The sequence below is a fragment of the Excalfactoria chinensis genome, chromosome 2 (assembly GCF_039878825.1).
Source record: "Excalfactoria chinensis isolate bCotChi1 chromosome 2, bCotChi1.hap2, whole genome shotgun sequence".
NCBI lineage: Eukaryota > Metazoa > Chordata > Aves > Galliformes > Phasianidae > Excalfactoria > Excalfactoria chinensis.
In genome coordinates this window covers 123,047,665-123,119,398 of record NC_092826.1, presented here as the reverse complement: position 1 = coordinate 123,119,398, position 71,734 = coordinate 123,047,665, and the positions used below count along the sequence as shown (strand labels likewise).

Genomic DNA, 71,734 nt, shown 5'->3' with positions numbered 1-71,734 from the left:
GTTTAGGGAACTGAAAAGCAGACCATGTGTTTCTGAGTCAGAGTCACTCCTGGAGGCTGCTGTGCTTGTGACTGGAACAAGCTTGCTATTTAGCCCTTGGTATTGAGAGGACACATGAGCCGTGCTTCACTGATGAGAGGTATCATTTATACGTCTGCTCTGGTTTTCATATCTGGGCACACTGTGTGCCTGCAATTGCACTGTTTGCAGGTGCTGGTTTTTACATGTTAAAAAATCCAACACCTTCCCATAGTGTTTTGGTGATGTTTAATTCTGAGGAGTCAAGGATTTCTTGGAAGAAACAGCTCCTTAGACTGATTTGATTCTGTCCTGAGAGCGTGAAATCAAGCAGAAGTAAGGCTGCTCAGGGTCTCAGGTGCCATCTGTAAATAGTTCTGGCAGCAAATCTGATGCTGTCTTCCATCTTTCTTACTCTATATTTTTCAGCATGGTCTGTATGTTCTAATTTATTCCGTGCTTTGAAATCTCATTACATGATATACATATGAAAGAAATACTGGGTATGCAGGTGGATCACCATGCTCAAAACATGGAACTTATCCTCCCTCACTGCAGTCTTTTGTGGCAGTCATGGTAGGAATGGCAGCCTGACAATTGTTAGGACTAGCAGCAAGGTTGATGACTGGTAGTGCTCTTAAACTGTCCAGACAGAAACAATTTGAGGAGGATCTGCTCAGGTGCATTTCTTTTCTAAGTGCTTGCTGAGAAGCTGCTTACAGACTCTCTTTGCCAAGGCCTTTTGGGGTGATCTTTCTGCCTTAAGATGCTTCTACTTCACTTTGGAGGTGGTACTTCAACCTTCAGGGCACCTTCTGCTAATACTGAGATATTTCTACCTTGAAGGTGGCTTTAACTTTATTGTTATTTGACCTAGCACAGGCCCACAGCATTCCTCACATTATGATCTTCCATCAATGTTTATTTCCCGCTTCCCTGGGTGGCTGTGACTGTTGCGCTCAAAAATGTTTAGAACTCAATTAGTATTTCCTCTAGTTGAGGTAAGGTATTACTTGTGTTTTAATAATATTCAGTATTTACTTTATCTTAACCAAGGAATGCTTTGTTTCAAATCTGTGGCATCTACAATAGAACTTGGAAGCCTCAAATTGCAAGATGGGTTAAGTTGCTTTATTATTTACAAGGAACTCTAAGACCTGTAACAGGTGCACATTGAATGAGGTAATTAGTCGTGCTTCAAAGTCAGCTGCAATCAAGCTATTATTTCAGTATTTCTCTTTCAGAAACCATAGGAAGAGAATCAAGTCTCATGATAACAGTAAAAGCCCTCAGAGCACTACTCTGGCTAACCAATGTTGTTTCCTATTGTAACTCCTCTTCCGTGGGAAAGTGAGAAATAATTACTGTGTCGGTACACAGATCTCTAAATAGCAGTTATCTTATTGGTACAGTCTTTACCGAGAGAACTCATCTGCAAATAATACATCATGAGATGTTGAATAGAAAAGATGTGACAGTTTTGAAAAACAGGTGATAAAGTCTCACAGCTGGATTTCGTCATAGGTTTTGGAACCACTGATAATGGGACCAGACCTTGATGGCATGGAGTACTGTGCCCAGATGTGGAGTCCTCAGCTCAGGAGAGATTTGGACCCATTGGAGCACATCCAGAGGAAGGCCACAGAAATGATCCAAGGGATGGAATATCTCTCCTAGAAGAACGGGCTGAGAGAGCTGGGGCTGCACAGCCTGGGGAAAAGAAGGCTCTGGGGAGAACAGGGAGCGGCCTTTCAGTATCTGAAGGGAGCTGTAAGAAAGAAGGGGACAGACTCTTTAGCAGGATCTGCTGTGGGAGGACAAGGGAAATGGTTTCAAACTAAAGGAGGGGAGATTTTGAGGTTTGTTACTGTAAGGGTGGTAAGGCTCTGGAACAGGTTGCCCAAAGAGGTCATTCATAGCCAGGCTGGGTGGGACTCTGAGCACTCTGATTTAGCTGGAGGTGTCCCTGTTCTCCCTGTTCATTACAGGGGAGTTGGACCAGATAACCTTTAAAGGTCCCTTCCAACTCAAGCGTTTCTGTGATTCAGTGGTTCATTACACTGACTTATGCAAGTTTGAGGACTTGACTCTTTGAAGAGATTTCCTAAGAACAACTAGTTCAAAATTAGAACACGTAGTCTGTGAAAAACTGCCTTAGTTTCGCGTGGGACAGTGTTGTTTTTCCTCACGGTGTCTGCTGCGATGCTATGTTTTGGTGTTAGGAGCAAAACAATGTTGAGAACACAGTGATGTTTTTGGTTGTTGCTGAGCAGCGTTGTATAGCACCAAGGACGTTTCAGTTTTCTCAGCTTCTCCTATTGTCCTTCCAGCAAGGGAGATGGGGGACACAAGGAGCTGAGAGGGGGCAAAATCATGGAGTCATAGAATGCCAAAGGGATGTTCCATACCACGTGACATCATGCAGAAGGAAAGTCTGAAAAAGGGGGGAAGTTCATTGGGCAGCCTGCAACTGCTTGGAGAGTAACTGGACACTGGTTGTAGGTGGTGAGCAATTGCCTGTGCATCACTCCTTATACATGTGTATGTGTGTGTGTATTTACGTATACATATAACACATATTTGTGTATACAACTGTCATAACTATTATCCTTTTTTTCCCTCTCCCTTTACCTTACTAAACATCTTTTATCTCAATCCACGAGTTCTGTTTTCCTGATTCTCTACCCAGTCCCACTGGGAAGGAGGGGAGTGAGCAAATGACTCGGGGTGGGTGAGAGTGATGTCACCTCCCCAGCTGTGAGCAGGCTGGCAGAGCCTCCCACACTGAGACAGCTGCTGTATGGGACCTGAGCTCTGGCAGAATGGGGTCAGTGGGTGGAGAGGCTGCCGGCTGCCAGGGGGAGGCTTTAGAGAGACCAGCTGAAGGAAGCTGTGGAAGGAGCAATATGGAGTGGAGCCTGCCAAGTAGGGGAGTAGGAGGTGACTGCAGGCAGCAAGGGACAGAAGAGCTCTCAGTTCCTTAGCATGTGGCCATTAAATATGGAGGAAAGATTTCCTGGCCTCCTGCCTTGTAAATAAATAAATAAATAGTAATAAAGAGAACTTACCTTGAGGGAGAAGTGGCAAAGAATTAATTAAGCCCAGAATTGAGATGGTCCCCAAAGTCTCATTCAGTGACATCCCACTCTAGTAATTTTGCCCTCCACTGGCATTTATAATACCATGCCATCTTTTATCCCAGATTAATTTCTTTCATCCCAATATAAGGCATGTAGTGGAAACATCTGCCATATTGTGGCAGCGGAGAATGAGAGTCCATCTTTTTGCTGGAGCCTTTGACCTGAAATTTGGAGCACAGTGGTGGTTGCTTGAGCCAGGCACCAGCCAGCTCCTTGTGACGGCAGTCATGCCTGCATTTGGACTGTGCAAATCCAAAGGAGCCCTTGGTTCATTCTGTACAAGAGGTGAGCCCTGATTTATCTCTGTAGCATGAACGTTACTTAAGATCCATCCAAAACACCTACACAGCTACTTCCAAGAAGCCCTTGGAAATCCCTCGTGTAGTCAGCCTTCTGCTACCTGTCCAGCAATTCAAGATCCACTTCTGCTGATCTGTAGGAGAGAGGAGCCAGGAGGTTTTGGCTTCAAACTCAGCTATCCTGCAGCTCCTCCCAGTTATAGGGACAGAACTCCAAAGGAAACCCAGCCCCTGCTGTGAATCGGGACTCTGGTGTTGGTTCATCGCTTTCAGTCTGCATATGTAGATCGGGTTAAAGTAATCCCTGTTCTAACTGTTCACCTATCTCGTTTTTCAGCACTGTGCCCTCTGGGAAGTGTGACTGGCTGAAAGAAATGCATTTGGAAGCTTGGTGTTGTGACAGACAAGAAATTGGATGAGAAAACAGAAACAGTTTAGAGGGTAGGAATGTGGATTTGACAACAGCATACAGTAAAAATAAAGTCATTGGAAGACAAATGCCTATCTTATATCTGAGGTAAACTGAGGTTTCCATGTTTCCCACATGGCCATGTGCCGAGAGTTAGCTTAGTGCCTTGAAAGTTGCTGGGTTACACCAACTGCTACATGGCCCTTTATGAACATAAAATGGATGGTATGTATTTTTCTTTTCCGTATTGAATTAAGAGTTCTATATTACATTTCTCTAGACTGTTGTTTGTTTGGTTTGGTTGCTTTTTTTCTAACTGAAAGTACAGCAACTCTCATTTCATTGTATTCAGCCTTATTTGGTTTCAGGCTATGGCAAAGACAATTCTTTCCTCTGTTATGTGTGAGTCCCTTCTGACACTGAAAACATTACATTGTCTTCATAAAGAGTTGATGCTGTTTATTGAACATAAAGCTAAGGGGTGCACCAAAACAACAACAACAACAACAATAATAATAATAATAATAATAATAATAATAATAATAATAATAATAATAATAATAATAATAATAATAAAAAATCTGCAGACAGTTTTTCTGACACAAAACAACAAAATCAGCTATTGCCATAAGTATCAATGAATACTTTGAAAATGCTTTAATTGCACGGTATCTGTTTCAGAGTATTGAAATGCAGAGTTAATTTGAGCTAAAGGAAGATATGATTCACAGTCAAATTGTAAGCTGCAACTTGACAAGGGGTTTAATAGCTGCCTCAGGCAGATCAGAATGTGTGATAATGAGAATCCAGCAGAAAAACATATTATGAACTGCAGTGTTTTCCAGGGTAAGCAGTGTCAGTGACCAGACAGCAGTGTTCCTTCTGCGGGGCAAAGGGGCAGAAATGGTCGCTCTGGCTACCAGTGACTGCTCCGAGCTTTCAGTATAGCTACCAAATACTCCTTTTTGGAGGGAATCCATTCATTCTTGTGCAGTTCTATTTACATGCATGTATATATACTCACAAATAAATATAGAATCTATTTTAGCAGAGCACGGTTTAGTGAAATGCCTTTCGGTACGGCAGAGGAATAATTTGATTGCCTTCACCAGTGTGTGGTGCTTCACTATCTGCTCACAGCCCCTGCCAAGTCCTTTCTGGGAAGCTGTAAAAAGAAAATTATTTGCTGGCTTAGGGTTGGACTTGACTGTATCCCTCACTGCTACTGTACTCTGCTCGGCAGGGGATCATTTTACATTTTCTTAATTGCAGAGACAGCTCGTGGTGCTGGCAGTAGTTGTATGGAGAAGTGGATTTTAATGAAGTACAGTTCTCTTACTCCGCTGGAACTTCAGCAATCACGAGCTGAATGACAGCATCCTGTCAAGATAATGCTGACAACGTTGTTACCGAGAGGAATTTGTTTTGAATCTATGCATTTTGTACCAAAATTACACTTTAAAAAGACATGTTTCTTCATTCCTATTTACGTTCTTCTGAAAGCATTTTCACTCGGAAGCAAAATGAAAGGCTGGTTACTGACCACACTTTAAGGTGAGATTCCTTTCACCTAACCAGGTTTCTATGGTGCAGATGTTTGCAGCTGCAATGGATACCCCAAATTCCCTGTAGAAGGAGAAACAGGCACTTAAGGGGTTTGGATATCTTAACCTATTGCAGATACTGACCTTGGGTGGAGGTGAGGCCCACTCTAGCCTCTGGCTGTAAAGACAGCATGCTGCAGCTGGCTCTGCAAACAGTGTTGCTGTAGGTATGTGGGCAGGGGCCTTCTGCATGCACACCATCTGCAGGCTGCCCCATCAGCAGACAGGATGCATCTCTGCTGTTTAACACCATCACCTTGAGAAACGCCAGATGCCCTCCACAACTTCTGAGCTCCAAATGGAACAAGTGGAGGAAAGCATTGCGGGTGAGCTCTCGAAGTTTTTGTCTACCAGAAGGTTCAAAGTCCTGCATCAAAAGCAAGTGTGACTGATTCTGTTTGTGCCTAATCCTGCCCTTTCTCCAGTGGCTTTCAACCCAGCTGTGAATTTCAGCCACATCAAAAAGAGGCAGTAACATCTCAAAGACAAATTTATTTTGAAAGTTAGTGCTTGTGTAGAGAAGCCAAATGAATGAAAGAGGTTGATAGCAGGAGTTGGGCATCTCCCTGCCACGCTGGACTCGCAGCCAGCTGCCCACACACCAATGGGCTCTGAGTGGCCTCTGCCCAAATCCTCCCTCCAGCTGCTTCCTACAGAACATGAGCAGAGTGAGGTTTCAGGGCTGTGAGAGCAGACAGGGGTGCTGAGGGAGAAGCTGGCAGGGAATATCTGTGTCTGTGGCAAAATGGTGAGTGGGTTAAATCTACAGGAATTCAGGCTGAGAGTGGCTGTTAATCACATCTCATTCCTGAGTGTTGTAAATACCATTAACTTCTAAAAGTCAAAGAAGGACTGAGAGAATCTGAGAGGATAAAATGGGCATGCTGTTCCAAAACCAGAGCGAACAATTGACTTGCCTTCGCTTGTAGCATCCTTTTCTGCAATCCTCAACCTCCTGCTGTGAAATCCTCTTAGCATCCCTCTGAAACATACATCTAAAGAAAACTGCACTCTGTCTGCAGCTCTGTTTAGGTAGCAGAATAGAGGTCATCTCTGCTGCTCGGGTATTGTCCAAATGCTATACTTACTAAGTCTACTTAAACATCTTAATGAGACAAAAAGGTACAGAAAGGCTGCTCCTCCAAGCGATTTATCGCAGGACTTTTAAAAGGTCAGAAGTGGAAATGCTGTGAAATGCACAGGAAACAGAGAAGCCTATTTGTTGAGGAAACAGTTTTCTGCCATAAGCACACTTCGATCTGCAAGAAACTGCCCAAGGCCCAGGGCATCCCACAGCAGACACTGAGTGTACGGCACGGGGAGCTGCATTTTGCACAGCAACCCGTCGTGTTGCTTTTGAGATTGTTCCTTAAACTGAAGGAAATCTAATTTAATTTTCTGTTCTATAGTGTGTTTTGGGGGTTGATCTATGAGAGCTCAGGGCTACAGCAGGTAACTGAGTCGTGCCTCTGTTGAGATGGAACTGTGGTGGAGGGGGGAGAACTGCATCCCTCACTTGTCAGACTGCAATCTGCTTAAAATCAGGATGTGCTGACAGCACCGTGGCCAGGAGCCTCCCCAGTACCTCAGTGACTCTTTGGTGGGTATTCAGAGCAGCTGATGGTCACCAGAAGCACTCCATTCATTCCCTGCACTGCTCTGCTCAGTCCCTGCTCTGCTCTCACCCTTCACACAGTGTCCTTCTGGCGACTTTGGTGAGGTTTTCCAGCCAGGCTTTGGACTGCAGCTTACACTCATTTTTAAAGCTCCTGAAATTACCATAATGCTGTGGGACTGCGTTTATCACCACCATAGCTGGTATGTGGAGGCCAGCAGATCAGTGTGAGATTGGGGTCCCGCGTTGTCACATTGCTACTTCTAAGCAGTGGGAATAATAGTCCAGATGCAATATATATATATATATGTATTTAGCACAAATAAGTTCATTTCATGCTGTATTGAGCACTATGCATAAAACATAAGACTCTTTTCTTTACACCGTTAATGGTAACTGCTTTTTTTGTTATTCCTGTCCTTTGTCTGCTTGCTCTGAATTAGACCTTTTGTTTGCCGCTTCTGCACCTTTATTTTGTCCGTCATTTTTTTTATCTGTGCGTGTGCTTTCTGTCTGCATGGACTCTTTTATTTTTTAATGAGAATGGGTATTTGACCTCTCGTCCACCTTAGAGCAGATGCACTGTTCCGTTCCATAAAAATGAGTTTTCTAGATATTATTACCCTTTGCATGAAGCCCTCGCACACCCACTGCGGTGCGGCTGTGCCCAGCGCTTTCTCTTTGAGATCTCAGATTAGCTCAGAAGCCATCAGCAAGCTGATACAAACCTGTACTTAATAGGGACCCCTGCACACAGTGTAGTATTCTGCTCACATGATTCCCTTTCGAAAAATCCTTTTTCAATCTAAAGACTGAGCGACTCTGTTTCTTTAAAAACATGTTGTTACAGGCACCAGATCTGTGAGCTCTCACAAATAGAACAATACAAATCACACAGATATAACAGTTTTGTCCAAAGTCTGGATGCTGGCCTACAAAAATCCTTGCATTCCATGTTTTCCCTGCCCTTGGGTTTGGTAGCACCCAGTAAGGTAATGCTGTCTTCTTTCCCTTCTCACTCTTGTAGTCACACCTGGTTCTGTTTCACTAATGCCAAATAGTTCCTGCTTTTTCTCAGGTTAAATCATGGCTGTCGATTACTATTTTTCGCCCTGATTTTGATATCTGATCCTTATTATTTATTCTGTGTAACAAAAGCACAAGCTGTATTATGAGATAGGATGGGTTACAGTTCTGCTATGCTTGGGTTGGTTTGGGTTTTTCTCCCTCAGACTGGTTCCTTTTAGAGCTGATCTCTCTCCAAAGTCCTCTTTTCCTCCCAGACGTGTTATATCCCATCAATATCTCACTGTGTACTGGTCATTGGCTCAGACATCAATGCCACAACGCTTACCTGTGCAGTCCTGCATAGAGGAGAACCTGCTGCCTCTCTCCCTGTTAAAGCACACAGCTAAGGGCTGTCTTTCTTTCCCGTTGCCTTCCCAAAGAACGCTAACAGTCACTTGAGTTTTTCCCACTTGTTTGATACATTTCTGGAAAGCCGCTCCATTAAACACTTTTATTCGCTGCCTCTTTCTTTTTCTAAACTATTCTATTTTGGAGTCTCATTTTGTTTACTCTCCCACTGCTTGCGTCAAGGAGCATTCCCTGGTTTGGGAGCTGATGGAGAATTCTGCTTTGCAGCTTTTAAGAGCAATGAGTCACTATTACAACAAAAGGTAAAAATAAAGACACTGCAGTAAACGAGGGAGGGAAGGAAGCCGTGCAGCCCACTCAACCCACCTTCATGTTGTCTGATGCTGGCAGCATCGCCCCAAGCTGGTGTCCTTCAGTCTGTGTCGTGGCCCCTTGTCCTGATGTGAGCGAGAGGAGATCTGTAACTATCCGCATGGTAGGAAAATTGTTCACTTGATCCCATACATTGGAAACAACATCAAGAAGTATTCTGGACACTGAGGAACAGTAATAAAGCACTTGGTGTTAGAAAAAAGCAGACGTGATTATTTCAGCTATTGACAGAAGAAGTAATAGTGTTGCAGTAAAGTATAAGACCTTTCTCAGAAGGCAATATTCAGCTGTTTGTTAAAATACAGTTTGGAAAGAGAAACAAAACACCTGAGTTATAAGATGACTGTGAAGAAGAGTCGTGCTTCTGGCAATGGATGCCTCTTAGATTCCAGTGGGGAACAGATCTGTGCACACAGAGCCCCGCGGCTCACGTAGCTCAAGAAAAATGGCAGGGCTGCCCTCATAGCTGCTCTCCAAAGGTGCTCTTCTACATTTGCAGGGTGAACCTGACCAGCAACAGGTGTGTTGTTAGCAGCAATAAATAACTGCTGGAAAGGTGGTTATTGAGAGCCCTGAGACAACAGAGATGGAAGAGACAACCAGTCATTTTCCCAGTTAAGAATCACAGTTATTTTGAAAGGGAACCCAGCAGAGGCTCTGCAGGCACAACTGGAAGCAAGAAGTGTGGGAGCAAAGAGAAAGATGACCTTTGTAGAGGAAATCACATAGGGGATAACATGTCTGCAAGGAAGGGTGGTGTGCTTTGTTTTTTGTTTTTCCTTTTCCCTGTAGGTAACAATAGAAGCAGGAGGTACCTGAGGATGAATGGGACTGGGGGTGGGAGGGGAGACAGGGCCGGGATTGTCAGCAAATGACAGTAAATTAGAAAATTGACCTGAAAAGGCACTGGGCCCTGAGTGGCTCTAAGGACAGTGAGCTAGGACAACAAAAGCAACAGTACACTTTGAAAGAATGCATGCTCTTCCACCTGGCCGCATCTGAACCCTTTCTCTAAATCACTGCACAAAGCAAGGATCTGTTGCACCTTTCACGGGGCTCTGCTGTTCTATAATAAAACCTGAACTAACAGGTTTTGTTTGCTTGCCTTCTCTTGAAGCCACATTTTTTCAGCAGGAGTCTTCTCAGGCCCCTGGCTCCCCATTGCAACAGCAGAGGGTTGGCTCTTCCCCCAGCACTGACCACTGCACCAACACACAGCAGAGAATCTTGAACTTCTTGCTTCAGAATTGAACTTTTTCCTGCAAAAAATCTTTAGTTTTTGAGTATAGGAAGCAAAAATTGGGTTTGCCAAGCTAAAAGTTCAGAGAAAGCCAGGTGCCAACAACTGCTCATGTTTGAATTCCTGGACTTTGCAAAGACCTGAATTTGAGTCATTGCCTTTGGGTAAATAGCCCACACTCCCCTCGGATAAACAACTTCAAATTGTCTTTTCTTACCTGTTTTTGGCCTTTAAAATTGGATTTTTATATGAAAGAAGAATATGTTAGGGGCTCTGGAGAGTGCCTAACAGCTCTGAATTAGGGATGAGTTCCTGCCCTATTTTCTGCCACTGGCGTTCTCTGAAGGAGCTTGGGACAAATGGATCTGGGATTTTTGTTCAGACTCCATGAGCACATATTGAAATTTTTTCTCATTTAGTGAAGTGCTTCATCTTCATACAGAGTTTTCAGTACCTCCTTTACTGGATATTATTTTGAGGGGGCAGCAGCAAAACTCCCTTCCCACAGTGACCACAGCTTGCTCGAGTCTGAAAACCTTATCCTCGTGCATGAAAACATAAAACCAGGCACCCCCTCTCTCTGTAGCCCCGGGTGAGATGTGAGTACTTCTTCTGATGCATCCTTCCTCTGTCTGAACATCATGGAAAATGAAGTATGACAGTAAAATCTGTCGGTGCCCGTGAAGTGTGTAGTGAGTCGTCCCTCTGCTCCCAACACGCTCGGTGTTCGCAGCACTGCGTCTGGCAGCGCCGCTTCATTTGCTCATTTCCTTTGCTGTGAGCCAACATTCCCAGTAGTGTCAGGACAATTTTAGAATCAAGATGCACTCAACTGAACTTCGTCTATGAAGAGATGAACAGGTGCTTATAGCTGAGTTTTCAAGTCCATATATTACCTTGATGACTTTTTTTTTTCTATCTGAAGTGGAACAATTTTTGAATACGGGCACTTAGCCAATCCTTGGGATTCAGGAAACAATCTGCTCCAGAATTTCTTTGTTCTGGGAAGAAATGGAAATGCAGAGAAGATAGGAGCAAGTCTGCAGTAAGTGGGTAACCGAAATGGGTGCAATAATTGTCTGGCCATATCCAGAATTCCTTCTGGCATCATAATGCTCTCTCTCAAGCCTGCTAACTCAGTAGATTCTAGCTTCTCTATCCTTTGATATACTTAATGATTTCAGACTATATCTGGGGAAGAAATAGGGCTGAGTGCCACCGCAGGTGTAAAGAAGTGATAAGAAAATGTGGGGAATCATGAAGGAAGGAGCTGGGGGTGTTGTGGGCATAGAGGAGGAGCAATGCAGCCAGACATATGGCTGTGAGTTCAGAGTTTGAAGTTTACAGCTTGCAGGTCTGAAGACGTGTCGGCTGACATGCTCCCAGAAAATCGGAAGCTGCAGGGACCCACACTGCTGAGCAGATCATCAGATGCATAAATCAGTGTGAGTCGTGCTGGCGAGGCTGAATGGACGCCCACACTGGCAAGCAGTGCCGTGCAACAGGAGCAGGACTGTAGAGTGAAACAGTTGGCACTGGGGATCCAATGTCCACACTATTTGGGGTGGGGAGAGGGGGTGGAGGAGGTTCAGATTAAATTAAGCACGAAGACATGCTTCTAGACTGTACCTAATGTGCTGCAGCCACCAGGAGCACATTAGGTACAGTCCAGAAGTGTCTTCTTGTTCAAATTAATCTGAATCAAGCAATCAAGTTTGTGCACCCTGAGACCACACCACAAACAAAAATGGAGTTGATAAGGTGACTCACTTTAAAAGCCTATTTTCACAGTACAAACTGCTGGTGTAGATGCAGCTCCTTTTGAATGTGCAAGGATATTGAAGGATACATGCCAGCTGGGTGCAATTTTTTTCTATGAGTTGGGAAGTTTATTAACAGGTGAATTAGTACATGTGGGAAAAAAGTAGTTTTTGTTCCAGAGTTCTCAATTTAGGATGCTGAGGACATTCTCAGGCAGTTTGTGAAATACTACAGACCCACAGTTCTGTCTGGGAAACCTTCTGTCCGCCTGTGCCTGCATGTGTGGCCTCCTGCACAGCAGATCCCCCTGCTGGGTTCTTGGGTGACACTGCACCGCAAGTAACATAAACCAGTTGCTATTTCCTCTGGTCATTAATCACTCGGGATCTCATCGGTACTTAATTGAGATACGTAAGGCACCCTTATACAGACTATAAGATTTCTCGTACTTGGAGCCCTTCTCCCTTTCTAAATCACTTACATTTTCTAGGAATAGCCTTGGTAATAAAATGAGTTGCCTAACCCCTTGCCAACAGGGAACATGATGACTGACACTTAAACGGCACCTTTCATCCTAAGAACTAAACCTATGCCTGGAATCCTGCCCTGGCTGCTGGCGCGCTATCAGTGTGATGCAAGATCCTCCTTGCCAGCCCAGAGCATGGTCTCGGTGCGAAGTTTAATGCCCTTTGTAGCTGCTTTGCAAAGGATCAATGCCCTTGGCTCTACATGTACATCTGTCTGATGTACACATGTATTAGGCTGGGGTTCTTGTGCTCAGAGGGTGGCTAACCGTGCTCTGCAAAGAGGACCTGGAAAGGACTTTGCAGGCTGTTGCATGAGGCTCCTGCAGCCATGTCCTGGACTTATTCCATCACGGCAATGTGGCAGCAGCTCCATCCTGCAGGTCTCGGCAGGGCACTTCAGACATCCAGGTGGTCAGAATGAGAAGGTGAGTGGCAAAATCTCTGTGTTTACTCTGTTCCTACTAATGAAGCACAAGCAAGACTTGACTGTGCATATTATGAGAATGGATTGCTCTCAGCCATGTGGTGCCTAGCGCTTCATGCATCTAACCAAGCACAGCAACACTATAAATAAGCAAGCAAAGGAAAGATTGCTTAGTTGCAGTCTGTGATGGGGTTTAGACTAACTTTATCAGTTTCCAGTAACGCTTTGGGGGTAACTGCTTTTCTGTGTTGTCCACGAGGACCCTTGCTTTATTTCTATTCTAAATTCCTCACTAATGTGTGTTCTAATCCTACTCAGGAGCTGAGTGGAAAAATATTCCAAGTTCAGCTTTCAGCATTATCTTCGGTAGCCATTTTCAGTGACTTTCTCACCCAGCAACTAATGAGCCCCAGTTCAGTACGATATGATACAGTAACAGTATGAAAATTGCTGCTGCGGTAGCACTGCAAAGTTCCAGAAAAACAAAGGTAACTTTTTAGATCAAGTCAGAAATAAAGTAAAATGTGAACATTGTTCCTGAATTTTTCAGTCTGATCATGTACTGAGAATCTCTAATAACGTAATTATGAAAAGGATGTTCAAGGGGCAAAAGAACAGGTTTTACAAGGGCTCACAGATTGCTCCATTATAACGAAAAGAAACACGACACTTGCTAAGCATAAATGTCACTGTTCCTAACTTTTGAGCAAGCAGCTAGGACTGATGCCATGGCTGCTGGCAAGAGAAACTGTGATCCAAAGAAGGAGACTTGAATATTGATATGTAAAGTACAGTACAAAAGCCAGAATGCTGATATACATCTGAAATTTAAAAAATAAAATAAAATCTGTACTCTGTGCTTCAGTCATGGGCCATTAATTAATATCTCAGTGCCACTCTAAATTACTATCATGTTGCAAAAGTAGAATGACACATTCTTTTTGACAATTCATCAGCAATTTCAAGAAGAAAAGACTCAGTAGCAATTTTTAGCTGATAGACTGAAGACTGGCATTATTTAGTGATGATAAGGAAGCCAAGTGTGATTTGCAGACGTCAGAGAGAAGACTAGGAAGTATTTAATATTGATATTGATAATTTATGGAATGTTCTTCGTGGACAGAGTCATGATGCAAAACCATCTGAAGAGCAAATACCACAGTAGGTCCTTCAACCAGCATGCCAGAGAGATACACCTTCAGCTCCTACATTTCAAACTGCCTGAGAAGCCCAAAGACTGCATGGAGAAGAAAGCAGAAAAATGAAATTGGACTTCCTTTTTTCTTTTATGAAACTTAAGCTTCTTCATTACAGATAAGCAAGTTCCTAAATAAAAGAATCAAATGTATCAAATGAAAACATCATTTTGTTATAGAAGAAGTAGGTATTTCTGTGGCAAGAAGCAAGAAATGGGAACAAGAGGGAGGTTTAAATGAATCATGTCATTCAGTTCTAACAGGAGCTCTGGGCTTTCAAGTGCTTGCACACATCTGCTAGAGGTGTCAGTGGCTTTCTGTTTAAAGTCAAGTACTGGTACATTGAGCCCATCCCAAAGATAACCACAACATGCCTCATAAAACAGGAAAAAATAATAGGTGTGAAATGTATTGGAAAACAGTACAGTCATTCATTTGCTTTAGCAGCTTCCTTATTTGGTAAAACAAGCTTTTGATTGTTCTCACAGAGCATGCCACACCTCAGTGTGCTGTAAAATAGGCTGTTATAAAAGAGTCCACATAACCTACATACATCAGTGACCACTCCCGCAACAAATTCAGATCAACATTTTGATTCCAAGGTCAATGACTTATTGTTCAAATAGCAGCAGCTCTCTTGGTGATGAGCAGTGCACATCAGCTGTGAGCTGCAGCTCACCCTGGGCTGTTGGGCATCCAGTGGGGTTTGTGCAAGCAGAGAGCAGGTATCCCAAGTTTCTTTTGTGTTGGGTTCCTTAGAAAGTTACAATGCAAATTCTTCCTACCACGTGCAAAAGTAACCAGTGTGTGACCAAAATCTTCTGATGAAAAAGGAAAGCACCGCACACTGAAACAGAAAGATTAGAAGCTCGTAAAACAAAAGGTTGGCTTAGGGTTCCAAACAGATCATATTGCAAATGGTCATTCACAGTTGGCTCCTCTCCTTGGAACTACTGAATCATTTCCTACTTGGATATGTTTAGAAATGTCAGCTTTTTCCAATTCGGTTCTTTCTGGTTGCATCACTGAAAATTTAGAGAAGCTATTGCAGGAAAAAACTGTTTCTCTAAAACTGGGTTACGTTTCTTCAAGAAGTCCAGGCTTAAGAAGATGATGTAATAGGAGGGAAAGTATTTACACTTGCAATTGCCCATTGCAAAACTCTGAAGCTGATATCTGAGCCACCTCCTTGCTGGGTTCAGAATTAAAGCCTGCATCCTTCTTACATAAATTTCAAATTGTACTGAGATTCTATTTAAATAGTATTCTGACATTAAGTGGATAGAACAAATCTGGAATGTGTGTTACAATGAAGTCTTAGTTGAAGACAAAGTTGTTACATAAAACATGAAAGCTGCCAACATGTCTAAACTTAGACTGTCAGTCAGTAAGAACTGCATGGTGGAGATGGGGGCAAACTCCTAAGCTTCAGGAGGAAGATAATCTGTCTTTTCTTTGGTACTGCCACAGGAAGAACCTGGCACATCTACTTGTGAACCTCAATGGAAAGGACATCTGAAAAGCAGCAACTGTGTAAATAAGGATGTATATAAGGATGTTTTATTACAGAAGTTGGAGCTGCTTAGTGTATGCTCTTGTCCAGCTGCAGATGACACTGGGTGGCCACCTTATGACAACTTACTAAGCTGAATATTACGACTATTCTTAGCAGTTACGTAAATAACTGGATGTGCCATGCCCTTAGCCTTGAGGGAGGGGATGGTAAGACAAACAGACATGCTGAATGAAGAACCTGTCCAGAACAATTCATTTTGACTCTGCAGTCTTGATAAAAGCTGCTATCTCAGAGTATGATGAAGATGTTTCAATGCATATTGTTCAGTTGGCAGCCACTTCTCAGAGGATGGGGACCCTCATTTTATGCATTATCAGCTCAACTGCTGACTAGGGTTAGGAAAAGGAATTATAAGCTCTGGTGAGACTATTTCCCATATATCCTTACACCTGATCTATATGTAGGAGATTTCCTTGCCCAAGATGTGATCTGATAGCATGAAATCACCAGATAATATATCCAGGATGACATTAGGACAACACTAGATAGTGCACACCATAGCAAAAGTCCTGTATAAGCTGGCAAAGCTCTCCACACCATGGTGTCCACGGAACCACCATAGCCAGCAGCACCTGTGTGGACATCAGCCCTTCTGAGCCACTGCTTTCAGCTTTGGCATCCACGCTGCCTAGGTGATATACAAAACATGGCATAGTGATGTTGGTACCTTGGTGATTTTGGAGTGAAGATGATGAGTTCGGAAACCTCCCCCATACTCCTGTGCCTTGTGTCCTCACAGAGGTGGTGCCACCCGCAAGTACTCAGCCTACCTCTCTGAGTGCCTGTAATGCTCTCTGATGCCTCTACAGTGACTCAAGTTTTGTGTCTGGTTAGTGCTGCTGGTGTGGACAAATGTGAACACATCTTGCTACAGATAAGAAATCCAAATTAGTTTCAAAGTAATGATTTCTAGTGTTTTGTTTGCCTTTGTTGTTTCAAGCAAAGCTACTCCAGCACCATGTTTCTGGAAGAGCTCTCATGGTGAGGGCAAGCCAAGTGGCAGCTGGCTGCCATCTGCAGTGGCAGCAAAAAAACCTTGACCATAAAGAAGTGTCTATGAACACATCATTTCTGAGATGACATTTCTTCTCTATCTGTATCATATTTGCTGTTTGCAGGTATTCTACTGTAAAGATTTTCTTTTCCCTGAAAAAATTGGAGCTTTAAGTGTAAAACAACCTGTGAAAATGGCCACTGTGCCACACTGTTCCTGTTAAATCACCAAAAACAAAATGTAACCTGAAATTCTATGATTCTCAGATCTATTATTTATATTCACTGTCGATAGTTCATCAGTTCTGATCTGTTTTTCCACTTCAAAAAGCTTGTTTTTCACGAATGCAGTCATACAGTAGAAAAAACAGTGTGATCAATGACCTCACTACAATGAATGCAACCCACTTAAAACAGCTTGTTTGCATACAATACACAAGCTGAAAATTTCTCATCCCATTTAGGCAAAAAAACAACAACAACCCCATTTCGGTGAAATGAAATTCATTCTCAGATAGAAATTACTTCTTTTCGTCCTGCTTTGAGTGAGGTGTGTGAATGAATTCCCTCAAATAACAAATAGAGGGGTGGGAAGCAGGCTGGGTCTGTAAACAGCCTGCAAAGAGGAAATATTGCGTTCTTCTGTTAACATAACCTGCCTTGTAAATGTCGTAGGTAGTTCTACCTAACCATGAGCTGTTTATCAGCATTCCTCAAAGTGATGAATGGTGTCTTGCCATTTCCTTCTCATTCTGATCATCTGCTGCAATGACAGCAGCTTTTATCATAACTCTGTTTGTGAGAGCCTCTCCCTTTCTTGCTCTCTTCCTTCTCTTACTACAAAAGCTCTCAGAGGAAGCCTTTGTACGTCAGGAGAAACTAAATTAACATAATATGCAGCCCCTATAAATAGTTCCTTCAAATTAGACTCTTCCACAAAACCTTGAAGTGACATTTCTTGCATTTCTCCCACTGCAAGTAGACGGTACAATCCAGAATAACATTTTTTTTCCCCTTTACATGACATTGTTTCTGTTGTTTAGATCGACTTATCCTGACATTTTCTTTGGCTATTTTTTTCTGTGTTTCATTCAACTGTAAGGGAAAGATAGTCAGAACCTTGTTATTGAATCTTGAATTTGTAGGGGGAAAAAAAGATGAGCTTGTTAGAACTGTGGCTTGTAGTATTGGTAATTAGTAATTAAATACAATGAAACAATGTCCTAAAGATAGATACTGAAAAAATTGGATTTTTTTCCATATGTTGTGTTCCTAACTTTTTTTTAGTATTGCTTCCAGATGTAAAAAAAGTAAAAAGAAAAAAGGAAAAAAAAGAAAAAAAAGAAAGAAAAAAAAGAAAAAAGAAAAAAGAACAGGAGACAGCATATCAGCTTAGAAACATTAAGACAAAGATATTTGAATCACCGACTGGTATGAGGATGATAAATGAGAAAATGTTAGTCACCGTTTTCATGCTGTGGTGATCATGTGGTGAAATTATCAGAGATTTAATCCAAACAGATTTACAGAGTATAATTTTTGTTTTTGCACTGTGCCCAGTTCAAGAGTGGGATTTAATTCCATGTGGCAAAAGGGGTTTTGACAAGTCAGTAGAAGACAAATCCCTGAGGTTTTTTTTTAACAAGACAAACTGAAGATCACCAGTAACTCAGAGGTCTCACAGCACTTTGACTGCTTCAAGCCAAGTAGTCACACTAAGAGAAAGCCTTCTGTCTGCATCCACAGTTCCTCCTAATTCTCTTCTTGGATATGGTTGGACAGAGGAATTAGGCTACACTAAGCCCTAAGTTGGCCACTGTTATCACCTTAAATGTCTGTCAGTCCTTGTCCAGATGTCATTCTGGAGGCAAAAGGCTAGATGAAAGGATGGGTGATAGGGCACCCCATGTTGGTGCTCTGGGGCATTCCTCTATCAGTTGTTTAGCACTGCTGAAGACAGAGAGAGCTAATATTGTCAAGCACAGATTTTCAAAATATATAGGAACACAGCACTTCTTGCAAAACATTTAATTTTATTTTATTTTTTTTCTTTCTCCTGGATTTCTCTAACACTCCATAAGTTTTTTTTGGTTTTTTTTTTTTTTTTCTTGTTTTGTTTTGTTTTGTTTTTTTTTCCTTTGCAATTCTAAAGGCCTAGAATTTAGTTTCTAAAGAAAAAGCTCAGCTTCCCAGAATCTCATGACTCTGGTGACTGAGCAGTGGGAAAAACACTGAGTATCACAAGATGAATAATTAAATCCTAGGCATCCCTCAGTTTCTTGAGGTTTTGTCCAGGGAGTATTTTCCTGATCTCAGAAACAGCTATCGCTTTAATACTGTCCAGAGAAAGGTAATCCCCCCCAGTCTAACTTAATTTAGGTGTGCAGAGAAGCCAACTCATGACCAAACTGTTTGCTCTTTTAATTATATGGCAGCATAATCTATCGCTACGTCATGGGCTATTACTGATTCTAGCTCAGGTATAAAATATAATGTATTCCTACAAAACATAGTCTAACAAGTATCAGACAGCTCAACAAACAGTGACTATTTTGTTCAGGTGCACGGAAGAAATCCTGTGGTAACCTTAATTTCAAATTATCAGGGCTCCCCAGTAAGTACTTTGAGACAAAGTAGTGGCTGGAGGAGCATGGAACAAACTCTTCCTGCAGCCAAGCTCACCGTTTTCTAGATGGCACCATCTACACTAATTAATAGTTCCCATTCCACAGCAAAGTCACTTAAGAAAGAGGAACTTTAAAGAGCTTTGAATGTTTTCCATGAAGGAAATTCTTTGAACACTTCTGCTTCTCTAGCTGAACACAAAGACTCAAATGGATTGTTAGGAGGCTTTTGGGTTTTAGGAACAGCTCACTTGTGAGGCTTCAATTAAAATGTCAATTTCTGGGAATCCTAGAGCATGTCCTTATTTTACTGCAACTTAAGATTTTGTCCTTACAGTGTTGCCAACCTTTATTTTCAGGAGCTCAGCTTCTGCTGCCAGCCAACCTGCAGTGCTGGGCCTGCTCACCAGGCCACAGCAGTCTCTGGGCTCACCAGGCCACAGGGATCTCCAGACTCACCATGCCTGGCTCCATGAGCTCCATCTGGGAGCCTTATCTGTTGTAATTCCATTGCATGTTCGTGGCTCAGCACAATAAAACTGCTGGCAGTTTATTTTATTGCAAGATCACGCTCAGCCTGAAAGAACACAGGATTTCACTGTCTTGCTTCTCTCTTAGCTTTCTGGCACAATACCGCATGTAGCCACTCATTAAACATTTTCTCTCTCGTGGGTATAAGTAAAAAATTAACTGTGATATTCTTTCCAAGCCTTTGATAACTGGGCGAAAAATAACTTAGAGGTTAATGGGCTTTCTGTAGCCCCAGTGCTAGAGTGAGCACATTCTGTGTGACCTTAATGCAACTGCTACAAACTCCACTCTCCAACACCACCTGAATTCAGATGGCCAGGGCCCTTCCCAGCCCTGCTGAGTTCCACCATAGGGGCTTGGACTTTCCTGAGGACTCCTTCCCCACTAGTTCTGCTCTCTGTGGAATTTAGTAGCCAAACCCCATTTGATTTCACTGTAAGTGCTGGCAAACTCCCAGCCTGCTGCAGCCCAGAGGGTGGAGTAGGGAGATTGAGGCAGCCATTCTCTGTAGGAAAAGGGAAAGAAAGATAATGCGGCTGTCAGCAAACAGATGGCAATGCCTGAAATCGAGTTCTTGTAAAACTCTCACCAATATTCCATGGCTTCGTCATATGTGGAATAGCCAGAGATGTAGTAGATGTCCCAGAGAGGTGGTGGGTGCCCCATCCTTGCAGACATTCAAGGTCAGATTGGGTGGGACTCTGAGCACCATGATCTAGCTGTAGGTGTCTGTGCTAGTTGCAGAGGAGTTGGACTAGATAACCTCTAGTTGTCCCTTCCAACTCAAACAATCCTATGATTCTATGATTCTATCACGAAATACAAAAGCCCTAACTCCAGCATCCTGATGCATGTCATGCAGTCTCTGGGAAGTCATGAGGATCCATGACTCCTTTCTGGGCTTTGGTGCAGAGCGGTGGCTCTGCAGGATAATCCCATTTCCATCAGGTTTTCAAAGTGATCACTAATCAGCCCTAACTGTGTGGATTAAATAGCCTTAAGTCAGAAGTTGAATTTTGATAAAGAAGGGATATCTAGCTTCGGGTTTTGCAGAGGGGAGCAAATGCTTAGTTTGGAAAAATAACTTGTAGAAGTATACCCATGAAGTGCAAGCACTGCACCAAGTCTCTATGAATTACTTTTCCCAAGTAAATAAACATGCAAGTGCACTTAAAATCCAGAACTGTCAAGCTTAGCCCATGTTAGATCACAGAATTGTCTAGGTTGGAAAAGACCTTCATGCTCATTCCAGCTGTCAAAATGGGACTTAATTTGATCACATCTTCAGAAGAAGTTATATACCAGGCTAGCAAAAAATACTTAAATCTTTAGACATCTCATAGCACAAAACATTCAAATAAAAGAAAAAAAACCTGCACTTTCAGATCAGGATAGGAATGCTTTTAATTCCTGTTGTCAGGCAGGAGGGCTTTACCTCACCTGCAGTGGAACTGCTCTCTCTGGGCTTTTTTTATATGCATGGCAAGAAAACTGAGCTTACGTATGTTCATTTTTGGATGAAGTAAAGTTCTCCCCAGAAGCAACTACCTATTTTAAGTATAACTTAAACCAAGGAGAAGGATTCATATGCAGATATGTATATTTTAAATGACTGTACCCGATTACATGAGACCCAGTTGTGGCATTTCAGTCATGTCACTGGTATTTTTATTTTTTTCAAGATCTTTTAACTATCTAGATCTAATGAGTTTGATGTTGGCATGAAAAATACATCACTTGAGCCTCTTTTTAGAAGCAGAGGTCCTTACAAGTTTTGTACCTAAAGCTGGCAAAATCATCTTGTTCATGTATCATTTATTCATCTTAGATTTCATCTGCCAAGGATAAAATAGTATCTGTGGGCTATTTAAAAAGAAAAATGCTCATGGTAAGTTAATTTTCTGAGTTTGTATTTAATAACTTACCTAATTCCAAAAAAATACTGTCCATAAATATCAGAAGTGGCTAAATGTGGAATCAGGAATCTAACACCAACTGCCAAATATTGCACAGTCTTAGCCTTATGATTCCAGTATAAGTCAGTACAGACAAATGTGTTCTGTCACTTTTTTGTTATACCACCTTGACTTGTGAGTGCAGATGCCATCATCAGAAAAACATAATGGCAGCTCTCTCTAGCCAGAAAAATACCAAGAGTGCCTTGACTCCAGTATCCACACCCTGCAGTTCACTTTGCCATCCCAGGGCTTCTTCATCCAGATGTCCTTCCTCTCCCATCCAGCACTTGCTGCAGGTCAGGATGTTGCAGCACTACCCCTTGCTTCACATCAGACCCAATGCCTCAGCCAGGCAGTGTTTAGGTCATGGATTCACTCTGGTGCCTTGTGAGAGCAGATCTCCATGTTCCCAGGCCACTGCATATTTTCCCCAGCATATGTTCCTGTGGAACATCAAGTAGCATCTTTTTGTTGCCTGCTGAGAGGGCATTCCCATGGCCGCACACTCTCTCTTTTGTTTAGAACTGTTTTTATGCTTATTAAAAGCTACCTGCATTATCTTTATGAGTCTAGATAAATTATATACTCTGTAAATGTAAAATGGCAGTAAACAGGGTAACGTTATTTATTATGGGGCTGCTCTGCAATTAAAGAGAATAACATTGAAGTTATTATGTGGAGCTGTGTTGCAACTTTACAGACAATGCAGTAGCTGAACAAATAAGCATGTCTGCTTTGAATTCCACCTTTTCATTTTCAGAGATCATCTTTCTTTGGATCCCAGTGTGCATCACTGGGGCAGACACACAGCAGGGCCCAGGATGACGAGTGGTTCCTGTCGTGCAAGGCTCTGTACACTACACACACAGTGGCTCCTCCTGGTCCCTGCCACCACAGGTTAGTCATCCTCAGCTACCAGTTAACTCTGCCACAGAACTGAAAACATGCAATTCGATGCAGGTCATTTTGCTTTCTAGCTCTGAGAAAGGGAGCTAGCTCCATTTCTTCCTATGTAGACTGAATTTGGGGGTTTCAGTCTGGTGAAATGAAGAATTTTGCACACAACTATTACATCGCATGCACTATTGATGAATGAACCACGGAAGGAGTAAAGGAGCAGTGCAAGGCTCAAGTAGCCCCTGTTCCCAAGGAATATGCAGGTGGATTTGGGGCAGCATGGAGAGGGGCTGCATGCTGCCTGCTGTTGCCTGCCCTGCCCTGCCTGCTGACACAGGATGAACTCAGGTTTTCATGACTGCACCCAACAGTCATCAACAAAAGCACATACTGCCTGCTTGCCGTTCTCAGTGTGCTCTTAAACACAGCCAGGCTGAGCCTGAGAACATCTGGAAAGCTAGAATAAATTTTCTCCAGCTGCAGCTTTCAAGTGATGATTCCTTGCTTTAGAATTGCCTCTTACACACACTCAGCTATTCGGTCAAATGCACACTCATGCAATATGCAAGCAGAAAATTAAAAGCAAAGGATTTTAAATGTATTTAAAATGCATATCTCCCAGCAGCATGATAATGGTACTTCAAGCATCAGCATTCTCTCTGATGAAAATGCCTTCATCCTCCTCCTCACTGTTCCCCTCACCCCTTGAGGCTCAGCATTCCCCTGGGGGCCACTGGGCTCCCCTCACAGTGAGCCCTCACAAAGCCCCCAGCACCCCCTGCTCTCCTCTTTGGATCCTCCTCCCAAACACCAACGTGTTTTAACCAACTGTCTCAGATCTGACAGTCAGTTATACCAATACCGTTGAATAAAAATGAGTCAGAAACATGACATGTAAACCATACACTTAATAAACTAATTGCATTAGCTGGAATTGTTAGCTCTGGGGCATTTCTGATGGCACATAAAACGGTGTGTCTATAAATGAGTACTATGGCTGTTACAGCCCTCAAGGTTAAAATGAAGGTGGATCAAAAAATGAGCATGTGCTGCAGAAGTGTCACCTAGGAGCGGGGTACTGAATGCCTGTTCTGTAAAATAATGCTAAATGTATAAGTATTTATGTATCCCTCTGCTCAGATGGCACTCAATTTTCCCAAGCTACATTCAGTTTTCCCCTCTGCCAGCCCTTAATTCTCTCCTGCCAGGACTCTGAATGCACTGGATAATAACAAACAACAATGTGCCTTCTCTGGAAGTACAGTAATTGAGAGGGAGACAAATACATAAGTGGATATCTGAGAACCGTAAGAGAGATTTTGGCTTACCCAGCACACGGATTTTGTGAGAACTGCAGTATATTTGCAGAGCCTAATGAAAGTGAGTTGGGAGCGCAACATGATCAGCAAGGTCTGTTGCTGACGCACTGATGCCAGCCTATTTACTGAAGTGGGGAAGGTAACATTTAAAATAATTGTTGCTTTTAATTATTGCATGAATCACAGAGGAGATTGTATTTACATATGGCAGGATGTGGTGCTGCATGTAGCACGATGAGTTTTGAGGACACGGGGATGGAGAGCTCAGCACAAAGTTGTTTGCTGGAAACAAGAAAGAAGTCCATGACCCCATAGCTGCTTCTAACACCATCTGCATTCCCTGGATAGGGCTCAGGCCATGGCTTCTCACTTGTTCCCAATCCCAGGCTGGCCTGAGACCCACTCACCCCCCTCCTTCCTTCTCACCAACACCAGCAGCAGTGCTGCTATGGCTGTGCTCCACTGCCAGTGCAAACCCAGACAGAAAGTTACTTCAGAATACTTAGTAGAGAATAAAAATGATCGAGATAGCACTAGTAGACAGCAATACTTCTTTAGTGGGAGTGCTAAGTCACAGCCTGAACCAGTGATTGAACACCTGGTGGGAAGGCAAGGCCAGGCCAGGGTTGCTCAGGTGCAAGCACTGCATCTGAGTGAGAAGGGATGGAGCCAGGATCCACCCTTTCCCAGACTTAATCTAAGGGCTGGCAGGAGAGATAAGGGTATGTTCTCTGGAAATCTGTGTCTGTCTGAAGATCTTATGGGTCTTCTGAAGGTAAGCAGTTTCTTTCTTTTATTTTTATACCTACTGTTACATCTAAGTAGATTTTTCACTTGCTGTATCCTGAGACTTTACTGCTTTGCCATCTTGTTATGCTTTCTATTGTGTTATACCATCTGCCTATATATCTTGCTGGCTGCTGAAGTTGCCTGGATTTATTTCTGTTTGGAGGTAAAGGCTTCCATTTCCAATTTCAGATAACTCAGGGCATCACTAGACAAATTCAAATAAAGAATTAGAATTGTCTGGGCTTTTCTTTTTCTTTTCACTTGGTTTTCCTGAGGTTCCTGAACAGAGACACAAGGCTATCCCAATGGTAAGAGTAATGTTCTTGCATGGCCTATTTTCCTATGTCTCTTTTCTTCCCAGGACGTTCTCTGACGGTTGTCTAACTTTCCCCTATCACAGCATGAATACGCCCCTGTGCTCTGTTGTTTTATGCTGATTGTTTATTGTAGAGCTTCTTCTACGCATGATTTTGTTACATGCTTAACCAGAAGCATGAGACTGGTCCCAGTTTAACAAATACTAACTAGTCTAGCTGGCTCACAGGCCTTTCAGCATCCTCATGATCCACTCCTCTCCTGCTTCACCTCTGGGATGCTGATTCCAAGCTGAGTACTTTACATCTACAAGCCCTGATCAGAACCTGTGTCCCTCTGAGTGGCACAAGCACTGCAGGCACAGGGGCTTGGGTACATTTGGACCCATTTGGCACCTTCCTGTCACTACAGCCTTATCAGCATTCACTGCTTAACTCTGCAAATGGCTTCAAAAGGACACGATCTGGGAAATGGAGAATCTGGGATTTGCAGTAGTGCTGTTCCTATGAAGCATTCAACACTTTTTTTTTTTTACTGCAGGATAAAATGGGAGAATCAGTACTATGTGGAAATAGGTTTAGGTTGCAGTATAGGAGATCGTATCTTTCAACTTCATTTAACAAGTTTAATGGCTTTTGCCCAGTTTAAAGACAGAGATCCTGTCCTGGTTCCATGTCCTGGTTCCAGGTTGCTTTAAACCTGTGAGGTTATGCTCTGTATCACATCTGCTTTTTTCTTTAGTATCAATGAAGTAATCTATCCTCATATATCTGCACGTGTCCTTATTTTTTTTATTTACTGTACTTTATGTGAGATTCAACAAAAGAAGTGTAAGAATGTCTCAAAAAAGGGGGCAATTCTAGTTTGCTTTTTTTTTTGTTTCTCCAGTACATTACAATCCCAAAGAGTGAGCCTGGAGTTCACCATCTTGGAATAAACTCAATAGATAAACCTCTCATCAGCCCCTCGGATAGATGTCCCTCTCTTTTCTTACAGGTAATCACCCTTCTTTGCTTAGACAATGTATTAGACATTTGTATACTGTGGCTTTCCATTAGCATAAACAATACTGCCTGACCACTGCATCATTAAGGATGATCTGACTCCACTGTGGTTTCTCATGCTTACGGTGTCTTACACTCATACATCAGTAAAGCTTTTATTGAATTGATATAATGTTAGGAGGAAGTTTCTCACACAGAGGGTGGTAACACACTGGAACAGGTTGCCCAAGGAAGTTGTGGATGCCCCATCCCTGGAGGCATTCAAGGCCAGGCTGGATGTGGCTCTGGGCAGCCTGGTCTGGTGGTTGGTGGCCCTGTATGTGGTTGGGGGGTTGAAACTAGATGATCATTATGGTCCTTTACAACACAGGCCATTCTGTGATTCTATGAAATGTGACTCCAAATTTAGATTTCTGTACAGATAAGCATTTGGGTACATTGTCCATATTCACTGATGGAAAGAAACATTAAGCTTGATGTAATTAGCTGAACTGCTGACTATACAGCCCAATGAGAACCCTTACACTGTGTGCCACCTCGGAGGCATAGCTCTCATCCATTGTGCAGGCGCTTTGAGGCAGCTTGGGCTGTACTGTCAGCCTGCACACTGATTTACAACAAGTAAAAGTTACTTGAACAGTGTTTGTCAAGGTTGATTTACTTGCTTTGTTTGTTCGGGCTTTTAATAATAGTATTAGAAGTCTTTGTTCCTGATGGATTTGACATCGTGCCATTGGTTCATTAGGATTTGGTTGAGTGTTGTGCATTATTTTTAATTTGCACTCACAGTATGCTCGGTAATAACTTGGTCATGATTCTAGCAATAGTTGCTGTGAATATCTATTAAGAACGGTACTGATTTGCGCAATGTGTAACAGAGTTCCTTGCAAAGGAGTACTTAGTGCTTTATGTCCTTTAGCACAGAAAGCTAGAGTTTCCAAATAACAATAGAAATTTTTCTTAGAAAATTGTTCCTGGGACAACCATAATGATTTCAGATTGGGTGGAAAGCATTGACACAAGCTGCTGTAGATGCCAGAAGTTTACATGGTTTCAAAAAGCAATTAGGCACAATTACAGAAGAAAACACCATGAAATGGGGCTAAATCCTGATTGATGGAAGCTGGGAAAGGGTCTAGGGACAGACTGTTGTATGCCCCTTCCCCAGAAGTCTGATGCTGCCTGAAGAACGCACTGTTCTTACCTGATTCAATACCCGTAACTTCCTATGGTGTTAAATTAAGAAGTCTCATTAAGTACATTTGGGAAGAGCACAGAAAAAATACCTACCTTCATGTTAACAACTTGCAAGTTGTTGGGAATTTTGCACTAAAATCATCCTTTGTACTTCATTAGTATTCAGATCCTCTTTTCCCCATTAGCTTCCTTAGGAAGAACATACACATTGGATTGCACTACAATCACGGGCATTTGAATGCCAGCCGTGCCCTTAATTGGATGGAGTCTTGCCTGGTTGCTGGCAGTAGAGCACTGAATATCAGTACAGTTACTAGTCTCAAGTTCATTTATGCTAGGAGGTGTGTTTTAGACAATGGGCGTTTGTCTACTTTCAGGCAGGATCATGACTGCTGAACAGTGGAAGCTGGCTACTTGGTTAAACTAAACAGAAAAATTTGGTGGAGCACAAGCAGTACTTTCCTTTGACACGTTAAAAGCATAGTCAAGTATACAACAGCAAAAATCATACTCACTTTGTGCATAGGAGGCAAGTCCTGCCACCAGTGTGAGATCTTGCAAGGCACTCAACATCTTGAAGTGTTCTGCGTGTGTCCTGTTTTCATCTTGACTGTGGAGAGGGGAACAGTGCTTTACATAAGGAGTTATCACTGATGTTCCCGATGACTGTCATGAAACTGAGATACATGTAACTGCTTCTAAACAGCCAAAACTTTACTTGTTATAGGGAGACCTCAACAGAGTTTAACAGATGGATTTAGTTATTTTAATAAAGCCTTTTTTTATGAGATCTGAAAAGCAGTAAGGAAAGACTTCAAAAAGGTGTTGTACTAGCAAACACACAAAAGACTTATTAGTTTTGGATTGGACTTTGAGGTTGTTTGTTTTTGCTAACGGCACCTGCTCCCATTGATATCTCATCTAAAAATAACCAAATAATAGTTTCTCACCTACTTCTCCTATATCTTGCTCTAGAGTCTCCTTTGCTTTACTGTGATGTGAAATTCTAGTTTTGCTGAATATCTCTGCTGCTTCCGTCTCCTTCCTGATTGTACCAGTCACCTCCCCTCTAATTTGTAGCCACTAATGTTTCTGTGACAGCCATTGCTTAGATGATATGGCAGCATTAGGAGATCATATAATGAACATTAATTGCTTCTTATGGTGACTTAGCTGCTGGAAATAAGAAGGCTAAACTATCATTATGTGACCAGGCAGCCCTACAGGCATCACCACCAGACTCCTAAGATGCAATTTGGTTGACCTGGGGGAAGCAGCCTTTCACAGATGATACCGAAGGCCACATTTTAATTTTTTCCAAAGATAAGTCAGGTTGTAGGAACTTGGTGGAAAAGTCACTGTGACACCACCAGGCTGATTAGTGATCCATTCCTCCTGTGCAAGCCAGCAATTATAAGTTCTCACTTACTTTGAAGCTAATGGAAATCAGAATCTGGAGGATGCTGCCAAGATGTGGCAGCTTCCAGCTGTCAGGAAGGGGTGGGACAGCCTCTGTGTACATCTTCTTCTCCATGGCATCTTGCTTTTATCTGCATCCCTTCTGTAAGCTGTTGCTACTGTTCCTCCTGATGTGGCAACATAATGCAAGAGACAAATGTGATCATTAAATCAGGATTTGAATTTAGAAACTGGATTCATCATTGATTCTCATCTCACCCCTTAGGTAGGTCACTAAACCTCTTTTCTAAGCTGCTCTGACAGAATTAAAGCTGATAACATCTACAGATACTGTGACATTCAATCAATAAATGTCTGTGAAGTTGTTTGTAAACAACAAGCACCAACTGCTAAGTCTAATTACACAGATAGGTTTGATAATCTTCCTCTTTTCTTTGTGAGAACTTCAGTATGACACAGATTAACCTTTTGATCCAGAGGGAAAAGAGGAAAAGATTTCTGCTGGTATTATAGACCAATGTTGGCAACAGACCTCTAGCTTGAAATATGACATCTCCGCTGACATCACTAAATTTCCCATGGATTAGCTGACAGTGATAGTTCAGAACTCAGGGGAAAACTGTACTCTTGCAGGGAAGTAATATCAAGGGGGGAAAAATCATCTTCTGGACCATAATGCTTAGTTGTCCTTCCTGTGCAGCTTATATGGAGTATCATTAAACCTTTTCATGTGGAAAGCTTAACATTTATGTAGCATTTAGTGGAAATTATCAAGCAACTTGATATAAACTGAAACCCTCATGCTTTCCTGAGGTAACTGTAGACCTGAATCCTCTGATATCTGCTAACTAGGAAAGACATTTACCTCGAGAAGCCTACCTATGTACCCCTACATGTTCACATATGGTGCCAACTAAGCTTATAGCACATGCCTGAAAAGGGAAATATCTTAAAGATGAAATTTTTACTGTTGCTGACAGACCGAGAACAGCACACCTCTACAGGACTTCGAGAGTCCTACTATAGTGTTTTGTTTCTGGATTGTGACCAAGGACTTCAAAGCCAGGAGGAAAACTGAGCCGTGTATGCTGCGGGCTTAGAGTGCTGAGGCTGGCAGGGAGCCTCCAGCATTCGCAGCACAGCTCTCCAGTGTCTTTACAAGTGCCCTAAAACAAATAATTGGATATTTCCTGGTGTAGAGCAATACAGTGGGTGCCACACAGCCCCTTTGATGGATGTACTGCAGCTCGCAGCATTATCCAGTCACTTACCAGGCATGTTACCAGGTCCCTCGTTTTCTCATTTGTATAGCTGCAATGGGGCTTTAAGTCAGAGGATGATGAGTCTTCAGAGCACAGCAAGAAGGGATGCTTGCAGACACATGATGCAGGAGGGAGATGGAAGAAGCTACAGATATGAGTTATCAGCCTGCTGACTACTGAGCAGCTACCTTAAGGTGTAGTAGCTCTGTTACCTGTTCTCTTAATACAGGGCCCCTCATTTATGAAGCCCTGCCATTTCACTGGGCTTCACATAGCCTCCCGATAGCAACACTACTCTAAAAAGATGTTTATTTACTCAAAACACTGTAAAGGTGCTCTACGTATAAAGAGCAGGCTCGCTGTTATCCGTGCATAACATGAAGAAACACCACAGCACAGCGACCTGTCCGTGCCGGACGATGGGACCGGCCGCCCGCTTTCCCCCGGTAACCCCTCGGCGAACCCCCAGCACGGCCTTCCTTCTCGCCCGGCCGAGGCAGCAGCACCCTTAGCGGCCGCCAGCCCCAGCAGCCCGCCCGCCCGTGGGGAAGGCCAGGCGGAAGGGACGGCATGCCCTCAGTGCTCCCAGCGGGGCAAGGCCCGCATCCCCGGGTGGCACGGCGCCGAGGCGGGTGCGGGCCGATAGCGGCGGCGCAGGGCTGCGGGCGAGGGGCGGGGCGGGGCGGAGAGCCCCCGTGGCTGCCATGGCCGCCTCCCCCTCTCCGCCGCCTCCCTTAAATACTATGGGGCGGCCGTAGCTGCGCTGGAAGCCGCTGCCGAGCGCACCATGCGGGGTGTTATCGCCTTGTTCACGGCGCTGGGTACCACGCTGCTTGGCGGCTGTCTCCTGCGGCTGAACGGCGAGCGGCCCCTCCGAGTCAGGTAGGGACCGGGGGGCCTCGCTCCGGGGTGGGGGAGCCCGAGGACGGCCGGAGAAGGAGGAGCGGGACGCGGCGAGCCCGCTCCATCCCGCGCGGTGGGCTCGGCAGCCGGCGGGGCAGCGCCCGGCGGGGAGCGGCTGTCGCCCGGTGGCGCCTCTTGCTGGCTTTGACAACTTTTGTTATCCCGTCTTGCTTGCCAGGGGCTGGGAGAAGAAAGCGGAGGTAGCGACCGTGACTCCGAAAGTGGTGCAAGCCTTCGGGTCTCCCTTAACGTCCCTTCCTCAGACCGAGAACAGGTAGGGGCTCGGCGGCTGTAGCTGCTGGCGGGGCGGTTTGCTTGGGAAGGTGTGCGGGAGCGTGCCTTTGCCCTTGCTTCAGTTCGTGCATCCTTTTTCTTTGAGCAGCTCAATCTGAGGGAGCGTAGGGGCTTGTTAGACCGAGAAAGTGGAAATTCCCATTAACTTCAATTTATTATTTGCTAATAGGGCCTCTTAATGATGGCTGTCACTCTGTCTTTGGTTTTGAGCCTGGTAAAATGTTGCATATGGCAGTTTTACTACTGTGTGATGTAGAAAGTCCTGGATGCTCTGGGCCAGGTGTCTCTTATTCTCCTGCCCAGGAAGCTGGGGCTGGGTAGTTATATGATCATTTTGGAACGGGTTATTTAAAAACATGTATTTCTCCCAAAGACCGGGTGTATGAAGGCTCTTTCATTTTGTGTGGCTTCTTCTCAGGTGTCTCTATCTGATCCCACACCTTGATCTTTTACATCAACTCAGATCTTTGCTTTGCAGCCTTTTATTTCATGCTGTGAAGGTCCGTGTGAAAATAATTGGTGGAATAAGCTGTCAAACAAGTTGCCTGGGCAGTTATCGGCATTAGCAGCAATGTTTTTGTTCTCTCGAGTCTTCACACACTGTAGGAAAAGTAATAGTGCAGAAGAGGATGGAGTTATCCACACATGAGATGTTGCTGTGTAAGAAGTAGTTTGTAAATATTTTGCTATTCTCTTTTGCTTTACATGGCCTCACTGACGTTGTAGTTCCAGTTAAGAAATAGAAAGAACTTGGGAATTGGGTCTTTAACTGAAATTGTTCTGGCTATATTAAAGTCGGTGCTGACAGTGCAGTTAGCCTTACTGAGAACAACATTTCATGCAACCTCCTGAAATTTGAGGTTGAAATAGCATATGCTTTGCCTAACTGAATTCAAAGGACAATAGTCTTAATAACCAGCAGCATATGGTTTCTCACACATATCAAGTGAGAGCACTGGTGCTCCATGCCTCAAAATTTGGAACTACTGTCAGTTTAAAACATCATTCAGAATTAGAGTGAAACAAAAGGAACAGGAGCAGGCTTCTAACTACTGTTATGTTCTTCCAGCCTGCTTCTCTTTCCTGTGTTCATTTTTTCCCTTTCTGTTTGTTGTTGTTGCTGTTTTTGTTTTTCCTTCTTTTCCACTCCTTACTAATTGTTGGTTTTGCTGTATGTACTCAGTTCTGATTTGTGTTCTGTAGCTGTCACTCTATTCTCATTTCTGTTTTCTGTTATGTCTGTGGTTCATCTTTGTAACAGTCTTCCCGTACTCTGCCTTTCCCAGTTAGTTTCCAAGCTGCAGCCTCCTGCCACTCAGCTCTGTGTGCTAAACCGTGGAGTCAAATTGACTAGAAATGCTGGCAGAGAGCACTTCAGAGAACAGAGCCTAGCCACTTCCCATCTGCTCTTAGTGCACTCACAACTGAAGCAAAGATAGTGGAGGCAACACATGCTGAAGAGTGATGAAAGTCCATGCATGGTATGGGTAGGCTGGTAATCCCTGTAATAAGGCAAGTGAATGTGAGATTTTAAATGAATGTTTATCATTAAACTGCTTGGGGGATTTTGACACCCATTTGGAGCTAGTTTTCCTCAGCTTGAAATTGTATTTTTAGTAACTTGGTGACTAGATATTTTGTGACTTAGTGATTTTAATCATTAGTGACTGCAGAAGTGCAACTTCAGACTGTTTGTCTGAAAAGTTTCATTTCACAGTAGTTCTTATGGCTGTAGTGTCTTTGGAGGGAAGGCTTACTTCTGGAACCAAGGAAGGGATGTTCTCTCTCATGTGGGTGGCTGTGCTCAGTAGGTTGTCCTGATAATAGTCTGTGGTGCATTTGGCATCTGATGAAGGAGAGAGAGCTGCTGGAGTGACCAGGAGCTGTGTCCTAATCCAGAGAGCAGCTGGAATGGGCAGGGAGCCATGCTGGAGGGATTTGATTCAGACAACAGCTGGACAGGGCCTGGCTGAGGGCCATGCTGGAGAGATGCGATCCAGGGAGCATTTGGGCTCATTCAGGAGATTCAGACCAATCTCTCCATGATGAAGGTGGATGATGTGGGCAAGAGGAATTAGATTCTAGTTTTCAGTGGGATTCTGCTGCAGCATCCATAAGTATAGCAAAAGGACAAAGAGTCCGTGGCTGAAATATGCTGTGTAGGTATTAGTGAATTTTTCAGATGAGGCAGTGTTAGTATGGTGATGCTAAAACCCATGAACAATCTATCAGTGCATGCTTTCCAAGTGTACTTCTAAAATACCCTGAAGGTTTGAATAGTGGTGCCTTGGTGCTGTATCCCATCCTGCATAGGAGAATGTACGTATGTGTTAGGTTAGACCCTGATCACTTCATCTGTCAGACTCGTTTCTCTGGCAAGCAAATATTTGTTGTTCTCACATTTGGTGGGAGGAAATTAAAAGGGGGGGAAAAAAAAAGGTACTTTCCTTGTTGAGCTCCTGTCAGTTAGTAGATGATTTTCGAGAACAGCAAACAAACCGCTGCTCTTACTGTGATCTCTTTTGCTGCTGGATGCAGATTTGTAATCAAACATCTCTTGAAAAATCTCCAAGCGCCTATTATACAGTTGCCTTGCAATAATGTAAGCTAATCTGCTCTTTCAGTTTCAGTAATTCTTTCACAAGGATGAAATTGAAGGATGAAAGGATGAGAAGTAAGAGATTGGTTCAGACTGCTTTAGATTTCTAGGCAGCTGCCATGCACAGCGGTGTTTAATTAGATGGTGACTAGGTACCTAAAGTTCTCTGAAGATCTGTGTCTTAGTAACCTTGAAGATGTGGTTTGGCTCTTACAGAACATTTCATACCTATTTTCCTTGTTAAATACTAGAAATCTCAAACAATGCAACTGCCTCTACAGTGTGATTGCCAGTTTATGACTTAGGCTTATTTCATGGTCTGTATCTGCTATAGAAGGATTTCTTACTGAAAAAACAACCATTGTTAACAAGATTTCTTTAGTAGTCCCCAGATTTCTCCAGGTGAGCAGTATCATTTATTTTGCAGTTCTGTCATTCTCTGGCAAATCATCATGCCTGTGCCTTATAGTATCTTCTTATATTTTAAGCAGTAACTGCAAGCACAGCTTAAACTCCCATAAGCCAAGGAGAAGAAGTGCATCCAGAAGGGAGTAGTCCTGCACTTGTCCCACCTTCAGGCACTTGGTTCTCTCTGCCTGGGTTTATGATAGCATACGTGTTAGCGTCATATCAGCAAAATGGAAGGCTCAAGGCTGCTTCTGCTGTTTTGTCTGTGATAAGAGGATCTGAGTAGTGCTGTTTCTGTCATGAAGTTCGGAGTGTGCTGTGTTAAACCTGAGATTCTAGCTCCTTTCGTACTGTGACATGTAGAGCAGATCAATAATGCCAGCTGCTACGGGGAAGGTGAAAATAGTCTTCTCAAGCACCATGTGTATACATTTTAGATACAGATAATAACAAGGCAGCAGTTTGTATCACTTATTTCAGGGCATTCGCTTACTATTTTCCTAGCTAACTCTGTCTTTGTGGTATCAAGGCAAGCGCAGGGTAGAGACTGTTGAGGTAATTGAGCGGTGGGAGGAAGTGATTGAGGAGCTATGAGTAAACAAGATAGTATCGATACAGTGTTTCACAATTCTCATTTCTCCAGTTCCTCCCTCAGCAGCAGATCTTTATGCAGACCTAGGGAATAAACAACTATTCCTAATTAACTATGCTACAGAGACCTGTACATTCTGTCTCCTGTCAAAATATTGCATTCTGGCAGGCAGAAAGGGAAGATTATAAGCAGTAGCGTAGTGTGTTGCACAAACAATTTGCTACAGTTTAGATTAGTCAGCATTGGTGGCCCTTTACTAATTTTACTGCTGTCTTAGCATTCATTCCCCTCATTTCCAAGTGATGCATACAGGCATATTTTAAGAGCACATTTCTAATGCGTGCCTTATGTATTAGTTCTGTCTAAATGAATAGGTGTTCAGTTGAAAGCTGCTGCCAGGACATATTTATGTTCTGACAGTGGTGAAAGGTTTCCCAGCCTTTTTCTGTTCTGTTTACTTGGTCCAAGTGAAACTGCTCTGTCATTCTGTCTATCACACACTGTTGTAACATCATTTTGGTGTAAGCACCTTATTTTTTTCACTCTTCCTACTATGAGAGTCTGGATATTGCTTGTCATGTTGTATGTCATGCGGTTAATGGATTTTATAAATCAAAAATATCCGATGTTATGTATAATGCTGGTGAATGCACTGAAGGGCTACCAAATAATTTCAGAATGAGGTTTGTCTTAAAGACCTGATTTAGCATTCCTTAGATAAGCAAAACCTCTGGGAATTTGAACAAGGATAGTAGGATGGGTCTCTTTCACAGTTACTGTGATTAATGTTACAAGACAAATATTTACTCCTATGGCTTGATAGAGCCATTTTTATAGTCCATTTCACCAAGGATTTAAATGGTGTATTGCCTTATTAATCAAGGTGTTGTGAAGCTTAAAAGCATCGCTATATTCTTATCATCTGATTCATTTGAAGTGGTGTCAAAGAGAGCAACCAAAAGGAACCTTGCTAGGGAAGTGTGGGCTACTGGTTTTTGACGACTGGTATTCAACTTGTTGAGTATGGGATTCAAATATAAATGAATCTCTTCAAGGGAGAAAGTAAGTCAACAGGAATTCACAATCTGTACAGTGTTGTTTGATGCCAGAAACATATGAATGTACAGATTTGCGTGCAGAAATTGTCCTGTTCAGCTGGAGAAGCTCAACTGGAACACAGATAAGAGGTGCTGTGCTGTTTCAAGGAGAAAAGAGTGGAAAGACAGTGGGGTTCTGCTGGTCAAGGAGTAAATAAAGCCAGTTAGTGGGATTTTCCTCTGGTATTGAGCATGGTCTTATCTCCCTCTGAAATCAGGGGTGAAATTCTTGTTGCTTTTAGTGCTGCCAGACAGCCTGGTCTTGAAGCCTTCTGAAAATCTCATCCCACATTCTTTCAGTTTTTACAACTGTTTTTGTAGGAATTTTAGAGGACTGGCCTTTCAGCCCAGGGCATATCATTGCTATGGTATAATTCACAACACTATGCTTCCGATTTTTTTTTTCCCCTATTTTTTTCCCACTGTCCATTTTTTCTTCCCCATCCTTTTTTCATCTATCCATTTTCCTACTCTGGTTGATTGGTGTGGGTTTTGTTTGTTTGTATATATATATATATATATATATATATATATGTATGTATGTATATATATGTGTGTGTGTGTATATATATATATATAAATATAAATATAAAAAATATTTTTCTTTTTTGTGGAGGTAGGGGGAGGGATGAATTTGTTTTTAAAGGGCTTCCCTTTTTCTTTCTGTATTACCACTCCCCTCAGATTCCATTTTAATGGAGGTACCTTGTGATTCCCTGCACTAAGTCTCCTTCTAGTCTCAGGACTGAATGTTGCAAGCACGGCAGAATGGACTCTGCACTTCCCTTAGAGTTTCTCAGTTTCTAAGGGTATTTTGGAACAACCTGCTTCTCCATTCCAGTTGCTAGAACATGATTACAAATGGGATGATCAGATGACAGTTCTTCTCCTAATTCCCTATTTTCTTTCATTTTTTTTTAATCACCATTCCCCCAGGGGAGGACAGGTTCTCCTTGAGCTGGATGCACGGACTTAGAGGTTATTCACCATGGGCAAATCATTTCCCATTAATTTGTTGTTGTTGTTTAAAACTTCTATTTCATTTGTGTCAAGTGACTGTCTCAGGGCCTAGGCTCCATCTGAAGTCTGTTACTGCATGGAAGTGGGTGCAATCCACGTCTTACAGATTTTTGCAGCTTAAGGAAATGTTGTATGTTGTCGTACTGTGGGTAAAATATAGAATAACAACATGCTGATAAATATGGCATGTGATCTTAACATACTGTGGCTTTATTAAAGTACAGATGGTGTACTTTCTGAGTACCTAGAATTGCCATAGGAAGGATGTGGCTCTCAAGCTGTTAGTATGCGATTTAAAATATATATATATATATATATATATATATATAAAGCCTTCTTTCATATTTGGGTCAATAAAGTTGGCTTTGAGAACATCCAGCAGTCTAAGGGAATTTTAGCAGAAATGGCCACTTTGTCTGTTTTGCATGTTCAAGCCAACAGAATATAACATGGTTTTCACTTTGAATTTTCATTTACTTTCAGAGTTTGCAAAATGAGCCGCATGTCACCAACCTGTGAGATGCGTTATCTGCTTGCACTGGGGAAGTTGTAGTGCAGTTCTTAGTATTGTACTGAGACTGTCATCCTCTAGATAAATTCATTTAGTGATAAATGTTGCCTAGCATGATTGTCCGAAGTGATGAGAAATCTAATTTGAGTCTGATGTCTGCATAACTCTGCTATGAATAATGCAGAAGAAGTCTGGAATGCCACTTGCACACCCCTTTATGTATGAATGCAAATATTTTCCACTCATGTAAAGCAGAAGTCACTCTAATGATGAAACAGGAATTCAGAAGTTTCACCTTTACTGGAAGAAGTCATTTTTTTTTTGGGTGTCTTGGAAAAAAAACAGTTGTATTTATGTATCTTTTTGTACCATATAAAGACCGTTGAGTAAATTTTATGGGGAAGAATACACAGAAGAAGCATTTTGGTGATCTGTCTTCTGCCTGCATTGTATGGATAAAGAATTTGGGTGAAAAAGCATGTTGGGGCCATTTTTGTGTGGGCTGTGGAAAGGGAAGTCTCCTTATTGCTTTTCCTCCCACTGATGGCTTTAAAACTGATTTAATGGGGGGGGGGGGGGGGGGGGGGGGGGGGAAGGAACTGCAGTTTATTTTGCTCATTCTTTTTTTATCTGACTTCTTCCTTCTTGAATTTTCCGAGTCTTGTAAATGTGCGCATAAAAAACAATTACACGTGAAACAAACAAGACAACTTGCTTCAGTTGATCGCAGCGCTGTGAATTTAAAATGTTAGAAGTCTGTTGATTAAAGCTTTTATTTGGTTGAGAGAATGTTATTCACTGCTTCCGCTGACCTCAGGACATAAATTACCAAAGGAAGCTGTAAGGGTCCTGTAGTGAGTCCCTGTGCAGAGCAGAATCCTGCTCGTGGCAGGCTGGTCGTCCTCTGGCTGTACCTGCAGGCACCCCAGCTGTGATCTGGGTGCAGCTGCCAGCCAACTCCAGCCTGCCCAGTGCTGGAGGCCTCTCCTCAGCCCAGCTGTGGCCCAGGAGGGCTGTGGCCACTTTTCCAGCCAGCATCTGGTGACTCAGTTCCTCTGCTGCCATTTGCATTGGTAACATGCACTTGATTTATAATAATAATAATATATATATATATATATATATATATTTAAGATACTTTTTATACAGCTAAGCTTTGCACTTAGCCATTTTGTTTAAACTGCACCTTCAGAGGGATAGTTTTCAACTTACTTAGAAGCATGGCAGAGGAAACATGACTTAGTACTAACTAAAGTTGTTCAGGATCAGGTCCACCTGCTGCTTCTGTCTCTACAAAACACTCGGGCCAAGCTGCAGTAAACCCATGTACCTGGGTTGTAAGCAGGGCACCTGCTGTCACTTACTGTGTTAGCTCCATGGAGCTGCACACCTGACCCTCTGAGCTGTGTGCTCTGAGAGCCTTCTGCCTTCACGTTTGTGTGTCATTTGTTGAAAAATAATTAGATAAGAAGCTGAACGTGAAATCAGCAGCAGAGCTCTCAGCAGGTAGTGCCAGCTGTTACTGTCTGTTATAGCCTCTGCAGAATTGGAAGGACAGGGGTTTACATTGTGCTCTCAACAAGGGACACGCAGGCTGCATCGTTCCTTGGAGGGACTGGATGTATGCTAGGAAGAGCTCCTTGATGGTGGAAAGACACTGAGAGCTGGTCTCTTTCCTCTGCAGTGTGCTTCATGGCTCAATTGCTCCTTGTTTATGGAAAATTATGGGCAATGGAATGAGAAGAAAAGGTGCTTTGTTACGTTTCGTCCCTTGCCAGACAGTTTAGTACCAGAATAAACAAATATTTATCCTGCTCTTTCTTCTTCAGTCTGACTGCCTCCAGTTTGAATTGTTTAAGATCTTAATAGTTTATGAAGAGGATGCACAGGAGGAACTCATCAGTATGTGAAAATACCTACCAGGCCGGTGCACATAAGATGAGTCAGGCTCTTTCCAGAGATGCCCAATGGTGTAATAAAGGGCAGTGGTCACAAACTGGAACACCAGAGGTTTCCCCTGAACCCCAGGAGCACTCTGTGCCGTGTGGGTGCCCTAGCACTGGCACAGGTGCCCAGGGGCTGTGTCTGGGGTCTCCTTTGGAGATCTTCAGAAGCCTCCCAGGCACAGACTGTGCACCTAATCCGGGTGGTCCTGCTGCAGCAGGGGCTGGGCCTCATGGGCCCAGAGGACCCTGTCCACCTCAGTTGTTCTGTGACTTGAAATGGTACCTTTCCCAAGGAAGAACTGCTTGTCAGAAACCTTGTAGATGTGTAGTCTCATTGTACTCCCTGCACTATGTGCATGTGCTGCTGCTGGTGTTTGTCTGACCCTGCAGACAGGAGCCTGTTTGGGTAGCTGGTCACTGGTAAGAAAGTGGTTCCATTTCCCTGGCTGCAGCTGCAAGGCTGCCAGCAGAACAGACCAGCAGGCAGCTACCCAATAGGAAGGCCTTGCTCCCAGTTTCTCCACTCTCACCACTTCTTTATTCTGCCTGCCGAGTTTTATGGAATCTTTCCTGATACAGTGAAGCACACCAAAGAAGAATGAAATATGTATGATGTGTGCTTTACTTATATATATGTATATTTTTAAAACAAATTCTGATTTTTTTTTAAATTTGTTTGTTTGTTTTTTGGTGTTGTTTTTTTTTTTGCCATGGTAGTGAATTAAGTGGCCTGTGAAGGCATTCGAGCGGGGCAAAAGCTGGTAAAACAGGGTGGAACAGGGTGGGGTTGTGTAAAGTACCAGTCATGACATGAGAAAGAGAACAGATGCGGAGCTGAGCTGGAAGGCAAAGAGATGCGCTGCACTGAGTCAAAATGGCTGCAGGTGCAGTGAGATCAGTTGTACTCTGCTCTTTGGCCTGTTCCTTACTCCTCCCTTCCATGGAAAAAGGGCTCAGAAAAATTAGTTTGTTCTCCGTTATGGGGTTACCATAAAATTCTTATATGTCTGGTAATAAAGTGAAAGTTGTCACAAGTACAAAGACCAATTCTAATATAGGATCCTTGTGGAAAAAAAAATCTGTTTATATGCATAAATGCAAATAAATTTTACGGTAGGGTAAACAAGCTGGTTAACTCCAACAGTAGCAAGAGCTTTATGGAGCCGACAAACAAACATCTTGTAGATATGTAGTCTCAGTGGGTGAAGTCGATGGTGGAGGTGATGAGTTTTGGTCCCTGTTAGTTAAAGAATGATGATGCAGAAGCAGTCTATGTTGTGTATGATGCGGGAAGACCATTTAGGAACTGTGCTGTAGCTCACACCCAGGCATGAATGTGAGTGTCTGCACCTCCTGCATTTCTAGTTCTGGTTTGGGAAACAGGCCACAGTATCCAAGTGCTCTGTACGTAGTGAGGCAGATGTGGTGTCAACGTGGTAAGGAACAGTGAACATAGAAATGATGGAGGAAAGAACTTCATGATAAGTGACAGTATGGTCAATAGATGTTTGATGAAAGAAGGGGGGTGATTGTATGAGATTAAACCTAGATACATGGCGAACTGTGTAAAAGCTCGGTATTTCAGTCATTTGCTAGTTTATAGCTCAACATTTTACCAGAACTACCAGAGCACGAGGACCACACAGGATTTTGGTGAAAATGAGGCAATGGGAGTTAATGATCACTGTCTGGCATGTGCATTGGTTCCTTTTACAAGCATTTATTCTCACTATGTAAATAAAGAGTAAACAAGGGAGTAAGTAACAATCTCAAGTCAATGAGTTAAAGTCCAAGTAAAAAGATGAACCTCACATGAGAGGTTTCCTATAACATTGGTTTTGAGTATTGCATTTCATTAGCAGCATTAGAAATCACAACTGCTAGAATGCTTAAAATATGAATATTCTAAATATCTTTGTAATGTTCAAGAGGCTTTGTGTTTTGTTTATTTTTTAATTACGTTTTTCTGATTGCTGCGTAAAGCAGAAAATGTAATTCACTCTATAAAACAGAGTTTCTTTAAAGAATCAAATATGTTGTAGTCACAAGCAGCACAGCCTCCCTTCATACAAGAGCTTCACAGTAGAACTGAATAAAATTCCTTCGGTAATGCTTTCAGCTAAATCAACAGTTATTCATCTTATTGTTACAGCAAAGAAAATGTAGCAGCTCTGCCAGAATATACTCTTTTTAAAAGTATGTTGCTTTTTTTCCCTCTCCACCTTTTATAACAGAACAACTGCTCATAAAGATGGAATTCACCAGTTTGAACTGGACCCAGAATGTAAGGCAATTCAGGACAACATTTTGTCATCGTCGAACAAGAAGAAAAGGTAGGTTCTTGCTATGCTTTCTGCTTTGTTTGTTTTAAATAAAAGATGTACAGATCATCTGCTTCTTTTACATAATTCTTAATGATGGTAATGTGGAACTGTGCAAGAACAAATTCAAGTTGCTCAACCATTGCTTGCTTGTATTTTTTCTTTCACGTCTGTTAGATTTATTCTAGGTTGGATTTTAAAAAGAAAAATAAAATTCATAAGTCAACAAGTTTTTTCATTCCCAGTTCGCAATGTTTTATTCTGAGATATTTACAAAAAAAGTAGACCAGAATCTGTGAGACATAATTTTAGCCTTAAATGTCCTCTTCCTGACTGGCAAACACTCCTGCTACCAGCAACATCAGTTAATGGTTCTTTACTTTGTGTTCACTAAGGTAAATATAGAAATGTACTAGTATAAAAACTTTCTGAGTAATTGCACTCATTATTGCAATAACTAGTTCACAGGAAGCTAATTATTCAATCTTAGATGTATCAAAAATTCTCCACCCCAAATCCATTTCTGGTTTCAACTTACTGCTCTGCCTTTTACTGATGTGGAAAAAAAGTCTTTGCCAGTGGCTCTGCTCAATTTCCTCCTGTTTAGTAAAGTACAAGTTGGAGATGCAGCCCGTTGCTTCCAACATATTACATCTTGCCTATATGGATGCAGCAATATATATAATGTAAGTAAGAAGAGCACCCTGTTAGGGCCAAGTGCCAGCTTAAAATTAAGTACTATAGTATCTCTAAAATTGGAAGCTGTTTTTTACTCCATTTATGAAGAGAAGAGGAATGGAATGAGAAGCAGAAACTCTGCTAAAAATAATTACATGCTTTTCTCCATTCAAAGGACTGTAGAAGTCAAAATTTCTTTAACATTAAAGAACTTTTAAATTGTGATTTTAAATGTTCTCCTGACTTTTCTGCCCCTCCTCACTTTCTTGTTGTGTTTTAAGATCTTTCACCTGTTTTTAAGTCACCCTATTCTGAGCTTCTATCTTTACTGTTTCATTTTTTTTTTCTCCTCCATAAATGTTTCCTCCCACCATTATTCCTTTTCATCAGCAACACTATCATTGAATTTTTAACTCTTTTGAAAGATGGTCGGCCACCATCCTAGTGTTACACTGCTAGTAAGAGCTGAAAGAGGTCAAAGAATATAGCTGAAGTGTACATTTAGTACCAAAAGAAGGACAACCAGTCACTGTGTTGCCTCCAGAATCCAGCTATGACAGTATAAATGCTGTTATTTATCCTGTGTATTATAAAGTTGTAGAGGTTGCAGGAATGTTGACTTGCTTTTCACATCCAGAATATTTTGAAGCTGCTTGTAGGAGAAACAAGGAAGTGTCAGACCTTTATTTTATGTCTAGCAGAAAAGGAGCTGAGACATTAAATGAGGCAGAAGATGAACTGGGTAGGTGGGAAGAGAAACTGATAGTTGGAATGAAGGAGCAAAGGATTGCTCTGTACTGCGAATATTGCAGCTCACTGCCCTTTACTGAGAGGAGCTGCTGGGATCTTCGCTGCTTTTTTAATGTGTGACCACAGGCATGGTGTATAAATACTTTACATTACAGGGACGTTCTGGACTCTCTGGCCTCTTAAATTGGCCAGGATCAGAAAAACTTACTAGCTGTAAGCTTGTCAGATGATTTGATAGTAAAAAGTGCTATTTAAGTATAACAGGTTTGTGCTGGTGGTGATAAAGAGCCTGAAATGCTGAGTTCTACTGGCATCTTTTCATTTTTATTCTAGAGTGAGCTCTGTGTATGGTCTCCCGAGGGCTTTAAAAACTGATAGTTGTTTTTGTAGTATTAAAGTGTCTAAAATCACAAGAAAGCCTCCATTTCTTTGGCTTTTCCTTCTGCTGTTTTTATTTGTTTCTTCCTTGAACAGAAGCCACCGAGGAGGAAAATCTCCCTTTTTCTTACCTGCAGCTCAATTGTTCTTCTAATTCAAGTGTTGTTGTTTTTTTCAAGTATAGTTCCAGCAGTAACCAGTGGAGCTGCATCCATCCCTGCTCTGATGTTTTACTTATTGTCTCCCTACAATCCACCACTTCTGTCCCTGATGTTGTCCTTTAGTTATCTGCCAAAAATTAGAAGATACTTCATCAGTGCATCAGCTATGCATAATAATTGCACTTTAGCCACTGCAGTTAATGTAGACAGTCAATGTGTACCTTACAATTACCATAGGCATAAAACCCTTCCAAGTGTGATTTGCCACCAAGGCTCATGCAGTATAAGTCAGTTTCCTACAGCAGCAAATTATTTTAATGTTTAGGATGCAGGTGGCAGACAAAAACAGGACCAAACATGTTTCTTTCCCTATTCTCAGCACTGTAATTACTGTCTTGTCCACATATTGCTATAGCTCAATTTACCTGAGCTTTTTTTATCTTAGTAATAGAGTTATTTTAGCATCAGTGAATATGTATTGTTAGCTCCTGGGCGCCACTGGAAATGTATGTATTGTTCCAGCTCTTTAAAATGAAACAGCAGAGAAGAGGATTGTCTAGGTTACAGCAGAGCCATGGAATGATGTCTTGATGGCCTTTCTGGATTGATTCCATTGGAGTGAGTCCCTGAGGCTCCTTCAGAGCAGGAAATGGTAAAACAGGCTTTCTGAGAGGAAAACTAAGCTTTTGGGGCTGTAAACCCAGCTGCAGAAAATCCCAGAGCTTCATTTTGAGTCTTAAAAAATAAATAAATAAATAAAAATCTGTGGGAATACTTCCTGTGTTCAAGTAGATTTTATCCCATGGAACTGACACGATGGAAGCCTTATGCTGGGGCAGGAGACTGCAGCTGCTTTGCAGAGTTCTTGTCCCCTCTCTTTGCTGCTGAGGTATCTGTGATGCTCGTGGTGCTGAGCCAGCACCGGCAAAAGTGGAATCTGGCAGACAGTGGTGTCTGTAGGTCACAGGAGGAACACAACCAGAGGCACAGGGTGAGCAGAGGAGTGTTCCCCCTTGTACAGACCTGGGAGCTGTGGCTTCTAGGTGAACATTTGAGCCTCTGCCCACCTCTGAGAGGGATTCCACCCAGCTGACAGCAGTGGAAGGGCAGCAGTGTTCTTGTACTCTAACACATGGTGTTGCCCTAGGTGCAGGTACACAGCTTATGGTACATGTACTAAAATACCTCACAGCTTCTGACAGTGAGTGCCCATGCTTTTTGAGGGGCTTTAATGTAACTTTTAGCAGTGTGCAAGACACTTATTTTTCTTCTCACCAAATATTTCTCTGCAACTTGCTAATAACTTGTCAGTCAGTGGTATATCTTTCTGGTAACTTTTCATTTCTGACTCTGATGTTCATCTTATCAATATCTTTAGGCTAGAATTTGCTTTTTCTCTCTATATATGTTTTTCTCCTAGATAATGATAGTATAAATAACTTTCCATATCCTGTTATCTTTTATTTTTTTCCCTAAACCCCAGCATCTAACATTCATCAATTGTTTAGCCTTAAGGAGTAAAACCAGATGGGTGATTCAACATTAGGCTGTCCTGATCCTGTGCTTCTGTCCCTGCCTCCCCTGCTGCATGTGCTGCCTGTCCTGCCTTGTGCTGCTGCTGGCATTTGTCTGACCCTGCAGACAGGAGCCTGTTTGGGTAGCTGCTTAAATAAGAAAGTAGTTCCATTTCCCTGGCTGCAGCTGCAAGGCTGCCAGCAGAACAGACCAGCAGGCAGCTACCCAATAGGAAGGCCTTGCTCCCAGTTTCTCCACTCTCACCACTTCTTTATTCTGCCTACCAAGTTCTATGGAATCTTTCCTGATACAGTGAAACACACCAACGAAGAATGAAATATGTATGGTGTGTGCTTTATTTACGTACATGTATATTTTTAAAACAAATTCTAGATTCCTTTATTTTTTTGTTTGTGGGTTTGTTTGTTTTGTGTGTGTGTTGTTCTTTTGCCATGGTAGTGAATTAAGTGGCCTGTGAAGGTATTTGAGCGGGGCAAAAGATAGTAAAACAGGGTGGAACAGGATGAAGTTTTATAATGTACCAGTCACGATATGAGAAAGAGAACAGATGTGGAGCTGAGGTGGAAGGCAAAGAGATGCGCTGCACTGGGTCAAAGTGGCTGCAGGTGCAATGAGATCAGTTATACTCTGCTCTTTGGCCCATTTCTTCCTCCTCCCTTCCATGGAGAAAGGGCTTGGAAAAATTAGTTTGTTCCCCGTGATGTGGTCCCCGTAAAAGTCTTATATGTCTGGTAATAAACTGAAAGTTGTCACAAGTGCAACCTTGAGCCAAAGGCCAATTTTAATGCAGGATCCTTGTGGAAAAAAAAATCTGTTTATATGCATAAATGCAAATAAATTTTACGGTAGGGTAGATAAACTGGTTAACTCCAACAGTAGCAAGAGTTTTATGGAGCTGATAAACAAACAGTAAACAGGGCTCTGTTTCCTCAAACATTTACTATAAAGCTGTGGTACTAAACATGCTGAATACAGAAATTGAAGAAAGCTTTCAGAGCGCTGAGTGCCTTTCTGCTGCAAGCCACCACTGCTTTTTGGTTTTCCTTTCCAACAGTTCTCACACTCCGCGAAGTTTCATGCCTTCCCAGCCTTTTTTGTTAAGGTAGTTCAACATATACTCTTCTAAGTTCCAGTTTAAGCAAAATCGTGATCATTTGGTTTGGGGCCAGCATTAAGCTGATTTTGCTTAAGTCAGAAAAGGCAAATGTTTATCGGAAACATGACTCTCCTAGAGCTTGTAGCAATTACATCCACGTTGTCTCTTCTTTCTGTCTACCCAATTCTCTTTTTAAATCAGAGTTGTTGTTTTCAAAAAGCTGTATTGGGAACCAAGCACAAACTGGGGTACTGTTAATGCTGAACCTAACAGGGAAAAAGTGTCTCTGTTCTTTTGGCAGTATTTCACATGTGGACGAATGTAGATCTCTTGATCTGTTAAAAAAGCAGAAAACTTTGTTTACATGTACCCTGCTGGTGCTCAGTAGGGTAAAACAGATTGTTTTTAAGATATAGTTTGAAGGAAAACTTATGTCTGCAAATGCTGGTTTACAGTATAAGATGACTGAATTGAGCTTTGGGGACCTTATGAGGTGGGTGGAAGAAAACTGTGACTTCAGTCTTTATTTGCAAGAACCACACGTCAAAACATTTTTGAAGTTAAAAGCAACAAATACAAGAAACAGAGGTTTTGTATTTTGGACTTTTGCAGGAGAGACAATTTTTGAGAGGCCCAAACCTTCAAGGTATGCATGGCTGAACACTTAAGTTTGAAACAGCAGCACTTGAAAGTGAGTGAAAAGTTTGTTAGGCCATCACTGTTAAGAAACAATTTTTAATAGGTCATGCTAATTAAACAGGGGCAGTACTGTTACAAATTACAGAAATAAAATAGGTCACGGAGTTCCAAAAGCAAACTATTATATATGCACCGTGCGCATTATTATTAATACATGCATCATTTGAATGTTTTAGAGGCTGTTTCTAAATATACATACATATATATTCTAGTGTTTGATGTCGTTGCCTGTTTTAGGTATGCAGAAGATTATTATCTTCACGTAGTCAAAAAACTGCAGAACTGCACCTGGGTAAGGAGACCAGAAGAATCAGCAAAATTCAGGTAATTTTAGTTGTCTCATTCGGAAAACTGTTTACCCTGGATCAGTCTAACAAGCAATATATGTAGATCTTCCATTTTAAAAAGATAATTTGGTGCAGCTTTCAGACTGCATTTGAGGCTATAAATTTCCATTATTCTTTTGATGCTGGGGCTCTTCTTGTTTATTTGAACTGAGCTGTGCAAATGGAACAAGATAAAATATCTACAAAAATAAAGAAATTTTACCTATCTCCACTATAATGAATGATTAACTAACTTATCTAGAATGGATTAAAACTATTGCTGACTCAAATCCTGTGGTATTAAAGAAAATGAATGCGATGTTATCCATCTGAACTGGCACTCTGGTAAAAGGCTGTGTAATGAAGCAGTGTGTTTCTCACCCTAAGACTATTGCTTCTACTGCAGAAGTGCCATTAGTTTGGCTGTGTATGTCATGGTCCTTGTGCATGTAAGCACATGACTAAATCTCTCCTTGTTCAGGGTGTCACGTAAGTATGTGCTCAGTAGGGACAGTGGTCTCTGAAAAGCTTCCCCACTCATTTGGAAATGCATCGTGCTGTGTTAGGAGAACAGCTTCTCTGTGCCAACTGTATTTTCTCTGGGGGAAATACTCTCTTGAATTACATTATCACATGGATTAGAGTTAAGATTCTGTCAAGATCATTAAAAATGAGTGAGCTCTCCTACCTTCCAACTCCTTAGAAACGACTCGCATTGAAAACAAAATCTACATGCTCAGCTTGTGACACTGGTGGAAGAAGTTGTTTGTTTGTGGGGAAAGGCTCAAATAAGGCTTTTCATACAACATAAATTGCTGCTTTTGCTGTTTATCAGTGGTATATTACAAAGAGTTAAGAGTTATGAAACTTGCAGTTAACTCAGGCAGGCTTCAGCTGGGCACAGAGATATCAAAGCATGATGAAGATCTGTTGAAGCAGTCTGTTCTGTGTCAGAGTAGGCAGGTGTTCTGTACAGAGTTGAAAAGAGGTGAATTGACTTTTGTCTGCTAAAGTTAGGGTTTTTGTTTTCCTGTTCATTCTTTTTTAACTTCTCTTCCTTCTGAATTGACCAGCCACCACATAAGAGCAATTTGCTGCTTTGTCTCTGCTAGATACATGAGTCAGTGTCAGAGCAACCACTCCCTCTTCAGCTTGGCTTCTTTCTCATTATTTGCTTCCGCAGTCTTGCTTCTGCTGGAGCAACTTCTACATCTTCCAGGCCTATGAGAACGGAGCATGACACTTTCTGTCTAAAGTCTCACATAAGACTGTTGGACTTTTAGTTAAAGATGCTTACTATTTCTTTTGCTGTCTTTTTGCCTTCTGGCAAGGAGTTTGGGTCATAAGTGACCAAGGTGGCTTATACAACCAGTAATCAGACTGGAATTGTAAGAGCAAACTGTGGGGTGCACTAAGCCATCTAGAAAATGTGGGCTGTATTTACACTAAGGTGAGCTTGTTAGCTTTAACTTAGCTCTAACGCCAAGTGAAAAGCATCTTTTGCAACTCATGGTTCAGCACAAGCTGGACAAACTCTGTCACTCCTTTGACATTCAAAGGTTCTGCTGTTAGGGTTTTAAAGCTATTTTACATCTAAACTTGCTAGAGTAGTAACCAGTTTATATATAATAGGGATAATAATATAATTGGAGGCTGAGGGGAGACCTTATTGCTGTCTTCCAGTACCTGAAAGGTTCTTACAGTGAGAGTGGGGCAGGTCTATTCTCACTACTGACTTGTGACAGGACGAGGGGAAATGGCCTCAAGTTGCGCCAGGGCAAGTTTAGGTTGGATATTAGAAAGAACTTCTTTACAGAAAGGGTGGTTAGGTACTGGAATGGGCTCCCCAAGGAGGTGGTTGAATCGCCATCCCTGGATGTGTTTAAGAGCCGCTTGGATGTGGTACTCAGGGATATGATTTAGCAGAGGTTTGTTGTTGTGGTATTGTTTTGTGGTTGTTTTTTTAAGAGATAGGCTACTGGTTAGGCTGCGGTTGGACTTGATGATCTTCAAGGTCTTTTCCAACCTGAGTAATTCTATGATTCTATGATTCTATGATTCTATAATAACTTGTACAGTATTGGAGTACTGAAGATACTCACTATGAAATTTGACCTGCTTTGACATCATTCAAATGTTCTGTCAATAGGACCAAGGACTGGTGCTTCGATGTTTCAGGTGTAGTTGATGATTATCATTGCATAAGTCTTTTCCTTCTTTCTTTTTCTGGTTCTCTCTGACTCATTTTCTGGAAGCAGGATATTAAAACTTTACAATTGTTCTCACTCCCAGACCATACTGGAGACTTTCAAGGCTTCCAGTCCCCAGCAGTTGGTCAGTACGAGCTTTTGAAGAAGAAGAAAAAAAATAAAGCAAAGGAAATTCAGTATAAAATATACTGACTAAATCAGAATATACTCCATTCTTATTGTACTCCCAGATGTATTTATCAGACTTAAGCACAAGAGCCTGGAACTAGCTTTAAAAGGACTCTCTAGCTGAGAAGTGATGCACTGACAGAGCTCTATGGGCAGCAGAGGTTCTAGAAATGCAGTGAAATTAATGATTTAATAATCCCTTAGCAGTGCATCTCGTCCTTTTTCTAACTTTGTCTAGTTTCAGTAATGCATAACAATTGTATAACATACATATTACTCAATTCTAAAAATCTCATTAAGTGGGTAGATAAACACACACATTTTGCAGAAGAGGAAATTAGTCTCAAAGGGGCCGTGCAGCAGGAACTGGGTAATACAACTAGCCACCTTCAGGAGGAGAGTGTGAAGCTGCCTGTCACATTATTCACCTGCGATGCCACCAGAAATCTGCCTGCTGACTAGACTGCAGAGAAGCTGCATGACTTCTTTCCCTGTTTGCCCATCTGTTAAATGGAGTGTACACTTACATGCTTCTCAGGCGTGGTGTCAGTTGCAGAACATTTCAGTATTATGCTGAAATTTTAAAGAAGAGATTTGAATATTTATAAAGGGACTTAATGTTTTACGCTCGGGGACACTAACTAACCTCTAATTTATAAGGTTCAAAAGAAGCTCCCCAGGGGTAGTGAATTTCTCAAAGCAGCTTTCTTGTGTTTTCCCCTGCAGCTTTTGCTGTTGGCTACTATCACAGGAGTAGTGGGGTGAATGAAAGTGTGATCCAATGCAGAAACTCTTGTGTTCCTAGAAGTCAGCGATGTTTGCCAATGAGTACACATCATTTCTCCTTATAAACCAAACTCCCAGCAGATCCAAGCCAAAAAACAAACAACCACAAAACAAAACAAAAACCCACAAAACAGAATATGAACTAAAAGTGCAGTTCAGGAAAGAAATACTTGCCTTTATGTGCTGGCAGAAGGGATGGAGCTGAGAGCCCTGGTATGCACAAGCCACAGTGCTTGTGCTATGGCACTGTGCAAAAAGCAGAGTGCAGGATTCTGGGTTGACCCTCTGCTGCCTAGCTCAGCTCTGCCATGCAGCTATGTGGACTCTCTTTTTTCCTTCTTTCCAAATGTTGTCTAGTGAGCTGCTCCAGCATGTATGCTCACATGCACTGGACTTCACTGCTATCTGGCAGTGCTCAGTGGTTCTTGGCGACTGTGTGCCATTTACCCATGCATTTCTCAAAGTCAAAGAGAATCGTCAGGCAAGTACAAACAGTGATTTCCTCTTTAATACCTCTCTTCTGTGGTGGATTTTGTCCAGCCTCTGTTGGCTCTCAGACCTACAGTTAATTCAGTATCTGAAATGCTGATATCAGTACTGCTAGATTTGGGTTGCCCTCAGAGGAGCCCATGGGAAATCATGGTTCATTGTTCCCACAATCCAGTTAAGATCCAGAGTGCCCCATAAAATTGTCAGCTGCTGTTAAAGAGCTCCTATCTAACCTAACAATGGATGCTAGAAAAGGTTGTGTATTTATATATACCTAGCAATACTGTTAGTTTACTGGTGTAAATGGCATCTTACTAAGTGATTTAGGGAAATTCTTCAGCATTTGTATACATACTACTGATGCATAGAGAAATATTTAAATTACCTAATTGCAGGTACCCAAGTGTGGTGACAACTAAAACAAGGTATTGGGGAAAAATATATATATTTTCTTCCATTATTAGTAATCTACTAACATTTGTTGCTTGAAACACTTTGTCCTTTACTCAAATGATATTAAAACCATGGTGTGAAATACCCTTAGCATCAGGCTTTACATAATTGCCATTCTTACTTTGTGTTTGGTTATCTATTCTATGTCGTAAATTCCTGACTGGGTACAGCTGAAGATCCACAAATAGATATGACTGTGTAAGCATTGCTGGTGTGGGTAATGTGCAAATGCTATATAGCAAGAGTGACATTACATTCTTTCTGCAAAGAAGCATTCATTTGCACAGATGTTTGTTGAACACCTTCTACTTAGAAAATGAATGGTTAACCTTTTGGCTTGCTTGGGCTACTTTGATTGAAGAGAAATTGGCTTTGGCTATATACAAAATATATCATATTAATGTATATTAATATATTAATATTAATGTATATTATTGTACATAAGTAACAAAACTTATTCTTCTAATTGTTGGGTTTTTTTTAATTAAAACATGAAGAAAGCAACAGAAATATAAAACTAGGGGGATATTTGACCTTGTTTTTGTGAAACTGATGCATCAGGCTGTTTCGATGACAGTGTTTGCCATTCTTAGCGAGTTCTCAAGGTGTTTGTCAGTGATTTTTGATAAAATTTTACTCTTCCCATGCTTCACCCTTCAAAATAGTTGTTTGCAAATATACATACTGCCAGAAAGCAATGACACGAATAAGGCGTGACTGTGACATGAAGGATATCTTTCTCTGTTATGAGAAGGCTTATAAAATTCCAGTAAAGGGACGTGATAGAAAGTTTCAGTTGGATATCTTACTCCAATTCTATATGTCCAATTTGAAAAGTCACATGTAATTTATGATTTATTTTGCAATCTTGAAACCTAATCTCAAATTCTTTTATCAAAACAGAAAGCATGGCTGCAGATTTTTCACTATTCCCAGGGCTGTTTAGCTGATCTATCAAAATGCTTACAGTGATCTGCTATAACTTGAGTTAGCACTGCTCTGTGCCCTCCCCTTGTCCTGGTTTCAGCCCAGTGCAATCACACACAAGTGTGTGGTTGTTGCTGAGTCAGGGGCCACATGCAGTCCGTGGCCCTAGGGTTGGACATGCCTGACTTAGAGCAATGTTTTGTATTTTTTAATACTTACACGGTGTCCCTCTCCATTTTTCCCCTACTGTGTTATCTTTTACAAAGCTCCAACTCCATTATCAATAAATTTCCTTCTCTAAATGGTTAGTAGTTCTCTTTGTGTCACACCCGATTAGATAGATGTATCCTGTCAATTGATGCATCATGCCTGGCCATGAATATTTCAGCTTTACTATCTGAAAATTTGGTTCAGTGACAGCAGAGAGATCACTGTTCTCTAAAATGAACGTGTTATAGCGTTTTGTGTCTGATTTCTGAGTTCTGATGGAGATAACCATTGCTTTTCACAGTTAACAGGATAGGATGTTTACATACATATATGTTTTTGTAGACTTGGAGGCAACAGAAGTTGTAAGGTGAGTGATAGAGACACTAACAAAATGTTTATGGACTTCTAGAAGTATTCTAAAGCACAGCTGGGCTGTCTGTACCTCAGGGAAGATAGTAGTCCACTTATTTGGAAGTTGTGATGAGATTGATTTAACACTTGTGATACTGTGCATGAGAAAACTGTGCCAAACAGTTGCAGAAATGAATTATTATTTAATGGACTTAGAACCACCCATCTGTTCACTAAGTACTGTATCCAGTACTTCTCACTGTGATTCCTTTCATCTCCTCGGCTCTTTCTTTCGTCACTTTCTTACAATCACTTGTTCTATGTCGATTGAAATCTTTGCTAATTCTTTGGGGGCTGAAGACTCTTAGTGTTTCTGTAATGATCATAACAATCAGTAATAAGGAGAGGGCTGATAATGACTTTGCATGAAAAAGGGAGACCAATAGAGAAAATCGCACAGCTGCCTGGAAGTGCTGTTCTTAAAGCTCCAGACAAAAAGCTGTGTTGGGTGGCTTCCTCTGCAACGGCTCTCCTAACTGCAGTCAGTAGAGTCTCAGGTTCCCTAGGTAACTTGAATATTAATTATTGTATTAGTATTCTTCAAAGGTTTTTCACTTAAAAGAAATGTTTCATTAGAGCAACAAATTACAGAGCCCAATTGGGTGCAAGCTGTAATTGTTTTTTTACACCTCCATATCCCTTTGCTTTACAGACTTCTAAGTTTGATTTATTCTAATTTGGGGAGTTTCAAATAGCTGCAACTTGTGTTTTTGCTGGAAGATAGCAAATAGCCAAAAAAGCCCTCAGAATGGCTGGGGAGGAAGGGAGGATGGATATGGAGAAGGGCTGAGCAGACACTGTGTTTCAAATAAGCCTCTGGGCACTGTGTTTCTGGGCTATCTTGCATAGCTTGAAGCCTGACAAATACAACAGTTCTTCACAGGGAGTCTTGTACTGTGATAGCTGTAGGCTCTGCCCTCCCTCCTTACAGAAAATGAAGAGAAAAGGAAACTCCTGGGCATAAAATGGGTTTTAAAAATCCAGGTGTTGCATCACAACTTAGCCGGCACAACATTTCAGACCTACCAATAGATTTGTAAGCTTTCATTTAAAAAAAGAAAACTCAACAGAACCCTAGGTCTTGAAAGAAACAGTTGAAATCAACCCATTTTCCAAGTCCTGTAATTTAACCTCCCGCTTTTTATTTCATTCAAACTCTATTACCATTTGCCTGCTTTATTATCTCCTTGGAAAAGGGTGTGAAGCATTCTTGGAGGTTAGGAGATCCTACTCTTACTTGAAAGGAACAGTTTTTAGTATGTTACACAAACATATGTAACCATATTGCTTAACACATCCGTACACTGCAACAAAACGTAGTTGAAACACAAATGAAATACCCTGCAAGGTCAATTTATGCTTACATAAGCTCACACCACCACATAATCAATAGCTTTCTTAACGCTAAACAGATCGATAACTCCGCTGTGTTCTCTGAAATCTTCCATTCCAGTATACGTGAACAAAAACATAGAACTCTGAGATTACTGTCTGATTTAAGATTACATTTGCTTCATATTTGATAGACCATAGGTAAAATCAGAGGCTTATTTCCATTCCAGAAAATAAAAGGGCTTGGTCAAGAGATGGAAATAGGTGATACTGTGGAAAAATGGAGGAACCTATTAATTACTTTGCAGATGTCATACTTTCCTAAAGACTGACTTCCTGTAAGGGAAAATTAATTTTGGATTAGATTTTGTTATGATTTTATAGAATAGAATCATAGAATTACCCAGGTTGGAAAAGACCTCGAAGATCATAAAGTCCAACCACAGCCTAACCATAGTACCTTAACTCTAACAACCCTCTGCTAAATCATATGGTTGACTCTTTCCAAATGTTTTGTTTAGAAAATCTATTACACTTTTTGAGTATTCAGCCCTGGTTTCAGGTTCAGCCTTGCATTTCATTGTCTTTAGATATATATGACGTACTTCATTTATGAAGAACTCAATGACTCGCCAGTGTGGCATGTCCCTTCACCACATTCTCTTTCAGATATATTTAATCTCACTTTTCTAAAAGATTGCAATAATTCTTAATATGCCTTATCACACTTTGATGCTATTGACTTGGATTGTCAGAAGCCTGGAGAAACTCACTGTTCTAGAGCCCCCAGTGCAGTAATATAAGGTAATTTCTTGCCCTTTATAAAGGATTGAGTAAGTAAGCATAGATAAAATACCTCACTGTTTGTGACTGAATACTTTAAATTTTGATGGTATATTGCAGGTATTTCATAGGTTCTTTGAACTGTCACAAAAATCTCCTCACTGTGAAATTTCACAATCATTTTTTGTCTTCATTACAACAGCACATGCGAACTGATGACTGCAAATACCCAAGGCAGACAACACCTGAACAACTGTTGGGAAAATAAGGATTTTCCCTGGTTGTTAGTAATCTGCAGACATGTGTTGCTTGAAATACTTTGTCCTTTATTCAAATGATGCCAAAAACCAAGTTGTGAAATACACTTAGTTTACAGGAATTACAGCTTTAAATGATTGCCATTCAAGAGAAGGTTCTCTTGAATTGATTCGTTTCTGAATATTTGCTGTGAAACTGGGCTTGCTTTACAAAGTAAGAGAAGGGGAATAACATTCTTATAGAGTGCTTATACGAGCTTTTGGTGTTTGATTGGATAGAAATGGTTTTCATTCATCAAGCTCTCTCCTACCTCATTGCTATTTATTTGCCTGTCTCTGAGTAGGTTTGGTTTGTGTGTGTTGTTTTTTTTTCAGGTCAGAATTAGCTTCCTGCTGTAATGCAGTTCACAATTTTATTGCTTCTCAAAACAACACCCCACTGGGAAGTAACATGAGTTACGAAGTGGACAGCAGAAAGACCATCCACATTACAGAAGACATTTTTAGAATGCTGCCTGCGGTAAGAACTGTATCCATTCCTGCTATTAGAACTGCAATATCTTATATACTTTGGAATAGTAATATTGCTGCTTTCTCTTATTTCTCTGGAAGAACCCCTTTGCCCTGTTGTCATGGTTTTCCTCATTCACTTTGTGTGACTTTTTTTTAGCCTTCCTTTGCCAGTGTTATAGGCATGAACAGCACAGCATAGATCTGGTTGCAGGTAGAGTTACTACAAAACCCGAGCTGCTGCCTGTCATGGCAGTCAGCTAAATTCAGAGCTGAAGAAATGAGGAAAGTTGCTTATTTTTTTCATATTTTAAAATGCATTTCAGTTTAGAGCTATATTTCATATTCCTGGTATTCCCATGCTGTTTCTCCTGAAGGCTAAGGCTTGTCACTTGTGGAGGCTATTTTGGGGATAAATCTGATGGTAAGATGAAGTCTTTGCAGCCAGGAAGACAGACTGAGCAAAGGAATTAGATTTTGTAGCGAGGGTCTTTTAGCAGAGATTTAAGATCTAGAAACCAGACAAAGGTGTCCTGGTTTCAGCTGAGACTGTTAATGTTGTACTGCTGCTTTGGCCGCTTCTGAGTGGTAAAAGAGCTGAGCTGGGCCACTCAGTGAGGAAAAGCTGCTGCCTTTATGGTGCGGCAGAGGGAGGTGGGACAGAGCCAGATAAGGTGGACAGAATTAGGCCAGGGATTTTTCCATAGCATGGGTGCAGAGCTGGCTTTGGGGGTGGTTTCTGCTTGTGGATTGGCTGTGTGTTGGTTGGCAAGTGGTGAGACCTTGTGTTGGTAGTGGAGCGTTGGTTGGTGGGTAATTGTATATATGTAAAGTTATTGTTGCATTGTTGTTTTTATTTTCTTTTTCTGTTTTTCTGAATAGTTCTTATCTCAACCCCTGAGTTCTATTTTGTTTCTAGTCCTCTCCTTATTCTACCTGGGGAAGAGTGAACAAATGACTATGTGGTGTTGAGCTACTTGCTGGATTAAATTTCAGCAGTCACATTGGTTTGGCAACCAATGTGAAGCTTGAAGGGTTGAGATGACAACAGATCTGATGAGAGCTTGTTAAAACAAAATTGTAACAAGCTTTACAGTAATTTAATAGTTCTGGTCACAATGTTTCTTTTTTTTTATTATTTTTGGAGATCTGTCAGAGTTTTTCCATGGAACCATATTACTTGCTATATATAATCCCTGTTGCGCTGTTTGCCATCTCTGGGGGCTGGACTAAGGTTATCATTTTTCTGTAACGCTGGTTGCAAAACTAATCTGATATTTGTATTTGATATTTCTGTAATCTTCATACCTTGGAAACCATATCTTGGAAACTATTAATAATTTCACTCTTTGCTTGGTCTCCTCAGGGAGCCAGGCTATGGTAGAAACAAGTGGTGATGTTCAAATCAGTATGCTCCTAATGCTATGCCTACTTAATGTATTTCAGGTTTTGTTTAAGGTTAAAAAACTATGAACATCCTCCAGAGGTCTGCCCTGAGGCTAGATAGTTATGAGTGGCAGAGAGTGGGGGTTGATATGGATGGGTACCTAAAGCAGTGGACACCCCCAGTGTTTTGGAATTTCACCTCTGAACAACTGCAGAATCTTGAAGAATTTGGAAGAGGTCAGCTGTTGCCTTGGCAATCCTAGAGAGACAAGAATCACTGCAGTGGGCTGGGACCTGGTCCATTTTTACTGAGTCCTGTTCAATGCTTTACAGTACCCTAAAGGGAAAGAGGTATCTGGAGCCCAGCTACTGCTCTGTCCCCTGTGACAGGCCTTGTAGTTCAACTAGAGAACCACTATCAGTTGCCCTTATATAAAAGGCAAATAAATGGCTGCAAAAGTCAACTCATTTAGTAAGGAAATAAACCCCTACTAAAAGAAGGATGGGAGATAATGAAGCAGGGCTAGCATAATGACAGAAGAAAGAATCAGCATTCATGAAGGGGGCAAAAATGTCTGACCCCTTACTGTGGGTGAAATGTGAGATGTGAAAAGACCTGAGCCATCATTCAGGAGATCATGTTGTCACCTGGCTGCTCCAATGCTGGAATAATGGGGCCAGTAGCCTGGTCTTAGTAGATATAAAAGCCGGGCAGCTGGGATCTCTTTCTAGGTAAGGAGTCATTAACAAAGCAATTGGAAAAGGGACTCAAACCTTCACCCTAAGGAAGACATGGTACATTTCCCAGGCAAATGGACCACAAGAAATGTATCTAGTACCTGAGGGAATTAGCTGTGCTGGAGATGATGTATAATATTGATCTAGACAAAGATCAGTTATCCCAAGATCCAGATGATGTCAAGTGCTGGCAGTCTGGGACAGAAATTGGTATGGAGTGTCCCATCATCATATGCCAGCACAATTACAGCAATGTTCTGGAATGATAATGAAAAAAACAATGGATGAGGTGGCAACTCTACTTCAAGAATATGGAGAAATTCTCTTCCTCCCCATGGGCCAGTGTCTCAGCATGGAGAAACTGCTCTGGGAATTCAAAGACAGGATGTCCTATCCAATTCTGATTTGTGTGATGAGCCTAGTCCTTTCTTATGCTGTTGTGAATCACTAAAGAAATGGAAGAGGTGACAGTGGTTCCAAATGAAAGAAAAAGTACAGGATCTCTTAATGTATGTTTGCCGGGCTAGCCACAGTTCTGTCCTGTGTGTTCTCCTACTGTCTTCTCAGAATTAAACAAGATACTTGAACGTGGTTAATGATATGTTGCCAGGCAACGTGACATCTGCCGTTTTCCCTGCTCTTTTTACCTTGTTGATAACAGTTTCCCTTTATGCTTTTTTTTTTTTTTTTTAATTTTTTTTATTTTTATTTTTTTTTAGCAAATTGATGAGAATATGAGGAGGGATAATGCTTTGTGTAAGCAAGTTTTGACTCACTTTTACATGTAGATTGAGTTTCTGCGTTCGAAGTAGCCCTGCTGTTGGCCTTCTCTGCTGAATGTCTGTGTGCCTGTAGCAGGAGGGACTGAACGAGAAGTATGAGAAGTTTTGGAGACCCTGGGATAATAACCAACTAAATTAATATCAACAGCAATAAACAACAATTTACATTAATTTGCTAAGCTGTGATCTGTGCTCATTCACAAGTGGATGCACTAAGGTCTCATTCAGGTTCCCCAGGGCAAGACAGCAACCTATAACAAGAAGGGAAACAGAGAAGATGAACAGCCAGAAGCAGTAACTGCTTCACTTAGCAGTCAAATTCATTGTGAGTTAAGCCAGGGCAAGTACTAATCCATTGCAGCACCTTAAAGTTCCACTAAATTCATCATTTTACCTCAAATATAATTGAGTGATGACAAAGTCATAAGCATAAGCAAGGTTACCTCCTATTAGCTGACACAGATGATGACAATGTGACAATTCCCAATCTGTTTAAATATGAAGGAAAATGGGAGAATGTAAGCTATGTTCAGCAGGATCTAGTTCCTTAGCTTTTCAAAGATTCAATCCAGTGCTTGGTTGGTTTTTTTTTCATTACACAAATGTAAATTATATCATCCCATTTTACTGGTCTGATGCTATACCATCAAAAGACTGAAGACAGAAGTAGTGGTTTTCAGTCTGTTGGTGACTATTTTTGTCTTTTGGCCGTCTGAGCCTGGCAGTGCTGTCTGCTAAATGGTGAATGCTTTCACTGGGATTTACGAGATTAAATCTTCGAGGACAAATGACCGAAGGCACAAAGAAACATTCAAAACATTTATTAATCATGCACTGTGTCTTTTTATTTGTTTGCAGTCCTCTCCTCTTTCAGTTTATCCTTTCAAGAACTGTGCAGTGGTTGGAAATGGAGGCATTCTGAAAAATTCCAGCTGTGGAGCAGAAATCGATAGTTCTGACTTTGTGTTTAGGTAAGAGCCGCTTCATCTCTCTAAAGGCTGTTGGACATTTCTACAAACTTGGCAGGCGTGGAAGTACACCAATGCCAGTTTGTAGCAGTGAGGAGAGATCTACCTCTCAAAGGGTACTCCTCCAGCTTTATAGATTTAAGGACTGTTGCCTTAGTAAAGAAGGGATTACATATATAATCCAAAATTACAAGGATACCTTGCCAGTAGTGTGAAACTTGATTAACTGAGAAAGTGATATTTCTTTCCAGTCAACACTCTTAAGGAAAAATATATATTTTTTTTTTCTTTCTTCTTTTCTTCTTCTCTCTCTCTCTTAATAAGGAAAAGATAGTAAGAAAAAGTCTCTGAAATTAAAACAAGTCTGTTGTTAAATACCATCTTTACTTTTGCCAATGGGTTTACCTAGTCACAGGTTGGGTCGCTAATGCAGTTACTTAACTGCCCCAGTATTTGTCTTACCATCTGTGAGCATCTTCTAAAATATTTTTTCATTTAGTCATAGAATCATTTGAGTTGGAAGGGAATTGTGACCTTTAAGCACCACCTAGTCCAACTGCACTGCAGTGAGCAGGTATGATCAACACCCAGTGGTTTCAGGTTCTCTCTAAGTTTGCTGATGACACCAAGCTGGGTGGTGCAGTTGACACAACAGAAGGAAGGAATGCCATCCAGAGGAAACTGGAAAGGCCCAGAGTGAGAACCTAATGAGGTTCAGCAAGGCCAAGTGCAGGGTGTTGCACTTGGGCTAAGGCAGTCCCAGATATGCATGCACACTGGGGGAGAACTCATTGAGAGCAGCCCTGTGGAGAAAGATCTGGGGGTTCTGGTGGGTGTAAAGCCTGATGTGAGCCAGCGGTGTGTGCTGGCAGCCCAGAAGGCTGACTGTATCCTGTGCTGCACCATAAGAGGTGTGGCCAGCAGGGAGAGGGAGGGGATTGTCCTCCCTTACTCTGTCCCTTGTGGGGCACCATCTGGAGTACTGCATCCAGGCCTGGAGTCCCTAACTCAGGAAAGATGTGGAGCTGTTGGACTGGGTCCAGAGAAGACTACGAAGATGATCAGAGGGCTGGAGCACCTCTCCTATGAAGAATGGTTGAGGGAACTGGGCTTGTTTAGCTTGGAGAAGGCTCAGGGGAAACCTCACTGTGGCCATCCAGAAATTGAGCTTAAAAGTTAGAGAGAGACCTCCTTTTTACATGGTATCAATCAGCCTTTACTCACTCTCACTATCAGTAAGAGGACAAGGGGAAATGACTTAAACTAAAAGAGGGGAGATTTAGGTTATATATGTGGAAATATTTTACTCGGAGGGTGCTGAGGCACTGGCACAGCTGCCTAGAGTTGTGAATGCCCCATCCCTGGAGGCACTCAAGGCCAGCCTGGATGGGGCCCTGGACAGCCTCATCTGGTGGGCAGCAATCCTGTCCACAGCAGAGAGTTAGAACTGGATGATGTTTACAGTCCCTTCCAACCCAAGCTTTTCTATGACATTTATGGTTAGATCAGGTTGTTCACAGCCTCATCCTGTCTCTTCAGCTCCCTCTGTAGAATATGGAGAAAAACAGGAAAATTCAGAGCAAAATTTGGCCCATTCTTTCAGTGCAAGCAAGAGATTCTTGTTTCTGCCAGGAAACACTAACCAAAATACTTCTCTCAACGATGCCCAATCGCATGGTCTTGACTCTGTTTCCTTTCCTGTCTTTGAGTAATATATGAGCTTTTCAAATAATTTTTAAAAATCTTTCCAATTTGATAACTGATCTTAATACAAGGGAGAATTCTGTATACTAACACGCTAAACCTAAATGTGTGACCATTCTTTCTGCAGTTGGGCAAGTTCTGCTATTATCTTATGAAACAGCCATCAGCATTTCTGTGCCAGCTGAGGGTTTGGTATCAATCAGCCTTTTTAGACCAAAAATAATAGAAAACTTTGCAGATTAAATGCATTGTTTAGGCAAGAGGTGCAGTATTTTCAGGCAGCTAACATAGGGCATTCATGGACTGTCTCTTTACAGGATTTTAACTGTGCTTCTGATCTGTGAGATGATTTATGAAAATGAGCTCTCTATGCCCTATTTTAACCATCTGTACAGTAGATCATTATTATTTTTACCAAAAGTGCTAGTGCTGTAAGCCTTATTTAATATTTGTAAAGTACTTAGGGGTTCCTGGGAGCTGCATTAACGTGTCATTGCACAACAGAGGAATTTGCAAATAAATACTGTGAAGCATCTGCTTAAATAAATGTTTCTCAATTTCAGGTGTAACCTTCCTCCAACAGTGGGAAACATTAGCAAAGATGTTGGCAATAAAACAAACCTTGTGACGGTTAATCCAAGTATCATAGCTCAGAAGTAAGTAATACTGAAATGCTGTTTCTCTGCAATATTAAATAATTGCTTGACGTGTTTAGACTTTGTTAAAAATCCACTGAGATAACAATACAGCGAGCAGTGCATACTGATTACTTCATTAATGAGCTTTACTTCCCATGTAAAATATGTACCATTCTAAATGGAAATCTATTAAGCTTGGCCTTTATTTATTTATTTATTTTAGCAGAAAGCAGTCAGCAGTACCCAGATTAGCAAGTTACTTGGTTGGCACCAGTCTAAACTTTATGACTGAGTAAAACTGATGATAGCAAGGATAAGCTGCTTCCTTTCCTTCCATGACCTTTATGACCCCATAATGTAAGAAAGGAATTACAGTAATAAATCAGGAAAGCTTGGAAATGTGTGTCCAGCTCTATCAGTAGGACTGTAAACCCATGATCCTAGTTAATATGCTAAAGAGCTGTTCTGATGAAGGATATTTCCTAAATGGACACCCAACCTCTGCAATCTGTTTTTTCATTCCATACTGCTCACTCTTTTTTTTCTCAGTTTTTTTACTCCCCTGATGAAAAGAAAATCTAATAAGGCCAGCCTGACTAATCCAACATCTTCAGACATCTTCAGCAGTCTGGAGCTGCAGCTTATCTATGAAAAGGACTGTCGTGGCACGTTATTTACTGCTTACTGATCTTACTGTGTCTCATTGTCTGTTGTATCAGTATTTGTCAAATACACATCAGGCAAAGCTGGCTTTGTTTTTTTTTCTTTTTTCCTTTGTTAGACGACAGAAGGAAAGGTACAGTCAGCATAGAAATGACTAACAGGCATTTGACATCATTTCAGGATATAAACTAAACTCTTGCAATAAGTGTTAACTACTTTGATGGCTACCCAGCCCTTTTTAAGTTAAATGAAGATGAATTAGAGCTTGTCACAAAATAGATTTGGCTCATTAATGTTAGTGGAAGTGCACAGAAATCGGAGAAGGAAAAGTGTGTCCAGTAACTCAGCTGGTGACTGCTGAATTAGCGAGTGATTTCTCTGACCTTAATCACAGTCCCTTGCCACAGGTACACTCATTACTTTTTAGCCAATTGAAGCCACCTTGAAGTCAGTAGGACTTAGTGAAGAAATCCTGTGTGAGGATGACAACAGATTATAGGAGGTCTTTAGAATTTGGGGGAAAAAAAAAAAAAAAAAAGAAAGAAAAAGAAAAAAAAAAGAAAAAAAAAAGATTATTTAAGTATTCAGAGAAGACTTCTAAAGCTTCTGAAGGAGGAAAGGACAAGGAGGACAAGGAAGCAACACACAGTTAGCAGAGCTAACTTTGTTTTCTCATCTAGAAGTCCTGTTCTTTCTTAATTCACTTTGATCTCTAATTGTTTCAGTACTGAGTTAGTTTGATGTTACCTCTCCAGGTGCATCCAACCTTTGGCCCCCATACTGCATGCAGTCCAATCCAGCCCGTCCTGCCACCTGCCCCATGCCCTGTGGTGCCATCATGGCACCATCCCTTCCATGCAGAGCAACTAGGCCTGGCCTTGGATGCACGCTACTCACTCAGCAACAACCAAAACAACAGCCCAAGACAATTCCTCTTCACTCAAGGTGGCCCAGGCAAGCCAAAATGTTAACAGACTCTCTTGCAGGAAACAAGCACAGTTTTTGTGTGTCCTAATGAAGCTGGGCTACACCACACCTTATAGCAGAAACACTTGAAGGGAAAGAAAGTTCCGGCTTCTAGCTAAGAAGGAAGTACAGACATCTCAATTCTGACATGAAGGCTTTTTATACATAGTACACTGAGTAGAAACAAAGATAATTCTGGGAGGAGAGGCCAGAAATTCACCCTTAGCAATAAGCTCAGGACCCTCGCTTGTTTTCACTACATAGCTCTTGGATGCACAGGGGACTAGGCCAAGCAGGAGGGGCTGAGAGTCTCTCATTCATTGTGTTTCAGAGTCTGCTGGTAATGGGATTTTTCTGAGAAGCTGAAACTGTAAGTTTAAATCCCTTCAAATTGAGACCAGTTGTCTCTCTCTTTGCATGAGTTCAATTGTGGAAGAGGCAATTGCTAATTACAGTGAGAAACTTTTGATTTGAAATAGCAGTAGCTGCTATCCTCTGTGTTGAAGTTCTGCATGAGACTGGTGTTTGAACATACTCAAGTTGCAAAGAGCAATGAAAATACTTTTTCCATTTTCTGGAAATAGAGCCATTTGTGAACAGTGGTCTCTGGTAGCCAATAAAAGGTGAAAGTGCACTGCTCACGTGGGCAGCTGCCAAAAAAAGAGGACTCAGTGCTTTGAAACCCAAAGGAACTGTAATTGCCATATGCTCAGATGATTCAGACAACTAAGGTCTATGAAGTAAATTAATTGAGAGGCATCCTTGTGTCTAGTATCGCTCTGTAAAGTTCAGTGTTTGGGAGCACTGCATTATTCAATGATGAGAAAAATGTCTCTTTGCTGACTGTTGGAGAGCCAAACCAACTGAGTATAAATCTTCTTCACCTGTGAAATTAGAGCACCGTTGTTCCCTTTGTTGTCAAAGGAGATAAGTAGAAACACCTGTATTTCTGCTGTTTTAAAGGCACATCAAGAGCAACTATAACCCTGCAAAACTTGAGCACCCACTCATCTTTAATGCTTCAAGACTGCTCACGTGCATAATAGTATTTCTACACAAGGCAGACACCCAAGGTTTGAAGAGGGGCTATTGTATACATGTTGATGGAAGAAACACTTATCACACATACATGCGGTACATACCATTAGGGAAGTATTCTTAAGCAGAGAATGTATTGTTTTTGTTTTTTGAATTCTCCTTCAAATTTTTATGAATCAACCACTTCTGTAAACTGGTCTTAGTCTCATTAGCTGTGAACATTTCTTCTCCAGTAACTCCTATATTGACAAATCAATCATATGTAACGTGTTCTTCTTATACAAAACAGCCAGATTTTTCCTTGCAGCACATTGACAGGATATAGCAGATCAGTGTGAATTTGAAATGTAGACAGGCTGAACTGGTACAGAAGAGTTTACAACTCCTATGTGCAAGTTCAGTTATGCAGTCTCGGTTTGTAATGTATTTATATCATAGTGTATTCCATTCACTCTTTTCCTAAAATATTGTACTTGGCAGATACAACAGACTAAATAAAAAGAAGACAGAATTTGTGGAGAACGTTGCAGCCTATGGAGATGCTTTCCTTTTATTGCCAGCATTTTCCTTCAGAAGCAACACAGCTACTTCTTTTAAAGTCTATCACACTCTGCAAGAGTTCAAAGCAACCCAAAAGGCAATATTTTTCCACCCCACCTATCTTAAAAGTCTTGCCCGGTTTTGGAGAACTAAGGGTGTAAAAGCCTACCGATTATCATCAGGTTTTATGATCATCAGTGCTGCTGTTGAGCTGTGTGAGAATGTGAAGCTCTATGGCTTCTGGCCTTTCTCACAATCCACAGAGAAGATACCAATCAGCCACCACTATTATGACAACCAGCTGCCCAAACCAGGTTTCCATGCGATGCCCAAAGAATACAACCAGATCCTTCAGCTTCATGGCAAAGGCATTTTGAAGGTGCAGTTTGGTAAATGTGTATCAGACTAAAAAGGTAGGTCACATTCCTATGACATAAAATGTCTTTATTTAAGTCTTGTGTCAAATGAAAATGGTTTTGCAACCAGTTTTGTACTCTTCCTTAAGGAGACGTTTCTACCTTGCAATCAGTAAAGGTGTTCGTAAAAAAAGAGAAATATTGGATAATATATATAATGTACTGCAGAGCTGAGAAATGCTTTCTAAGTGTGAACTTTAGATGGGAGGATAGCTAAACACACATTATCACTGCAATTCACAGTCAGTTGGTAGTGTCCCCATCTCAGATAAACGTTTCCACCAACCTGTGTTTAGTTTGAACCTACCTCCTTTGTGCATCACTTTCTTTAAAGGAGTCATGCACTGTAATCTACAAGAGAAGACAACTAATCCTGACATAGTATTTCTAAGTGTCTATAGAGTCTAAAGTAAGGATTAAGTTGGCCCTGTGTAGGACTAGCGTGTATACAATCTTATTCCCTCTTACTAGGGAAATGTATGTTTGGAGCAGTATGCTGTCTCAGCCCTGGGCTGGAGAGCAGCTTGTGGACAGCAGTGAAGAAGCTGCCATACACTACAGCAGATCTTGCTGAGCATTTTGCCTTGAGGCAGCCCAGAATCTGGGAGTTACAAATACAGGATGAAGTGTCATACCCTCTCTGTTCATTCAAACTGTTCCACCCCTCTTGGTCCTGTGCCTTCTGTGCATTGCCTTAAAGAAATGCAGCAAACAGTCTGGCCCTTGACCTTGAACCATTTTACCATGTACAGATTACAGATGACTTTGAAAACACTTGTCTGTGTGTTTTCAATCTTGATTTTCCCTATTTGTATAGATAGGTAGAACAGAACCATAGAATGTCTCAAGGGAAGGGACCCTCAGGGATCACTGAATCGAATTCCTGACTCCACACAGGACCACCAAAAATGCAAACCCAATGTCTAGGAGCATTGTCCAAAAGCTTCTTGAAATCCAGCAGGCGTGGGGCCATGACCACTGCCCTGGGTAGCTTGTTTCTGTGCCTGTAATTCTTCATTTTCTAAGCTAACCCAGAAATTCCCCAGCTCAGAATACTGCTGTCAGATTTGCCTTTCAACTCTGTTTTCCCAGAGGGTTCAAGTTAATATAACAGTAAGTGAACTGTACAGTAGAACCACCACATGCAGTGGACTTTAATTGGACTGATGTAATCTTACTACTGTATCTCTATTTAAATAAGTTAAAATAGCATCAGTTTGCTCAAGCCAGAAAGTTTGAAAGCTAAAGGCTTTATTTTTTTTCTATGGCTCAGTTATGAAATACATTTAAAAGTACCTTTTGATGCTATTTAGAAGACATGCCGCCAAAGATACATTCGCAGTTGGTTTGTGATCAGGAACCGCTAAGTTTTAAACTCGCTGATTGCTAATAAAAAAAAAGGCAGAACCTTTTTATGGCGCAAGTTTCTTTGAAGAAATAGGAAAATAAACTGCTTTCATGCATTGTTAGCATGAAAATAAAATAGTTTCCCAGTCCCTTCTAGCCTATCTGGTGAGCCCGTACTTGTCTGTAGTCCGTGGTAGGAGATTATTTCAAAGGTAATGTACGTGTATGTGATTTCATGTGGCTAAGGTAAGCTTTTCTGCTTGAAAAAGGCTGTGACATATTGGAAAGGTTAAGAAATACATAATGTATTTTTCTTAGTGGCCAAGCTGTTTATATCCTGCAGTTTCCATTGTATTTATTCCTTCTGCAATATAAATCACTGGAGACATTCCATGTAATTTTAATTGTAGAAACTACACCAAATAGGAAAATGAAAGGCGGCTCCTTATGAATTTTTCATCCAGAGAAGCAGATAGGAGTCACAAAAATGTTTAAGCATCTGTATGGGTTAATTAAATGCTGTCCATGCTTTGCAGGCTGAAAATGACTTTTGTGGTCAAATTTACAAAATGAGCTGTAAAGGAAAAAGCAGCCAGAAGGAGAAGTTGTAGAACTTGTGCTGCCTGGAGATTTTTCTCCGCCGAGTTATTCGCTCCTATTTACAAAGAGAAAAGTTAGTCCTTTAATAAAAAGAAATGAAATGCTTTCGATGTGAGCTATCGTTCTGCTACTATTATCAAATATAAGAGATAATTGAAATCCTATAATGAGTATATTTTGCAGAAGATGACTTTTTCTAAAAAATTGAACAATCTCATTTCTCTTTTCAAATTCTCTTAAATGTTATTCCTGCTCCCACCGTTCCCTGTTAGTGGGTAGCTGAAGCTTCCTTTTACCACTGGGCATCCACAAAGCTCTCAGGCAGAGTTTCCCTCACACCTTACTGGAACACAAGTCTGCTGCTGTAAATAAGAAGTGAATGAATAAGAAGTGCTGTGTTGCAAGCAGGTAGCAGATGCTAGAATACCACAGAGAGAACATTCCTGCATTTCAATGAATATTTTCTGCAGCATTCTTGCCATTGCAGAGGTGTTGGATAGAAGGGACTGTCAGGTGTGAGAGTCCTTTACAACTGGTTTGGAACAATGTGGAAAACTCCATCAACCTTGATATCCACTCCTGCACTATTAAGATTGTGCTCAGCAGAAATGCATGTCTACGTTAAAGTAGATGCATACCCATCACAGATTGTAAGATGGGAAATGGGACATCAGCAAAACCTCAAAATGTAATTAAAATAATGGTCTTTATTATTTGGTATTAAATTACAGAATCATTTTTTGTTATGGCCCTGCAGCTGAAGGAAGAAGTCTTGTTTGTTCATTGCTTTAACCTGATAAGCCTGAAAGGCATGTCATTAGCTTCAAGTAAACATGGGCTCAGGGAGGGGAAATGGCCTGAATCCTGTTTAAAAATAGAGAGAAAAATCTGATTAGAAAAAATGTCAGATGATGAATTAATCAGAATGGCAAAAATGTGATGGCTCAGAAGCCTGGTTAAAATGCAAACGATATCTGACCAAGAAACCATCGGGTTTTCTGCTTGCTGGAAAGAGACAGTAGGGAAGATGAGTATGTGTTGCTTTGACATACAGCACAGCAGCGTTAAGCAGCTGCTCAGAGGAGTCAGTCAGCAGGAAAAAAAACACGGTGAATAAGAATGGAACTGAGTCTCCCTGAGCCCGGGGCAGGGAATAGTGCTCAATTGTCTGGGCAGAAGGTGCTGCAGGAGGAGAGGCTGAGCGGGGAAATGCTGGTGGCTGGAGAGAAAAGTCGAAGGCTCCGCTGCCCAAGTGGAAGTGTGTGCTACCTGGAAAGTATCGGCTGGGTCTGGGCTTTTAATTGCATGCAGGTGAAGAAAAGCCATCTATTTGTGACTGAGAAAGAAGCCGTGCAGCCTTCCAGTTGGGGTGGAGCTAACTGAGCAGCATCATGCAAAGCAGGTGGCTGCCTGCCTCCCTACTCGTGATCCTCTTCTCATCAAACGTAGCTGGGTTGTGCCACCCTGCCAGCATGTGGAATTTTCTTAATATTAGAAGTTACTGGAAATGCAAATCAGTTATAAATAATGTTATAAAGAATCTATTTATAATTGTTATAAATAGCCTATTTATAACTGTAGGACGCCAATATGAGGCTAAATTCTACTGGAATTCTTCTGTCCTTGCAGTGGTGCAATGTAGCTGAAGACACATGAGCTACACCCCAATTTACTTCTAATGAGGAAAATATCACATTTTGAAATGAAGACACATCTGAATCCCTGCCAGGCAGCTGAATTTCAGCCTCCCCAAATATTAACCAGTGTCAAAATATTAGATGTGTGCAGCATTAGAAGAAAAGTCTTCTGTGTTAGTGCCCGTGCCACATGGCTTTAAAGTCCATACTTTGCTCGTGTGTTCAGCTGCTGAGCAACGTGCATTAAGAATAATGACAGTAAGGAAACAAGTGGAGATAAGTTGCTTCTGTTTATTTAAACGCCACCCGATTAGAAGGAAAAAAATAGATTAAATCAGATTAGAATTTGCATTAGATGTTAAATCAAATGGAACAAAAAATAAAAAAGAAATATGTACAGATTTAGGAGGGTTTTATTTTGTTTTACAGCAGCAGAAGTAGCCTGTTGGACAAACAGAATAAATTCATTCACTAGCTGTTTCAAAATATGATTAAGATAATATCATTTAAAAGTTACCCATGTTCAGATGAGCAGTGGATGTGGCTGCGCCCAGCCCTGTTCAGTTTAGAAGGCTGCAGAGGGCGGTGAAGGTGAGGTGCTGAATAGAAGCACTCGTTTAGAATGAGCAGATGCCTGAGCTAGATTGAGCACTGGCAGCCCAGCTTAGCCAGGAGACTTTTGTGAGCCAGTGTAGTGAATGTCAGCAACCTCCAGTTTGTAATAAAGCTGTCAAAGCACATGCAGAAGGTGAAATACATACAAGCTATTGGCTGGTTTTGAATATAGAAAGTTATTTTCCTACTGGACTAATAATATCAGTAACATGTTTTATTGTTTTAATTCCAGGGTGATGATCCAAAGGAGACAATTTGCGTTTATCTTAGCACCTCGATGTTGGATTTGATCTGATGTGATTTTGTGAGCATTAAACTGCGTTATTACAATGGATAAATATTTTAAATCTGGGGAGAAAAGGAAGGGATTTTTCACACATTGACTTCTACATTCCTGATTCCTAAGTATTCATTTTTTTAATACAAAATGACGTGTAAATTCTCGATCTTCTGACTGTGGTTTTAATTGTAGCAAAGCACAATCTCAGGATGGTGGCAATATATGACATTTGTGATGTTTTTCTTCTTGAAGTATCATTAAATTATTTTGATGTAAGGTCTCTGGTTTAATCAGTATCATGGAACACGGGCAATAGACACTGTATGGTAGCTGCCCAAGTTGGTAATGAATGTTTTCAATGAAGAAGTTGGTCCTGTAAACACTAGCATTTGTCTCCATGAGAAAGGTGATGAGAAGAGCTACAGTGGAGTTATCAATGGAGAGCTAAGTCATTTCGAGGTTGTTCCAGGGTGCACAGATGAAAACAAATCCCTCAGGTCAGAGACAGTCAAGTAGTTCACGAGCTTTAATTTTGTGGCCAGTGAGTAACGCTGTGGATGTAATGGGATCACTCCTGTGAATTATGTTAATTTTGTGAAGAAGTGCTTGAGGAACCAGAGCTCTGTAATTATTTTTAAACCTCTCTTCTTGCTTGTATTCCTGTCTAAGGTCCAGTTCAGCTCCAAATGAGGACAATCAACTTGGTTTCATGCTGCATTCTCCAGAGTCTTTATAGGGCATGACTTTGCACACATTCCTGCAATCCCAGATCCATATCCGTGCTGACATACGTGACGATCTATTCACTAGAAAAAATAATCTATATGAGTCCTTGTACTTTTTCTGTTTCTTTTTCACCTAGCATAACCCCTTTCCCTATGTGACTACTGATAAAGAAACCACACTGAGCATTGTTAGAAGGTTTCTTTTAGACCCCAAACTCTTCTCCTGTACTGGAGCATGTGAGAAAGAAAACTACAGTCACTTAATTAAAACCCCATGCAGTTCTTGTGCTAAAAGTTTCCATATGGTCCAGTGGAGCAACATTCTACAATGAGCACAAGTGAAATAAAAATTCACATTAACAATAATGGGAGCTACAGGCACTTGTTCTTCTAGCTGTGGCTGCTAGTATATCACTGCTTATACTTTTTTACTGCAGAAAAAAGAATTGTAGTAACCAGTTTCTGTTGCAAGAGGGTTTTTTTTTGTTTGGTTTGGTTTTTTTTTTGTTTGTTTGTTTTTTTGAGTCTACTGAATGATCAATTCAATGATAGAACGTTCTTCCTATCCTTCTAGTCAGATACTATCAGGTTTTCCCTTTCTAAAACTCATCTTACTACAGTAGCACTAAATCCCCAATCAACTGATAGTTTACAGAGCATTCAGTATTCCACTCATTGAGGATTATTTCTGCCAGAAATAAAAGCAAACCAAACACCCAAAAAACCTACTTAAATGTATTGAACCTTATAAAATATACTTTTAGACTGATATAAGAGCATTTCTATATTGCTGCAATAGCTGAAAGCTTAACTTGCAGCAGTTTTATAATCACATAAATAATCCTAGAAATGTTTGAATCAGTCGGTGTCATTGCAGGTCTGTTAGCTGAGAAATGTTCAGCGTTTTGATCCATTTCCAAGATGATATCAGAATCTCACTACTCCTACCCCAAAGTGGCCCTAAACTCAGCTAC

At 41.4% G+C, this 71,734-nt stretch overlaps 1 protein-coding gene across 1 annotated transcript; it reads left to right on the top strand.

Moving 5' to 3' along the window:
• Positions 1-30,553: 30,553 nt before the first annotated feature.
• Positions 30,554-71,219, top strand: ST8SIA6 (ST8 alpha-N-acetyl-neuraminide alpha-2,8-sialyltransferase 6). Its single transcript, XM_072329016.1, has 9 exons — positions 30,554-30,748; positions 30,948-31,043; positions 41,471-41,569; positions 47,093-47,179; positions 55,583-55,727; positions 59,482-59,594; positions 61,859-61,951; positions 65,081-65,553; positions 69,988-71,219. The coding sequence occupies exons 1-8, from the start codon at positions 30,654-30,656 to the stop codon at positions 65,547-65,549; spliced, it is 1,197 nt and encodes a 398-aa protein (XP_072185117.1). The 5' UTR covers positions 30,554-30,653; the 3' UTR covers positions 65,550-65,553; positions 69,988-71,219.
• The last annotated feature ends 515 nt before the right edge of the window (positions 71,220-71,734 follow it).

Coding starts and splice junctions, on each gene's coding strand:
- ST8SIA6 (XM_072329016.1), top strand. CDS start 30,654: ATGCGGGGTGTTATCGCCTTGTTCACGGCGCTGGGTACCACGCTGCTT. Junction 30,749..30,947: donor GAGCGGCCCCTCCGAGTCAG/GTAGGGACCGGG, acceptor CTTGCTTGCCAG/GGGCTGGGAGAAGAAAGCGG. Junction 61,952..65,080: donor CCAAGTATCATAGCTCAGAA/GTAAGTAATACT, acceptor TGTACTTGGCAG/ATACAACAGACTAAATAAAA.